Genomic DNA, 72089 nt, shown 5'->3' with positions numbered 1-72089 from the left:
CGCCTCCTTCAGGGTGGGTGTAAGCACATAAAGCCCATCTTTACTCGGGCCTCGTAACAGGATTTCTCCAGTTGTTTGGTCCTTCACAAGAAAATGGTTAGGCCAAAATTCAATGAAACATGAATTGTCACGGGTAAATTTTTGAACAGATAGTAAAGATTTAGTGAGCTTAGGAACAAGTAGGGCATCATTAATTTTCGGGTTAAGGTGCAAAAATACCTCTAACGTTTTGGGCCAGGAGAAATTTTACCCCTAATGTCTAAAATGGTGCAATTTTACCCCTAACATTGGAAGCCAAGAGCAATTTTACCCCTAACGTTAATAAATTGGGTCAATTTGAGAAATAATTCATCAAACTGTCTTCTCGGTCATGACTCTTGTTATCTACACTTCATACGTGTGTCATTTTATTAGTAACAAATCACAAACATTCGTTGGGATGTGAAAAAAATAAAAAAAAAACATACTGTCTTTTTGTACGGGTTAGACAAAAAAAATTCAAAAAATCTACCGAATTTATACATATTAATCTCAAATTCTATTATTAAATTATAAAAAACATGAAATCCTTTTTTTAGAACGAATTATTATGCAATTGGTGGAGAATAATGAAAAAAATATATGTGTTTTATAATAGTATCTGAAATTGACCCAATTTATCAACGTTAGGGGTAAAATTGGTCCTGGCTTCCAATGTTAGGGGTAAAATTGCACCATTTTAGACGTTAAGGGTAAAATTGCTTCTGGACCAAAACGTTAGGGGTATTTTTGCACCTTAACCCTTAATTTTCAGATTATTTATATTTGAATTTCCAAAGTGAGAAATTTGCAGACCTTGACCATTGCCAAATTGAACCGTGTCATATCCTGGATATGGCTGCATCTATTGAAGTTGAGTTGGATTTGTCGTCATGTGATTTGTTGCTCCAGTGTCAGGATACCACGGCTGATTAGGACTCATGAATGGATTTGGTGGTTGTTGCCACGCCATGTGTGCTTGTGGTCTAGGATTATAGTTTGAATGTGAATTGTTCTTCGGTCTTTTGCACTTATCAGCCCAGTGACTTGGATCACCACAGTTGTAGCACTTGCCACTTCTTCTCTTCTTTGGATTCTACTTCTTTGATTGTGTTGGTTCCATGGTGGAGATGTTAGCTTCTCGGTGCGCTGGTATACCATCAGATTGAAGCAGAGTTATCTTTCTTGTTGATTGGATCATGCCTTCAACTGTCTTCAAACTGTTCAAAATCTCCTGATAGTTGATGTTTGTGCCGCGCTGAGTGACAAGATTCTGAACTGTAGAGCGATACTCTTCTCCCAAACCCTTGTAAAGAACTGACGGTAGTAAGTGTCGAGGGTAAGGGTTCCCCGAGGCAGCCAGATCATCAAGAATAGACTTCACTTTTTGTATGTAAGCAGTTACAGACATCCCCCCTTGCTCAAGCTCATGCAGTTCAACACCTAACTGAAACTGTTTGGTTCCTATAATAAGCCCATAGGCATCTTCCAAAGCTAGCCAAATGTCATGTGAATATTTGAGATATGCAATATCAGGAAAAACTTCTTCAGTGATGGAATTTAGGAGCAATGTCCTAACCATATTTTCTAAATCATCCCATTGGGAAAAAAGATGGATTTATGATTAAATCCGCAGCAGATGTCATAAAACCTGTTCTAGAAATAAATTGAGGTGGAGGAGGTGTTGAACTGATAATATGGGAAAAAAGATGATAGGTTTTGAGAGTGGATTCCATGGACATCCTCCATGCTTTGTAGTTGTGAGGGGTTCATTTGATGTTAATGGTGATATTTGTGGAAGGTTGTCTTGGTTGGGTGATAGGGGTAGAAACAGGTTCTGTATAGACAGGATTGGTTGAAATAGGAGGATTTGAGGAAGGAATAAAATTAGGTCGAAAATTATTTGAAGGTGCATCGACAGTATTGTGAAACGAATTTGAGAAAAAAGATGGAGAGGGATCACGGGTTAATTGAGTGTTGTAAACAAACGGTGAAGTATTGGATTCAGAAATAACCTGTTGTTTATTACTGGCTTAGGCTGCCTGATAGGCGGCTAGGGCAGCAAGAACTGATGGAGAAAATAGGGTTTGAGTGGCCGTGGTGACCGATGGTTGTTGTGATTCGATCGGTGGCTGTTGAACCGGTATTTGTTGATGGTGTAGTGGAGGCGGAACCGCTGTTTGGTATGCCGCAATAGCAGCCAGGACGGCAGCGTCCGCGGCTGAAGTCGTCGGGGTCGGCAGATGCGCAGGTTGCGCATTGCGCTGGGCAGCAACGGCTGTCGCGTGAGGCGCTGGTGGATTCGCGGAAGGCGTGGGTTGCGCGTTGGCGTTGGCCGCCTGGTACGCTGCTAATGCCATGCAAACAGCCTGCGGGAGGGAATCGGCCACCGTTGGTTGATGTTGCGGAACTACCGCAGCGTGAGGCACTGCCGTCGTGGCGAGGAACGACGAGTCACCGGTTACAAACGGTGAGGTGAAACGCCAACCGGACGTCGCGATGGAAGCACCGGAGGCGTCTTCCATATTTTGATCGGATGCGGTAGACGGAGCTGCGGTGGAAGAGGCAGCGGCGGCGGCAGCTTGGTATTCGGTGTATGAGGTTGATTGCGGATTATCAAAGGATTCGAAAGAGGCGAAAGTAGAGACTACTGATACCATGTTGAATGTATAGTTTGATATACAAAATAATATGGAGATAGAGAGAGATAAGTAATAGGCACAATGTTGATTTGAATCACTTCAATGATTATGGTTCAGAGGCCTTGTATTTATAGTGAGCCAATTGTAGTTTGTATAGGAATACAATACACAAGTATAATAGTATTGAAACTCTACCTAGCTATGGACATAGACAAATTGAAACTCTAACTAGATAGGAATCTATTTACAGAGATAATAGGAACATTATCTCTAACATGACAGACTTATGTTTTATTCTCGTTATCGACATGAGAAGTGTATTAGCAATAATTATAATGATAATTAGAATGATAATTATCAACAATTTTATCTCATTCCTTTTCAATATTTATCACATTGTATTTAATTAAGATTAGAATAATATTTATTGTTCTAATCTTATAATTCATTCCCTTTGACTAGGACTCTTGTTCTACTTCCATCTAAGCATTCAATATACTTCCTATGAAAGTTGTAAGGTTAAATTTGAAAGTCCGAGAAAGATTGGAATTTATAATAACAATAACAACAATATAAACGTTTTTTAAATTAGAAGGACTTGAAGGAATTAATCGGTGTATTCAAAATCCAAAACTCCACTTGTCTCTATCAATAATAGTAAGTGTATATCTAAACAATAAATTTACTTAAATCTTTTTATTTTCATTAGGTCAAAATGCACTGTATAGAGTAAAAAATAAGTACACGTGTCTAACCCAAAAAAGGAAAGAAACAAACAAACAATTTGCTAAAAATTATGTTTATTGCGTGTCAACTTTCGCTTATAAAACGGTGCATGCTCGTCTTAATTTTTATATATTGGGATTTAATTTAAGCCTAATACAATAAATAACCCTCTTAACTTGTTCAAATGTTGCAACTGCCCCCTCAATTTTCAATTGTAACAATTTACTCTTTAAACTTGTTCAATTGTAAAACATAAACCCTCAAACTTTTCTAATTGTAAAACATAAACCCAAATTGCTGACATGGACCGCAATTGAAGAAACACGTAAAATACAAAAGCTGCAACGTTTCGTGAGTGTGATAATCAGATCTTTAGCGTGATATGAATCCAGGGAAACGTTTTTACGGTTGCTCCAAGTACGGAGTAAAAAAAATTCTAATTTGAAATTATGTTTTACAATTGGACAAGTTTAAGGGATAAGTTGTTACAATTGAAAGTTGAAGAGGACAGTTGCAACATTTAGACTAAACGAGATTATTTGTGTATTAGGTCTCTAATTTATGAAACATCACTTAATGCATGCAATATTCATAATAATATAATAATAAATAAATAAAAATCATAATTAGTCTCTAATTGGAATTGAAATTCAAATTAGTAGTCGTTGTTTTCCATTTTGAAATAACTTACGAAATTGGCTGCATTTTGGTATTATAATTAAATAAATAAATGAAAATTTTCAAAAGGAAACACATAAATAAAATTCGGTGTTTGAAAGAAATTAAATTTATGCTTTTTCAGTGAGAAAACGAAAGGAAATGCCTTTTTTGGCATACAATTTATGTATGAATATATACATATATATCGTATTCCTCACAAGACTTCAACTTGGAAATACGGATTCTGATATTTGACTTTTCATTTATTATTTTGACTTTTGCTTTTTCTATATAAAATTAATATATATTTCCATGTTTGACCACGTTAATTTATTAATTTTCCATATACTCTATATGCATGTCCTTCTCAATCTTGAGAAATAGGCTTTTTAATTGAAACGTTTCAAAACCAAGCATATGCATATAACAATTCTTTATAATGTAGGCTTAAAGCATTATTATCCAAAATTTTGTTATTTGCTCTCTGACCTATTATTTGGTCATATTTGGCCCTCGACCTATCTCAATTGGTAAAATTTCACCCAATTTGTATGAATATTTAACGGAAATGTTATCTAATTGACAAGTAACGATATTTTGCACTTGAACTTGACACGTGATATTTCTTAAAGTTTTTTTACCACATTATGTGGAAATAATTAATTAGATTAAAAAAACAAATCTTAAATTAAAATTTATTAAATTGAAGTGTCTAAATATCGTTACTTATCAATGAGATAACGATTCGGTTAAGTTTTAATACAAATTGAATTAAATTTCACCAGTTGGAATAGATCAGAGGTCAAATGTGAGCAAATAATAAGTCAATGGCCAAATGATAAAATTTTAGGAGATCAGGAGCCAAACAGTGCTTTATGCCTATAATTTATAATTTTTCCTTTATAACAATTCTTTTTATTTACAATATAATTAAATATTTTAGATTTATTTATCCAAAACCAAGCATATGCATATGCATATTGATGAATTAAATAATTACTACATATAGAATAATTACTTTTAACTGAGGTGGAAAATAATATTAATGGAAGCTTGAGAGATACATTTCAAATATTCTAAATTTACTAAAACTATAGAGAAAATTATATTATAAATTTACTAAAACTATGGATAAAATTCATTTATTTCAAACGAAGTAATTAAATATAAGTGGATTACAGCACAATAATGAAATTTAATTATCTTTTATTTGAAATACTAAAAAAAAATTAAAATGTTTGAGAAAAAAAGACTTTCTTACCTATAATCGAAATATGTCAAAAGTAGGTATGAATGGTCAAAATTTGATACATATATACAAATATTATTTTAGTAAAAGATAGTAAAATGTAGTAAAAAAAAAATGATTAAATTGCAAATTTGATATGTTTGTGCCGCCTATTTTCACATTCTGCCGATCTTAAGACATTAATTTGACTTTGATTTTTAAACATTCTCTTATTCCAATTTTTTTTTTTTTTTTAACAGAAGGAAGGGCCTAGGTCCCGGAAACAAACAAACCAAAAACTAATCTAGATTCCGAGCTCTCCTGAGGATGCCCGAACCAGAATTGTCTGAATCAATGATGTCCATTAAGCCTGCAGGGGGATTCTCACACTCGTGATACCCTAAACACCTTTCGCCTGCGAAATTTGCCATAAAATCCGCTGCTCTATTCCCTTCACGAAGGACATGAACAACTTTGACATCCCAATTCGAACCAATCTGTTTCCGACATTCCTCAAGAAGCCAATCATACCGATGTACCCGATACCCTTTTGTTCTGATAAGCTCCACCGTTGATTGAGAATCGAGCTCAAAAATTACCTTCTTCCACTCCTTTCTCCTGGCAAGTTCCAACCCGTAATAGAGGCCCCAAATCTCCGCCAGATCCACAGAGCAGTTACCCAACCTGCAGAAAAATCCCCCTAACCAGCTTCCGTTACTGTCCCGGGCGAGCCCGCCGCAAGTCGCACGACCTGAAATGTTACTCCGAGCCCCATCGCAGTTGAACTTGATCCATCCCTCCGCCGGTGGCAACCACTGAACCAGACGATCCCGCGTATGCGGCGGCGCAGCACACGCGTTCCGACAGGTCCTCACCGCCTCAGCTTGCTCCGACGCGGCGCGAATAACAGTGTCAATCTTTTCCGTCAGCCTCCGACCGACGCCTTCAAACACCAATTCATTCCTCCATTTCCAAAGTAACCAGCAGCAGGTTCCAAAAACAATTGCCCAAGAAATACCATTCCACTTCCCTCTATCCTGTAAGTTACACAGCATCCACGGTTTAACCTCCCCTGAGAAGAACTCCGCCTGCCGATTCAAAGGAATGAAGAAAGTCCAGATTCTCCTTGCTTCACTACAATCCCGGAGAAGATGAATTAGATCTTCTCTAGATCCACAGATCCCGCAATCCTCATCACTGCTGATATGCCTCCTGACCCGGTCGACATTGGTAAGAACAGCCTCATGCCCCATAGTCTAGAGAAACATTTTAATTCTCTCGGTTACCTTAGCTTCCCAGATACACATCCAATCTGCAGCCGACCAACTCGTTGCAGTAGCAGCACATTGATTGAATTGGAGCGCATAAGCCGTTTTCGTCGAGAAGCTACCTGTTTTTCTCGGTTCCCAACTCCAACCGTCCATGTTATCGTCATTACTGAACAGGACTATAGAGGCAAGATTGTGCAGCTCGTCCTGAGGAAGCACACTACGTAATCTGTCCCAATCCCAGCCATGCCCTTCAACCCAGTAATCTGCCACATTCTGACTCATCTCCTCCTCCAACAAGGGGGCAAGAGCTTTGTCAATAAGTTTACCAGCCTGAAGCCAGTTATCTGACCAGAACCGAGTGTTCCGCCCATTTCTAACAAGATGGCAAATGCCTTTTTTCAGAATATCCGCTCCTAGGACAATTCCCTTCCAAACTGCGCTTTGCGGGTTCCGTTTTTTGAACAAATCCAGCCCGCCCTTGTTCCCCCCATAAATACCTTTGAGCACTTTGGCCCAGACGCAGTCATGTTCAGTGAGCATCCTCCAGCCTAATTTCGCAATATTCGCGAGATTGGCTTCTCTGACCTGGCGAACACCGAGACCCCCTTGATCCTTAGTTTTGCATACCACCTCCCATTTAACCAGGTGAGTCTTCCTTCTACTACTCTCATTCCCCCAGATAAATCTTCTGTTAATGCTGTCCAAACGTTTGCTAACGCTTACTGGAAAGACCGAATTTTGCATTGCATAAATGGGCAGGGCGGACAGTACTGCCTTAACCAGTGTAGTTCTGCAAGTGACAGACTCTTCTCCTTCCAACCGGTGAGGCGATTCTGAACTCTACCAATCACATAGTCAAAAGAATGTTTGTTGACCCTCTCATGAGCAAGATAAATGCCTAGATACTTTCCAAGGTTCCTGGTGCTTTTGATCCCTAGGGCCCCTGATATCCGGTTCTTAAGCTGGTCTTGAACGCCATTGGAAAAGAAACAACAGGATTTTTCAAGACTAACCTTTTGGCCCGATCCATCACAAAACAACCCCAGGATGTTTTTAATGACCTCCGCTTGCTTCACGGACGCTTCAGGCATCAAGACAATATCATCGGCGAAGAAACAATGAGATAGTTTAGGCCCATTCTTTGATAGAGTGACTGGGACCCACTCCCCTGCTTCCACCGCATCCTGGATGAGGTGATTCAGCCTTTCAAGACAAAGAACAAAGAGATAAGGAGACAGCGGATCCCCTTGCCTAAGCCCCCTAGACGGCTTGAACCCATCCCCTTTCTCTCCATTCCAAAGAACATGCATGGTCGGGGTAGTAACACAGCTCATGATCACAGAAATTAGCCCTGGGGGAAGGCCAAGCCTATTCAGGGTATCTTGTAAGAAATTCCAGTTAATCCGATCATAAGCCTTTTCAAGATCAAGCTTCAAGAGCATTTGCTTCTTCTTGTTCTTCTTGCGTTGGAAGGAGAAGATAGTTTCCTGCATTAGAACCACATTATCTGAAATTTGACGACCCGGGACGAAGCTGCTCTGCATAGGACCAACCACCTCAGGTAAGATAGTTTTGAGTCTGTTCGTAATACATTTTGTGATAAGCTTGTAGCTAACATTGCATAAGCTGATTGGTCTGAATTTCGTGAGGCTGTCAGGATCCTTGACTTTTGGGATAAGAGAGATAAGGGTACTGTTCATTCCCTCCTCGAGGACCCCGGTGTTCAGCCCACGAAGAACACACCCCATGGTGCTTGTTCCAACCATGTCCCAGAACCGTTAAAAGAACCCTGCTTGGAACCCATCCGGCCCAGGAGCTTTCCAGGGGGCCATACTCCGGAGAGCATTCTTCACCTCTTCCATTATAAACGGTTGGTTCAGCTCTGTGTAACTCGAGCTAGTGATCTCAGGAAAACCATGAGCCGAATGGATGGGGACCCTGTTAGGCATCTCATCTGAATACAGCTGGAAGAAGAAGCTATCAGCCATAGAGCGCAAAACCCGTGCATCCCAGATCCAATTACCTTCGTTACTCCGCAGCCCCATCTTCCAGTTTCGACGATTTCTAATGACCGTTGATAAATGAAAAAACTTGGTATTCCTGTCCCCCTCCTTGAGCCACTGCACACGAGATCGCTGCGCCCAGAAGAGTTCCTCCTGCTTAAGGATGGTATTTAGCTCTTGCCTAACTTTATTTTCAAGCCGGAGCATCCCATTAGTGCACTGAATAGCCAACTTCTTCTGAATCCCTCCCAAACGAGCAAAAGCTCTCTTTTTGCGGTTAACAAGGTTTCCAAAATCCGTCTTGTGCCACTCCTGGAGCCTCTCCGCCAAGCTACTCAGAGCGCTTCCAAGGGGGGCCGTATCATTCCAGTGGTGGTTAATCAAATCTTTCACGGCAGTACCTTCCAGCTAGGCGTTCATAAAGCGAAAGGGGCTTTTGATACTATAAGAATTATTCAGAACATCAATCAAAATCGGAGTATGGTCAGACTGTGATCTCGGTAGATTTCTCACTACTGCGGAAGGGAACCGAAGCCGCCATTCAGAGTTACACAAACCCCTGTCAAGTCTGCAGGCTACACGGGTTCTTAGGGTTGAGCCCCTGTACCAAGTAAATTTTGGCCCCTTGTACCCCAAATCCACAAGCTCAAGGTCATTAATCCAAGAGATGAAGGGATTACACCTGTTCAGCGTTCTGATCGACCCTCCCTGCTTCTCACTTCCATCCTTAATACAATTGAAATCCCTGCAAAGAAGCCAGGGACCCGTAGTGTGTCTGCTGAGCTGACAAGTATCCTCAAAGAATTTTCTTTTATGCACCAGCTGAGGTCTAACGTAAACCGCCGTCAAGTCAAAAAACTGGTCCTTCCATTCCCCTTCTTTTAACGCAACAGTACAGTGAATAAACTGATAGTTCTTCTCCTTCACATTAACTTGAACCTGGGCTTCATCCCAGAACAGCCAAACTCCTCCACTAAAACCCTCCGCTTCCACTATTTCGCATCTATTGAACCCCATCTTCCTACCCATAACCAGCGCCCGAGAACCCGGGATCCGAGTTTCAAGGAGGCCAACAATAACGGGCTTATGAACCTTTACCATGTGTCTTAAAGATCTCTGAAAATTAGTGCCACCGGCACCAAAGCAGTTCCAGATGATAATCTTCATAATCAAGGAGATAACAGGAACGGGGTGCCCAAGGCAGATCAATTCAGATTCCGGCCTGGAGGCTGATCCTCCAATCTTACCGATTTACCCAAACTTTGCACTACAGATCTCTCTCTTAGCTTCTGAATCAACCTATCATTCCCTTTGAAAACAAGCTCCTCTTGTTGCATATTAGCGTTGAGAGAACTGAGTGGTTCTCTATGGTCCAAAGAAAACCTGGATCTCTTCCCTCTCCCAACCACAGCATCCGACGATTCATTCTCCCGAAATCCGTCAATAAGCACACTACCTTCTTTTTCGATGTCCATCGAGACATTGCCCAGGGTTGCAAACTTGTTTGGGTGAATATCCAACCCTTGTCCCTTATTTTCCTTCTGTTTACTAGCAAGATTACCCGTCCCCTTGTGTTTCTGCTTTTGGGTGATCTTGCCTCCTGTAATCTCCTTCTCACTTCTATCTGTCACCAAAGCACTGAATCCAGTGAATTTTCCTTTGCTTGTGCTTCCCTGTTCTAGACCCTGCTTACCTGCGAATGGATTTGGATTTGCTTCATTCCCACTATCAGGTTTCCCTTTATTAGCATATCCCTGCATCGAGTTTCTGGCAGGATACTTCCGTCTAGGCACAAGCATCCAGGGGCCATATACCTCCGAACCTGCATCCTGGTTATCAATTCCGGAATCAGGCATCGCTGGGAACTCCGTGGCACGAGGTTCACCATCAGTTCTCTGCTCCGTCTCTCCCACAACCATATCGCAAGCCTCGACGGGATTCTTTACAGGGACTGCACTTTGCCAGCAACATTCAGTTCTAAGATGGCCGTATCTACCACAGAAGGTACAAGCCGTATGGAGGCCTTCGTATTCCACCCTCTGAATTTCCCCATCTAACTCAAACTGAGCAATCAAAGGCTTCAAGAGATCTATTTCCACACATACTCTAGCAAACCGCCCTCTAGTTTTCTTGGCTGTATTCTCATCCACACGCACTGGTTTTCCAATGGTGGCAGCAATTCCCAATAACACACCCACATCATAAAATAAAAGAGGAAGTTGAGGAAAGCGTACCCAGACCATAGATTTCTCCACGCTTGCTTCAGTTGGGCTGAACGTTGCAGACCAGGTTCGAACAGTCAAATAGTGCCCCTGTATCATCCAAGGGCCATCATTAATCACGTGGCTTCTATCCAGCTCGTTATCAAATTGAACCAAGTGGAAGCCCTCTCCCAAATCCATCATGCTTACTCCTGCTATTGGTTTCCAAAGCTCCATGGTTCTGCGTTGTAGAGCTACATAGCCCAGGCTCCGTCCCAGAATTTTGATGATTAGTGCATTAGCCCAGGGCACCGCTAACCTCTTTTTCAGCTCGGGATCAATTGTGACAATCGGGATCAGAGGGTCAGCAGAATTGGGGCTAATTCGGATTAGACCTTCAGCGCAGAGATCCTTTCGGGGCCGAGGGGGGATGGAATCAGAGCTAGCAGCGGCGATGTCCTACCAGGACAGCTTTGGTGGCGGCGGGTCGGTCGCAAACGGGGGAGAGTGGCCGTCCGGAGGGACGAACACGGTGTGGCGGAAGGAGTCCGGCGAGGAAGGCCCTAGGGCAGACGCGGGTTCGGTCATCGCGATTTCGAATTAAACTCTTAAAATCTTCCTTCTCTTATTCCAAATTGAAATCAGGTTTTTTGTGTGATAAATATTTTTTTATGCAAATTGTGATAAATATATAAGGGCTTATGGTATTAAGAAATTAAAACCGGAGAAATATTGCGGTCTTCGTTTATATATATTTCGTTTTAATTATATGTCGTTTTTTTTTTTGACGAAAATTATATGTCGTTTTTAGTTTTTTTAGTTTATTCATTTTTATATGTCGTTTTGTATTACCAATATATTTTTAATAATATTTTTTTAGATTTATATTTATTTATAGTAAGAAAGAGGTTTAATATTAATATAAATATTTTTAATTATTAAGAATAAATATTTTTTTGCATGTAACGTAATTTAGGAAAGTATAAATTAATCATTTTATTTGCGAGAGGATCAGTGTCACGTTCATGTCTAAATTTCTAGAATTTATATCTGGATATTCGTATATATTATAATTATTGGGTATATGATATTAATTTGGTGCTATAGAAAAAGTTTGGGGTTAATTTGATGGTTTTATATGTAAATTAAAAATTTAGGATAATTTTTAAATGATTATAGAAAGATGGAGGATCAAACTGGCTTTTTTCCAAATTTGGATATATATTCCAAATCATCTGCGAGATGATGATCATCATCACAGTTTTCTTTTTTTCTTTTTCTTATCTTCCTCGCCTCTTCGTCATTTTTATCGTTCCTGAACCGTTTCTCCACCGTTTCTCCACCGTTTCTTTGATTTACGGAGATTCGACCATCTAAATCATTCGAAATTGGAACCATAGCATCCTTATACATAGATTTAAGTCCTAGCCGAAGAGTTTTTGAGTTTCGGCAGTGTTTGGAGGGAAATGTTTTAGATAGAGTTTAGAGGCGAATTGAATGGGTTTGTGGTCTTTAATTAGTAGCCAAGGTAAGTAACTATCAACTATATTTTGAGTTTTATATATACAGATATATATATATAATCAAAGAATTTTCAGAAATTGATATTTTAAGGTTATACAGGAATTTTGTAAAATTGGGATTTTTCACGATCTTGCTTTTATTGTGAAATTTTGGTTCAAATGAAGCTATTGACTATGCTTCTATGTGATTTTCAGATTTTACTTGATTATGTTGATTTAAGGCTTAATTTGATTGATTTACATATATACATATATGTTTTTGGTTTCAATATATATCTATATTGAACAAAATGAATTTGATGATTTCTTACGAATTGTTTTTGGATTGAGATATGTTGCGGTTATTGTTGTTATTATTTTGGATTGAAATCCAAATGTGATTTTTATGATACAAAATGGCTAATTGAAGCCAAATGATTTTTGGTTATTAAATAGTTTGGAATTTGATTGTGAAAGGATATTTGAGCACGTTATAATTTAATGATTTTATATCCATCGAGAGTTATCCGGATCGGTGGTTTTATATTTGAAGACCATGTTCAGTGAGGGACATGGCATGTGTACACAGTCTGAAGACCTATTTGGTATGGCAGTGAAGTGTTGGGTAAGACCATATGGGATAGGCAATGTTAAGAGACGTCTCGACTATATATGTGGTTATGGATTGATACTTAAGGGGAGAAACTCGAGGATGGATACAATGGTTTAAGTTCATTTGGATTATGTTTTCGGTTATGATTGATTTTGATATAAGGTTTTACGTTTGAGTTCATTTGGATTATGTTTTCGGTTATGATTGATTTTGATATAAGGTTTTACGTTTGATTGAATACGAGTTGGTTTGATAAAACACTGATTTGATTACAATATTTTATAAGGTTTTGAACTCAAGAATGGATACAAGATTATATATTTTTGGTTTTTGGTTTAATACCTTGACTATATTATGAACTTAAGTTTTGAGTATATTTTATAAAGTTTTGATTAAATCCCTTTATAAATGTATATATGTAGCTATGTTAAGTAAAGTTGGTTTTTATAGCTGATAGTTTCTTACTGAGATTTTTGTCTCACGTTTTTAAATGTTTTAATGTTTTTAGGTGATAAAGTACAGGATATAGAGAAAGTTACCGACTGATTAGGCGAGGTTTGGAAGTTGGCTGCTTATTTGGATACATTGGAGATTCCTAAGTATTGATTATGATCTTTCTATTTCACGCTCGATGCCGATTGAGGTCGTTTAGGGTCGGGTTTGACAATCAGGATACCAATGAAGAACCCAAGAAAACAGCACATCCACTACTTGACTTTTGATATTTTTGCAATCCCTTAATCAGCATCAAAAGCTATGTAATTGTGAAATCGAACTTTTGGTTAGGTACAAGCCATGAGAATGGTCCCATTCAGATACCGAAGGATCCGTTTGATCGCACTCTAGTGAGTGTCTACAGGAGCATACATGAATTAAGAGACTTTATTTAGTGCAAACGCTATATCGGGATGTAAAGATTAAGTACTGCATACTACCAAGAATGCTCCAGTAAAGAGACGAGACCTGAAAAGGTGCGTTATCATCTGACTGTAGTTTCTCCACAGGGTTCGTTGGGCTCGAAACAAGTTGAAAGTCACTCATTTTTGCTTTAGTGATAATCGAAAGGCAGTAATTTGTTTGATGGAGAAACATACCATTTTTAGTCCAGTCGACTTCAATCCCAAGGAAATAATGAACCTTTCTGAGATTTCAAATAGAAAAATTGCTCTCCAATTGAACAAGTTGACGCATAAGTGAAGCCGAGTTTCCTGTGATTAAGAGATCATCAACATAAATAAGCCAGTAAACTCGTACATCCCTTTTGATATAGTAATATAATGAACTGTCATTCCAGAACTGGCGCAGCGGGAATATTGCAAACATAGATTGTTGCTAGCAGTAAGTTAATTTGGTTTAATGCCAAAAAGCTTCAGTTCTATAAACATGTTGATTCTATGAATAACATGGATATATATATATAAGAACACGTTAAAGAACGTTGATTTGATGCACGAATATCCGTTAAGTAACCTTTAAAATTTAACAAAACTTTGGTAATGTGAAAATTCACAATTTCATTTCAATCATAAGTTCCTCAATACATCTGTAAATTTTTCTTAAATAGAAAAAAATGAAACCCCAAACTGTTTCATATGAAATATAAAAAGACATATAAAAAAATTACATTAGAAAACCCAAAATATAGTAAATTATAATTAATATAATTAATACTAAATTAATTACAATTAATATATAAATTTCAATTGCAATTAATATTAAATTAATTGCAGTTAGCATTAAACTAGGTGTAATTAATACTACAATTGTAATTAATTGTAAACTTTTGAATTTGACCCAAACTCCATCACTTGTCTGAAATTACAAAATGTCACTGCATCAAGAACCCGGAAAACCAAATCAGATTTCATTATTGTTTATTGTTCGTTATTAGTTATACTAGTATTGTGCCCGCGCGTTGCGCGGGTTATAAATGTTTTGTACATAAATTTAACATTTTAATATTTTTAAAATTTTGTGTCATTTATATATAGTGATATTAATATTTTGATTTAAAATAATTTAAATTTAAAAATTGTAAATAAATTAACTAACAACCGTTTATAATTGCTTGATAATAGTTTTTGTAAATTATTGAAGTTATAACCAATTGGCCATGTTGACATGTTTGCAATGGTCCTTCATTTCCGTTCTTGTATAATATTTTTTTTTGTATAACCTTGCAATTTAAAAATATTTACTACACTTTGTAGCGATATTTTTTCAATCAAATTCTAGCTCTTCTCAAAAAAAAAAAAATCACGTGCTTTTAAAATCCTTTGATAAATTCATGAATTTGAAATAAATGTCTTTCTTTTTAAATTTTATTTAGTTTATATAGTAGTTTGGAGGTTTAAATATTGTGTTAATTATTACAATAAAAAAAGTAAATGGGTTATAAATTTTCTTAGTTATATTGATTTTAATGTTATTTATTAAAGTTAAATGAATGGAATTTGAATGGATCCTTATATATTTTTCATCGTTATATAATTTGTGTTCGTTGGGATATTTTGTAAGTTTTTTTTTTTTTGAAGAAATTTTGTAAGTTAATTTATTATATCTATTAAATATAAATATAAATTTTTTCAGTTATATTGGTTTTAATATTATTTATTAAAGTTAAATGAATGGAATTTGAATGGATCCTTACATATATGTTGTCATCATATAATTTTTTTCGTTCTGATATTTTGTAAGTTATTTTATTATATCTATTACATATAAATTAGATTAGATATAATATTTATAATTTTTCTTTGTTACTATTTTGTTAACTAATAAAAAAACCCTCTAAAACTCTCCTCATCAATTTCTCTTTACATCCACTATTATATATAAAATATAGATATAGATATAGAATCCATCACAAAAAAATGAGAAAGAAACTTAGAATAGTAATTATGATAAAACATGAATTGAGAACAAATTAATTATTACATATAAAAAAATCGAATAATTACATTGGGAAACATAACGATTTCCTGCAATTTTTTACTCTTTTGCTTTTCCCGATTTCAGTTGTCCATACCTCTTTTATTTCCATCGGATTTCTTCAATTGGAGATATCAAAGTCTAAATTCTGATAATTCTTGAAGAAAATGCTATTAATACAGTTTATCAATGGAAATTTCTCCTAAATAAATTTGAATCTCTTAATGAAATTAGAACAAAATTATAAAAAAAAATATATGATTAAGAACAAAATTAATACATAATAATAAATAAAGGTCGATGATGACTTTGATTTTAGGTGGCCAATGAAAATAATGATAGAATATTACCTTGGAAAACACAACGATTTCCTGTAATTTTTTACTCTTTTGCTTTTCTCGATTTCAGTTGTCCATGCCTCTTTTATTTCCATCAGATTTCTTCAATTGGAGATATCAAAGTCTAAATTCTGACAATTCTTGAAGAAAATGCTATTAATACAGTTTATCAATAGAAATCACTCTTAAATAAATCTGAATCTCTTAATGAAATCAGAACAAAATTATAAAAAAAAAATTATATGATTAAGAAAAAAACTAATACATAATAAAAAATAAAGGTCGATTATGACTTTGATTTTCGGTGGCCAATGAATATAATGATAGAATATTACCTTGGGAAACATAACGATTTCCTGTAATTTTTTACTCTTTTGCTTTTCCCGATTTCAGTTGTCCATTCTTCTTTTATTTCCATCAGATTTCTTCAATTGGAGATATCAAAGTCTAAATTCTGACAATTCTTGAAGAAAATCCTATTAATATAGTTTATCAATGGAAATCGCTCTTACATAAATCTGAATCTCTTAATGAAATCAGAACAAAATTATAAAAAAAAAATTATATGATTAAGAACAAAACTAATACATAATAAAAAATAAAGGTCGATGATGACTTTGATTTTCGGTGGCCAATGAATATAATGATAGAATATTACCTTGGGAAACATAACGATTTCATGTAATTTTTTACTCTTTTGTTTTTCCCGATTTCAGTTGTCCATGCCTTTTTTATTTCCATCAGATTTCTTCAATTGGAGATATCAAAGTCTAAATTCTGACAATTCTTGAAGAAAATGCTATTAATACAGTTTATCAATAGAAATCACTCTTAAATAAATCTGAATCTCTTAATGAAATCAGAACAAAATTATAAAAAAAATGATTAAGAACAAAACTAATACATAATAAAAAAAAATAAAGGTCGATGATGACTTTGATTTTCGGTGACCATGAATATAATAATAGAATGCTCTATTATTATATATAGGTTTATCTATCATGCTCTATATATAGGTTTATTTATGACTTTTGGATTTCCTTCGCTTTGTGTTTTTTCATCTTCCTGTAACTCTTACTTTATTTTATTACCTAATTGATGGACTATTAATTGAAAATAAATAATGTATTAATATAGTACTAATTATATAGAGATAATTAGAACTCATTAACTCATTTATTCTCTTTGCTCCTACGATGCCAATTAAGCCAAAAAGCCTTAAAACTCTTCTTGCAAATTCTCTCTGCTTCCGTAATTATATATATAGTATAGATAGATTAGTTAATTATTTATCGTTGATAACCACTAGAAATTAGCCCATTTTTGTTTAAAAAAAAAAATTAGCCAATTTTTTTCTCTCAAAACACTTGTTTCGTTTTATAATAATTTTGACATTTTACCAAATAACACATCATTAAAAAAAAAAAAAAAAGGATGAACATACTTAAAAAAATTTATCATTTGCATTAACTTTATAAAAAATGATTAAAATACCCTTTTATGCTTTAAAAAGTCTAAAAAAATTATCAATGATTTAAAAATAAAAATAAAAAATAAATAAATATGAAGTGTAAAAAGGTCGTAATAAAATTAGTCCAAACTCCGACATCATCTCTCTCTTTGTCTTCCTTGGTCTTATAAATACCCATATTGGGTTCCCTTCTTTTTCATCAACCTCTTTCATCCTTTCTTTTTCATTCTTCTGTCTACATAAATTAAACACAACAGATTAAGAGATGGAGTTTCTTCTATTAGCTAAAGTTTTAAACTTGAGTATTCTTGGTGTTTTCCTCTTCTTCTTCTTCAAATTACTCATTGCTTTCTGGATTTCCCCATTTATGGCTTATATAAAGCTTAGAAAAAATGGATTTGGAGGTCCAACCCCTAAATTCCCTTTCGGAAACCTCAAAGAGATGAAGAAAATCACCATTGCATCATCATCTTCTCCATCTTCTTCTTCTTCTTTGAATGTCTCCAATGATATTCACTACACTGTATTTCCTTATTTTGCTCAATGGCAGAAATCTCACGGTATGCTTAATTCTTCCCATTTTTATCACTTCTTTTCTACAAGTTCATGCACCTGATGAACTTGGAAATAATTTAAATCTTCAATTTCCTATTTATGGGATGCAGGGAAAGTGTTCATATATTGGTTAGGTACGGAGCCGTTTTTGTACATTGCAGACCCGGAATTCCTAAAGAGGATGTCTAATGGAGTTATGGGGAAAACTTGGGGGAAGCCTAACGTTTTTAAACATGACAGAAAACCAATGTTTGGTAATGGTTTAGTTATGGTTGAAGGCGATGATTGGGTTCGCCACCGTCATATTATCACTCCTGCACTTTCTCCGGCCAACTTGAAGGTTACTTTTTTTTTTAACCTTTGGAATTTTAGGTATCAATTCAGCTCTCAAAATCCAAACTTTTGACAAATTATCCCAAAATTTAGGCTAATTTATGAAAAATTGTCAAAACCATTTCTTTTTTACCCTAATTCATTTTCTACTAAATGCATGATGGCTAAATTTGAAAAAGGACAAAAGATAGGAAACAAATTCTGCATTAGTCATAGAAGTAATGAATCATATTTGAATATATTTTAGTACGAAAACATAAAGGATTAAAGCATTTTTTAACATATCCAAAATGTTGGTTTTTATTTGCTCATGAACCATTCAAAATATTAGTATTTACCCTAATCAATTATTTGATACATTTATCTCTCCATCTATCCAAAATCAGTGAAATCTCAACCATCTATATTGGTTGAGGTTTCGCCAATTCAGACTAGATAAGGATGTAAATGTTATTGATAAGGATGTAAATGTTATTAAATAATAGATCAAAGTAAAAATAAACATATCGAATATACATTTTGAATATTTCAGGAATCAAATAGTAATTTAAGCTAAATATAAATAATAGGCAGCATGTCAACCAAATTTGTGCTTTTTTTCATCACAAAACACCTTTCTTGATTGATTTGAGAAAGTCTTTCTACGGTAGCTGGATCCATCTCCCTTTGCTTTGCCAAATAGAGAAAGAAGCGTCCTATTTATAGACGTTGGAGGCCCTGAACTCTAAGCAAATATAGGTAGTAGCTACTATATAGATACCCACTAAACTGAAAATTGACACAACCTGTCCAATGAGATACTGACACGTAAAATTCTGTTAATTTCTAAAAAAAATATAAACAGGCAATGGCAAGCTTAATGGTGGAGTCCACAGCAACTATGGTAGACAAGTGGAGCAAACTGATAACTTCTGGGCAGAAAGAGATAGATGTGGAGAGTGAAATAATAGCAACAGCAGGAGAAATCATAGCCAAGACAAGTTTTGGAATTGGCTATGAAAATGGCAGACAAGTCTTTGAAAAACTAAGGGCAATGCAAATGACCTTATTTAAAACTAACAGATACGTAGGGGTACCCTTCAGTAAACTACTATGCCCTAAAAAAACCCTAGAAGCTGAGAATTTAGGGAGAGAAATTGACACCCTTTTTATTAAAATCATAGAGGATAGAAAAAAGTGCATAGAACCACAAAACGGTGACTTGTTAGGTTTATTGGTGGAAAGTGGGAGATTAGGGGGGAAGATGTTGACGACGAGAGAATTAGTAGATGAGTGTAAAACTTTCTTCTTTGGTGGTCATGAAACGACGGCGTTGGCTTTGTCTTGGACGTTGTTGCTTTTGGCTGTGAATCCAGAGTGGCAGAATGTTTTAAGAGAAGAGATTAGTGAAGTTAAACAAGATAAAGAGATTGATTATTCCATGATTGCTGGTCTTAAGAAGGTATGTTTTAATTTAATTTAATTAGTTTTATATCATATCAGTTATGGCATTTATGATTGAAACATATCTCTAAAATGTTGTGTTGTGTTGTGTCTGATCTAGTAATAATGGTGGTGTTGAATGATTGAAACATCTATATCTTTAGGTACCTACATTGTTATTAGTTATATATACGTTTAATTAACTAGCTACTACTAGTATCACATGCAACATATATATTCCTAACACGCAACCGTTTTGATATAGTTTGGAAAATCATTTATATTCAGTTCCATATTTTAATTTGACATATACCCGTTTAGATTATCTAAAACTTCAAAATCAATCAGGACTTTAAACTATTAAAATCATCGATCAAGTCCTTGAACCGAGAAAAAATCATTAATTGAGTCCTTATGTTAAGCAAAAATCAACAATGTATTCTCATCGAAAATCATTTGGTTGAACAATTTTAGTCATTTTACCTTGAATCTATTTTGAACTATAACACTTAGATTTAAGTTGAGGGATCTAATTGATAATTTTGATAGTTTAAGGTACTAATTGATTTTTAAGTTTTAACTGAAGGGGTTAAAATGAATGCTATACCATTTAATTTATTTAACATAAAATATGATTTTGTGTTATAGGATTTTAGCAGTGATGTTAGCCTCTTTTTGCTTCTTTTTTTTTTCCCACTAGATGCTTAGAGTTGATAATTCTGTTTTGGAAAACGTCACCGTTGGGCGGTGTTTTTTTCAAAGACCAAAGGTCAACGTCAAAACTTAACAATAGTCCACACGCATGTATGAGATTCAAATGGCCATATTTCTGTTTTCTCAAAAATGTTAGAAGTAGTAGATGAGATTAAGACAAGTCAGTGTCACAACAACAAAGTAACAAAATACCACTTTCTATTTTCCAACCGGCCAATTGTACCAAAAAAAGAAAAAAAAAAAAAAAAGCGGCTTTTCGCATTTTGTGCGATTGATCCGAAAATGTCTACTATACTATCATGAACCATTTAGATGATGATACATCATTGTGCTAATATTATATAATTGACTTATGTTGTGGTGCAGATGGGATGGGTTATGAACGAAGTATTAAGGCTATACTCGCCGGCACCGAACGTACAAAGGCAATCAAGAGAGGACATTAAAGTAAATAACCTAACAATCCCAAAAGGAACAAACATGTGGATTGATCTTGTAGGTATGCATCATGACCCTGATTTATGGGGAGAAGATGTGTATGAATTTAAACCAGAGAGATTCAAGGATGATTTATTATATGGAGGTTGCAAGCATAAGATGGGATATTTACCATTTGGGTTTGGAGGAAGAATGTGTATTGGTAGACATTTGTCTACTATGGAGTATAAGATTGTCCTTACTTTAATACTCACTAGGTTTTCTTTCTCTGTTTCCCCAACTTACTCTCATTCTCCTGCTATTATGCTCTCTTTAAGGCCTAGTTTTGGCCTTCCTCTCATTGTTAACCCCTTGTAAGTTAGAAAACTAGTATACACATCATCACAATACAGTTGATTTTTTGGGCCTTTTTTGTTTTTTGTTTTTTTCCTTTTAGTTTAGGTGTGTAATATGGAAAATATACAATAGAAAAAGCATGTTCATCTTTTAATAGAATATAACCAAGCATCAAGTAATGAGATGTAAATTAGTAGTCAATATATACCCAATCTTTGAAGTCTATAAGCAGTTGGGATTTTGTTGCTAGGTAGGTGGAACTTGTTTGTTTGTTTGTAGTATCATAATATTCCACAAGTTTTTAAGAGAATTCAATTCAATTGTAACAAATAAAATATTATAGACATTTTGCAGCCAAGGACATTTTGAAGGGAGAATTTTAATAGTCAATATTACAGGTTGAAATACTTTTCATTTCTCCTACATTACTAAACCAAATAATTAACATTAATATACTAATAGCCAAAACTACAATTCTACAGAAGCAATTGTACTGTAAGTTCCAAACTGGAAGAGTTTGTTTGAAAAATAAGTGAATGGAATAAAGTCAATTGAATTCTCACTTGTATCCCCCTCAGCTTCTGCCTTTCTTGCCTGTTTTCTGTAAATAAAACATTTGAACTTTCTTTTATTTTATTTCCTCCCAAAAAAACATTTGACAAAAAGAAATCAAAATGACTTAAAATTCCATCAAAATATAAGTTTCAAACAAAGGGCTTTCCCCCCAGGCTATGTAGAATACCCCAGAGTTAATGGTGGTAAGGACCAATTTAATCTATTTAGATATCAACTCAACATTTGACAAATGAGTTCAAAGACTATCGGTTTTTAATATGTAAAAATTGGACTAATTTATCAAATATTGCCAACGATGAGTTGATATCGAACCGAAAATTTCATTTGGTTAAATTGATTATGTCTGCGAACTTTTAAGTGTCATTTCGGTGTGGTATGGCATCTATCTCCATTTTGCCAACCCTATCTGCTCACAGCTATGGAAATATCAGTCAGTAAATGAATGAAGTAAAAAAGCACCGACGAATATTAACAGGAGAAAAAGGAGTTGCAAAAAATGGTCATTTATTACCCTGCAAACATCTTCTACAGTAAACAAACAGGACTAGTACTGATGACATTTTTATGATTTGACGACTTCCGGACTTCCTAAATACATAAAAACAAACCTTAAAAAAGAGGCAAACTTGGTGGGAAACGCACATGCATCCACTGTCTCTCATATATAGCCATATGACTCCACCCAATCTCGTCAAGCAATGACAGCTTCAGATCATAATGTTTTCTCTTCGGAAGATCCCCATCATCCTGAATCATGTCATTTAACACCTGAAAAGGATAAATATAACATTAAAGACAAAGCCACTTTTAGAGTGTCTAAAATCTACAATTTCTTATGTCCTGCATGTGCCTCAGCAGTGAAATATAACCGACGGACACATTCTATTTCAACAACATATATCACGGAAACATGTCAAGTATGGCAAACAAAAAGACCACCTTTAGCGCTGTGCCAAGCCTTCCACGCCGTCTTTCACGAATCACTAAGAGAGTTCCATATTTGGAGGACTTCACATCAACCCATTTTTGTAGCTCTAAGAAATTCTCCTCGAATGGGTCTGGGTGGCCAGCAACTGGAGCATGACTTTTATCGGTCTTGTCAGACTCTTTTGCCCCATCTGCTGCAGGTGAAGCTTCAGCTTTCTTTCCCTGCTATCATGTCAAGGACAATAATGATTATGACAGAAGTCAATAGATGCAATCACTAATTAGAATCGTTAACATGCATTTTCTTATCATCAATTATCATCATATTCGTAACGTACCACCTTCGTATATGTGTCCATGTATCCTATGTTTCGACTTTTGGACGAATCAGACACTTCAACATGTATCCATGTCGGATCCTTTTACCAAAAGAAAAGGAAAATAGAACAAATCACTTACAGAACAAATTACAAAATGCCCACATGATTCAGGAGGAAACTCTCAATATACACTAACTCTCTACTCTTTCCTTCTAAAACTAGTATCTATGTTCCGTGTAAGCTAAAATTTGACCAATCCAAAAACCCTGAAAAATGATAACAGTGTCCAATCCAGATTCTTACCAGCATCTTTATGGTGTCACATCAAAATAGTTACATTAGGAACAACCAGGTGAATCCATGTTGCCCAGCAATACATAGAGACAAAAGAAAATTACCAATAAAATTACCACCAAATGTAGCCAAGTATTCCTACCTCCAACGATTCAATGTCTGAAAGTGCTAGCCCTTTTTGGTACAGTGCCTCTGCCAATTGATCCCGGGTTGTTTCCATCTTCTTTTTTGTTTTCTTCAGTAAAAGTAGCAAGTTACTGTTAATAAAAATGAATGCACAAAACAATTTGAAATATCCAAACAGGATAATAGGAGTAAGGAACTTGAATCAGCTAGTTGAGAAACTCAATTCTGAAACATCAGAATTTTCATCAGCTGACATAATAGATACTTATATATATATATATATATATATATGTATGTGTGTGTGTGCGCACGCGCGCCAAGAATCAGCTATCAATTTTCTGAACAAAATTCCAAGACAATTTGTTGAAAAGGAGCAAAGACAGAAAAACACCTCTATCTCCTCGTCTTCTGGGTCATTCTTGAGGGCTAGAAATTTCGCCAACTCATCTCTATCAATACTATTAATTACCTCATTTGCTGCATCTATAATCTGAAAAGTGGCATGTAAAAGTTATTTGCTATTCTATAGAAGTTCAACACATCCTTTAAACAAAAGAAAACAATAGCATTTTCTTTGGAAAAATAAAGAGAAGACTAGAAGACAGTATCTTGATGCAAAAGAATTTCTACCATACGCATTATGAATTTTAGATCAATTGTTATATGATTGTTAAAGACCAACTCTGGATTTGTTGCCTTTGTCTTGGTAACTAATCAGACTCCACCAAAGACATGTCAAGATCAGTTGATCCAACACGCACACACAATTCATTATGGGTCCAACAAAACAAGAATCACAACATATTTTCATAGTTATGTCCAACAGCCATGACACTGCCTAAGTTTAAATAATAAAGTTTCAGACAGCAAAGCTGTAACTCAAAAGACACGCAACATTCAAATATCATCTTTTACCATATATTTTCCACCAAACTCTAGATTATGGCTGTTAAGCCCATTACTGAAGGCAAAACATATTCTCATAATCAAGTTATCACCCTCAAATTCAATTAAAAAAAACTTAAAGATTATCAGCAAGATAAAAAAATACAACAGGGTAGAATATAATACAGAATCCTACCATTTTCTTCTATAAAACAAACCACATAAACACAAATCTTTTGTTTGTACATGTTCTTGTGGACTTACATCTTCATCGTGACGAATTTTGTCCTCAACATTACTCTCAGAAACCAAGCCTTCCAAAATCTTTGCAAGCAGCGGAGTATAATTTGGGTATTCAGACTGCGAGAAAACAGGTGTTACTTACTAGTTAATGCTATATGGAACAAGGTCAGATGGTCCAGAAAAGCATAAATGCATATACTGGGCATATAATTTCCAATAATAGCTAGAATTAAATAATGTTCTTGAATGTAAATTAAACCAAGAGAATCTAGAGTAAAAAGTTTCTTCAATTGGGCAGTCTCCACCCATTTTATGAAGATTATTGCAAGCTAAATTAAGACCTCACTAGCCGGAAATAACCTATTGGCCGAGGAAAAATAAGTTTAAAACTACCAGATAATAATTGATATATGCGCCAGTTTCCATGAGACCAAGTATTGGGAAATCTTGGCCAGTTAAAGACATACAAGTATAGTAATGTCAAGAAAGAGTTAAAGCACCAAAATACTGAAGTGCATTAAATAAAAAGTTCAACCTTAAGAGAGATGGAGAGCTTTTTCCATTCTGAGAGTTCTTCATCATTGTCATGTTTTAGGCTCGCGAGCACTTTTATCTTTGCATCTCTAATCTGCCATGGGTTACACCCAGTAAGAACCAGTTCCATGAAAATAACTAGAAACCATAAGAACAAAACTTACACTGAGTATGTCAAGATACGAAAATGCCAAAAGACCCAAATAGAATATTCCAAGAAGTGTAATAGACAATGGATAACTGTAATCTATATCGTCCCCTATTTATGAGAAAAAAAAAAACTATCCAGTTTCTACATTGTGACATCCATCAAGTTTGCAAGACTGATTTTTCCACTAAAATCACATATTATTAGTTTTTTTTTCTCCCTGTAAAATTGTTCAATATATATTAGGAAGTGATTGGAAGAACCTCTTCTTCTAAACGTTCAGAAACAGTTTTGGAGCAAGTAGAAGAAGACCCCTTTCCCTTTTCCTCATCGACCTGAAAAAAATTGGCATGATTATCTGGCGTATATTTTCAAAATTTACTTCTATGAAAAAGGATATCCAAGGAATTAGTGGTTAGAACCTTATTAGGGGGCACTACATAAGAGACTCGATAAGAGACTGGATTTTTCTCTGGATTTTTCCCTTCCTGACTAACAGATGATAGCTTTCCATAGGAGATTGCTCCCAGGAGCACAGATCCTTGTGCAGCGCTCTGCAGAAATTTTTTGAGCATCTTATCATACCTTCATCTTTGATAATTCTTTTACCACAGGGTTGAGAGATGTCAGGGAAAGAATCTTTAATACCTTTGGGAGCTTTTCTTTGGCTGGGGGCCCCAAGTATATCGCTTCTCTCTTCCTACAAGAAAAGTTTTACTTAAAAATATGATACGAAATATATTGTACAAGAGAACATTGAAAATATATCATTTAGAAGCACATACCCTGGAACTAAAACTGAGGATTTAAAAGCACCATTTCCCATAACAGGTCCATCCGGTTCAGAGAAAAAATTGAGTCGAATAACATCCTGTATAAAAGAAATAAGTAGAGCCTCAATACCTAAAAGCTAAATTAATTTTGCATAATGTAAAATCAATATCAGAGCTAAAATATTATATATCCTCTTGAACAGTGCAACAAAAATAAATATTAAAATAGATACAAAATCTAAATAGATAAATCATTAGCAATATAGCATATTAGTGATAATAAACTTGTGAGTTGAATCTGAAACCATTTCAAATTTGAAACTGTGACGTCACATAAAAGTTACAAAATTTCCAATAACACATCACCTCCCATGACAGTCTCACATTCTAAAATCAATCACTTTAAAAAATAAACACAAAATTGCCATCAAGTACTCATAATAAAGCAAACAAACGGTTCCAAAATATGGTTACACTCTGTACATCTTTATTCAAAGGCCAAGTAACATGTCAGAATGACAGACAGGAATTAGAAAATCTTTTGTGTTCCCCCTCACATGCAAGTAGCTTCAATAGTGCAAATCAGAAAAATAATTTGTAATCAAGTCTCCATAAGCAAACAAGAAATTAATGGAGGATAATCAGGATCCTACAAAAGGACAGGAAATGAAGGAAACCAGTGAACATAGATCAATTAAGTTTTGAAAATTCCAAACACTAGCAGTTATGAAATCTTAGGAACAATAAAAAAAAGACCACGTCTGAGAAGTTTAAACAAATTGCTAAATGAAATTAATACTTGAGATCATAATATCCTACCTTGTCATCCAAATTTCTCTCAATAAACAAGACTAACTGCTTCAGCTTTTCCAAATATTGCACATGGTCATGCCTGCAATGTGATTATCATCATGCAAGGAATTAACCTAAATAAAAATTTCTCACTAGAGGAAGTTTAGATGTGTTAAAAGAGTTCAGTATGTTAAGGATAAAAGTTATGCTATGTCTGTGTGAGAGTGTGAGTGAAAATGAAGAGATATGCATATGTGCGAGGATTTGATCTTGTCAGTAAATGGATACCTTAGAAATAGACGTAAACTGTATTCACCCTTGGGGAGCTTTGAAGAATTTGGATAGACATCACCCATTGCATATACACGCTAGAATTGGAAAGGAGAAAAATTACATCTCTACAATTGTTTAAAAAAATAAAAATACAAGTTATAGCCCACTAGATTGATTGATAACATGGATGACAAACCAACATGTAATGCAGATAAAGCATTACTGTTTATGCATATATTGATTAAAGTAATGATTTCAGTACAAAGAAAATAAACATTTCTAAGCCTAGTTAAGAGTTCCACTCCTCAAGTGATGATTAATAAGATTTTTCTTTCTTTTTCCGCGAGGCAAAATGAATCTAGAAGTACCTTGTTCGCATCTGAAATCATATAAAATTGTGACTCGAATTTAGTGTCATATACGCGATTATTAAGCAACGGGACTTGAGGCTTTATTTCAGCTGCATCCTCTAATTTAAACTTGTAACTGCAGAACGAAAAAGATACAGAATAAATGACGATAAAAGATAAAATTCAACAATATACAAGCAGATATAAAATGAATTCTTACGTTAAAGTCAGCGCTAGTGTCTGCTTGCCTGAAGGCAGTTTGTCACGGTCTGCAGTAAGTGTTGTAAGTTTAGCATCAATAGGTCGGTAAGGAACTCTTATCTGCAAAATTAAAATCAGATAAAGGAATAGATGCATCGGTTAAAAACAACTAACCATACGAAGATAAAAAAAAAACTCGAATTTTAATCATCATTGACATGAAGAATGTATTTTACCTTATTTAGAATAGCAGCAGGAACAAGTTTCTCAGATGCAAGTAAAGCTTCAGCATCAATTCTTGTAGGTGCTTCACTTCCATCAAGGATGACATCATCTTTATTGACACCAATCCCATGAAACACAATCTATGCAAAATAATCGCTGATTAGATATTCTGTCACTCAGCTTAGAGTAACAGAAAACAACAAAAGGAAGGTTGCAGAGATATATTGTTTCCCAGAACCCAAGAAAGCATGTGATTTAACATATAAGACAAAATCCCAATTCCTACCAGATTCAACGCCATAACAAATTGGTATATTTTTTCATCACCAATCAAACTGACACCTAAAAGGAAAAATAAATAAGAAAAAAACATAGCTACACATATTAGCTCTTTCGTCATCATTACTATAAGAAACATTCTTTTCACTCTGATGCATGTGAAGTTTGTCAAGAAACACGAACAAAGAAGGTTGTTATTTTCTTTCAGTAAGCCATATTTCTATGTATATGCCAGTAAGCCTTCCAATTAGAGTTTAAGTTGATTCACAGATACATCAACCTCACAAGATCCACTAAACTTCATACATTACTAACATGGAAATGCTAAACCCCAGCAACAACTGCAGGCCCAATAGAGCAGCACGGGTGCAAAAAAAAATTAAGAATGATAATGAACATCTATTACACATGTCATCAACAACAATACAACAGAATAGGATCAATAATCTATCACATGAGAAATCCAACCTCAAATCCTCAGTAATCATTATTCTTAGATCTTAATATTGTGATGCCTTCTTTCATTTCTCTGGAGTTTGAATTCAGAGAACTGGGAGAAAAAAAAAAAACTAATAGAAAAGCATAAGCCACTGAACTACTACATAAGAAATTCAGGCTTATAATTACTAAAATTATATGAATGATGAACATCTGCTAGCCTCTTGTAATCTAAGCTGAAATCTGAAATCAAGAATGCAATAATCCAAGCTTCAAAATGAAAAAAGTTCCAGGAAATAAACCAAAACAACAATGAAGGAAAAAATGAAAAGGGGAAGGAGGGGAAAATACAAGGAGGGAGAGAAAAGAAAGAGAGAGAGAGAAAGATGAAATATACAACGTCAGTGATTTATGGACAATCGACCGTACAAATGACTCAGCAAATTAACAATCATACTTAAGTGACAAAGGTTCTAATATGAACTCAATACCTCAAAGTCGACAAGAGTGCTTTCATGACTTCCTATGCCACTTGACCAAAATTGAGCAACAGCTAATTCCATTGTCTCACCACCAACTACAGGAAATGCAAAGCTTTTGGCAGTAGGAGAGGAAAACGAAACAACGCTCTCCCACTTGATAGGTCTTTGTAAAGGGCAAATCTGCATGTCGCAAGTGTGTCACAGCAGGTTTAGAGAATTGAATGGGAGTCGAGTCAAATAAAACCTTTCACCACATTTTCACCTGAACCGTGTCAATAAAAAAACGTCGAGTGGTATCAAACCCTGATGTTCGCATGGTAGCCTCAACCCAGTTGGCACCATTTGGAACTTCAATAAATCTTCTTTCGATATGACCTATTCAAACAATACATCTGTGATCGTCATGCCTTATCATGAACAAATTCAAGAAAACTAATTATCAATTGAACCCATAATGTAAATTTGATTCATGGTAATTCAAAATTTAAAACCATAGTAACATTTATGCAACTTTTTTCCAGTTGTTTCTCCTTGTACAAACTTCCTCTAGCGAACATCTTTGGGCAGGATAGAATGCTACTTTTGGAACATCTTTGCGTGGTTCACAAAAATTAAATGCTTTCTTTGTGCTTCACTTAGCAGTTAGCCAGTAAGCATAAGTTTACTATTTAGCTGTGTATTATTAGACACATACGTGCAAACAGAAATTTCATATAACATATATATATATATATATAAAAACAAAAAAAGTCATATTGCAGTTGCGATAATAAAAGAGACCTGGTTGAAAAGACATCCTAGTAAATGAAACAAGTGGAGGACGACTCTTTATAGCCATAGGTTTTGTTATAGTAACTGGAATCCTGAAAATGGGGCCACGCCATGGTGCTTTGCAATCAACTCCATAAACTTCATAATAATGTAAACCATCACTTAGCATGGTAGGATCAACCACTATGCTGAAAAGATTGAGAAAAGCATGTTAACGGATAGATCATTGTACTTTCAAGCAAGTTAAAGTAGAGTTCATAGTAGATGTAGACATCATAAAATAAATCCAATTATTTCTTATAATATTTGAAATTGTGAATCAAAAAATATTCACAAAACAAAATATGTTGAGGTATTTGACCAAATAAGGTTGTCTGATTCCTCTGGAACCTTGTAGAATAAAAAATAAGGGATAAGGTACTAAAATAGGCCTATGGTTTTTGGGGAAGTACCAATTGAGGCTCCACCTACAAAATAGCACTAACATAGGTCTAACGTTTAAAAAAAGAGTACCAATTTAGGCCTCGATAACGGAACATGACAGGTCATTTATATTATTCCGTTAAGTTATGTCAATTGTATGTGGAGAGAGAAATCAGAACTTAACGGAGTAATACGAATGACGTATCACGTTTCGTTATCGAGGCCTAAATTGGTACCTTTTTTAAACGTTAAGCCTATATTGGTGCTATTTTGTACGTGGAGCCTAAATTGACACTTCCCCAAAAACCTTAGGCCTATTTTGATACCTTATCCCTAAAAATAATGAACAATTAGCACTGAAAGAATCTAAGAAAATGTAACAATAACAATAAAAAGATTCAAGAAATAGCACAACGCTCTGTATGCATGCATGCGCATTAAGATATCAATATCTTTGATGGGCGCAATAGCAAATGTTTCACTGGTGCAAACTAATGACGATCAAGCAAAAAACCTTACAGAACAGTATATGGTGCTTTCTAGACTATTCAAAGGATAAGAGCATCAGACAACCAATTGAATTTACAATGTGAATATAGGTATGGAAACTTGAAAAAGACAGTATAGAAGCAATAGTAACTAACTTGAAACTGCGCCCATTATGAGTAAGGAGGAGATACTCAGGAGCCATTACAACCGCCTTTTCAGTAGAATGCAACTCAATGCACTCCTCAAAGGGAACCAATTCTTCCAACTTACTTGCACCTTCATGAAACTTAGGTTCAATTTGCACTGTCCACTGTTGAAAACATAAATTAAGTTGCTAGAAATTGACTGATGCAAGAGGAAACTTAAATTGCAGGGAAAAAAAACCAGCAATTACCACATACTAATATACTATACTGAAAAGTTAGCTTTTATCATAATATCAAAGCTGATGGTCATGAAAACAGAAAAGGATTTCCAAACAACAATTTCTAGCACCAAAACTGTCACAATCATAAGTTATCATTGATAACTTCCTACCAAAATCTAGATTGTAACCACTGATATATGAAGTAGTAGCATTTTATCATTGATAAGCCCTATTCACCATGACAATAATAAATAGCAACAGCATGCATCAAATGCAATACTTCATGCTTTAGTGTCCTCAAAACCAGGTTGAAGTTTCGTATTACAGTTTTCATCGGAAGCCTACACAATGGTTCAAAAAAAATGGAAACCAAGGAAAACCTAAGTAGAGAATAAAAAGAACTGCGATAATTGATTAATTTGCAGTGAAACGTTATCAAATGGCAACAATCATTTCATAACCCAAAGATTGATTGAAGGTTGAATTCTAGTTGTTCAAGGAAACTCGTACATAAACTTCACGCTTATGTAGGACAAATCCCACACAAACAGATACAATCACAATCAAGCCTAACCCAACAATACCATCAATGCAAATCTCACAGTAACCCACCTCTGTTGGTTGTTGGCAAGCACTGGATTCCCTCAAGTAAATGCCTCGTGATGCAGGACCTGCAGCCAAGACACATCATAATAATCATATGTTTCATCATACAGCTTATCCATAAATATTAAAAAAAAAAATCATCAAACAAGCAAGGGGAATCTTCAGTCAGTAATCAACAATAATCATAATTTTTGGAGAACCAACATGAGGAATGCAATGAATTTAGGTCCGAAACTTATTCATATATCTACAATAAATCTCATATTACATAGATCATAAATCAAGGCTGCAACCTTTGCTTTCAAGAAGTAAAGGTTTTAAGTACAAAGCTTCTAAAGTAGTAAGAACATGTAGACAATATTAACTAACACGCATCTGATTCCAGTCTTTGCACAATAGGCCAACATGAAAAATACTTACTTGATTTTCCAGATCGATTAACCTTTATTTCATACCAAACACTTGGAATATTCTTGGACTTCTGTATATATTCATGTGCCCTGTCAAACATAATGCGACGTCAATATTTTTTCATTAAAAATGGTTCAGTTTATTACTCATCTCACAACTATAATCAAACAAAGCCTGAATCAGAATATCTTACTTGTCAACTTGCATAAGTCCGTGTCCTGTGGATAGCTTATCCGTTAGTGATTCGCCTACAGGAATACATGTGTTCTCAAGAGCCTTTCTTACGCTGTATGGACTCACGAGAATGCCCTCGGCCTGCAGAGACAATGTTTCATGCGACACATTCAGATTAAAGTGGCATCAACCATGGGAGAAGGCAACAATCAAAATGTGCATTGAGAAGAACCTTCATTGCGCTAACAAGTAATGCAATTCCACCGCAAGCAGATGGAGATGCCATTGATGTTCCATTCATGAGCATGCGCTTTTGGAGAGTCCATGTTGGGACTGGAGCAACAGCCCCACCAGGAGCACTAACAGAGACTCCAAGATCTCCATCAGCTGTAGGACCTCGGCTGGACCTGTGTTCCGAATCACCTTAAGCATAAGCAAATTAAACCTAAACAAGAACATTCACTCGAGTGCGATCGAGTGTGGACTGTGGAGACTTATAGTTATAACTAGAGTCAGTTAAATGGAAATTGACATACCAAGTATATTCAAGTCCTTCAGCTGGAGGTTCAACTACAGCATGGGCACCAGCAGCCATTGCAGGGGAGACATATGCACCAACTCCTATGATACTGGAACTTGTGCCTCCAGGAGCACCAACGGTGCTTAATGCTGGACCGCTATTACCGGCACTACTCACAAATATAATACGGTGCTTGTTCACCACCTAACAAGATACCATTCGTGAATAATGAAAAAATTTTATGAAGAAAACAATCAAACCAATTATAAAACAGGGATTAAAAGCTCTGGATTGGTACTTCGTTCACGAGGTCAACAAAGCGACCATAATCTGGGAGCAGACTAGGTTCTCCATAACTCATATTAATGAGATCACATTTGTGCTGCAAAGGCAAAAGGAATTACTTATTATATCACATTTCATAACAGCTATCTATATAAAGTATAATTATCTATTCAATTGCACAAGAAAAAAAAAACCAAAAAAGCTATTTACAAAATTTTTGTATACATAATAAAATGATTTTTTTAGTAAATAACTATTTGAAAAAGAATAGCAAAGATAACCTTTAAACTGTAATCCCAAGGCTACACAAAATTTATTCCAAAAGCGAAATAATTTGACCAACCTCAACAGCAGCAATTACAGCCCTTGTCAAGCCGGTGCCTGTCTCCATTGAACCCAAACGTGAATCTCCAATTTTGCATGATATCAGCTGTGCTCCAGGAGCAACTCCATTCAGTAATGAATCCTGCCAGGAATTCATGAAGGAAAAACACCAAAAATCGAATTTAGCTTTGACTGCAAAAAATGCAACCAAAAACGTAAATAACTTAAATGGTAGTACCTTTGAGTGAAATGCAGTTGCAATACCAGCAACATGAGTGCCATGCGGGGAGCTATCAGTTACAATGCTTAAGATATTTCCCTCATCATACACATTTAGGACACATGAACATGCATCCAACTTGCTAAACACACCAAATTTCCTTTCAGTCCTGAAATAATAGTTTTCATATGATCATTCCAGCGCCTTATAAAATTCATAAAACAATTAATCAAAAAACTACTAATTCCAGCCCATTACAAAATTCATAAACACAATTCAAGGTTTATAAATTTCATTTTTCAAAGGCCTTCTGCACGACCAGAGCACTAGGCTCCTTGTTTTGCAAGGGTCATGAAAGAAACTATCATTAGAAAAAGGTTTTATTTGTTGAAACAGAAAATTTAACAACAATTTGAACATAGGAAAAGATAAAAATTATTTTACTGGAATTTTACAAATGTCTGCATTAATTATAACAAATAAAGGCATACGCCAAGGATCCAGATTCAAAGACTATAATATAGTACACCAGCGAGGGAGCTCAGCAAAATAAAATTTTGGAACTCTAGGGACTAAAAAGGGTTCCAAACTTCCAATTTGCAATGCTTGGAAGTAAAATCTAATAAAAACATTTTCTTCGTATAGTTAAAACTTAAGTGCAGACCCATTTAGTTTCGCAACAGGAAAAGAAGTGTATATCATGGTAAATTTCAAAGGACGTTATCAATTTAACAATAAATAAACTAAACAAGAAGTTGCAGATGAATGTGAGTAACATGTCATAATTTTCCAAGGATAAATGGAGTCAAATTTACATTTTACACGAAGTTAACATCAAGTTTCAGCCAAAGTCAGATCAAAGAGTTTTGAACCACACTGTTGGTACCAAATACCAATTTATATACCTATAATTGGTAAGAGGAACAAAATTAGCAAGCTTCCCACAATTTGGATCATCTTCAAGACTTTGTGTATCAAGAGCAGCCCTCCACAGTTCTCCATCATGCCACACAACAGCATCTATGATAGGTCCCTTGTCATCATAGCTCTAAAAAATAGGAAAATTATTTTAGAACAACAATAATAACTCTACCAAATTTAATAGAGTTGAACATCCTCAAACTCACATCAGCTTGCTTTCGTAGTATATCAATTCTGTTCTGAAGGTCTTCTCGAACCTTCTTCAAATTTGCATCATCTGGATTCGAGTATTTCTGGAGAACAACAACACTATAACATCAATTAATCTGGAAAAATATGCTATTTAAGAATACAATAAGAATTCCTCATCTTTGAATACTCCAATAATCCATGCAGTCAGAACAGTCTTATAAGCAATTAATCCAGGCACTAGCTTCCAAGATCATGGTTTTCAGGCAAAAAGTTTTTCCATCAACATCGTGTACAAAAAGTGGAAAATTTATTGAGACTTTCAGTAATCTAACTGTAGAATCAGGGTGAATTGAACTACATGCTTCGGATGTATTATATGGCAGAAAAAAAAAAATATATCACAAAGCAGCATTTTCAAGAACCTGAGAGAATTCATCAAGATGCTTTACAGCCACGGAAATTTCTTCCTGATTTTTCTCATCCCACTTCTTTTTTCTTTCTTTCTGTCATTGAGGGAAATTCACAATACCATTAGTTTACTGGTTTTGCCTGCATTATTTGGATTGCCAAAAAAAAAAGTAAATTAAAAGATGGACTGCACCTACCTTCAAACGAGAAGTTAATGTGTCAGTAAATAGCTCATACACCAACTTATAACCCACATGCCATTCACCTGAAGGGTTTTTCCACGAAGAATTGACAACCAGAGATGCTCCTATTGGGTACATTTTATAAGAACCAGCAGAACAGAAAGTTCAGAGCTACTGTATTATATAATCATACGTAGAAGCAGAATTACCTCTTAAGATAGATATATGCATACAGCAAGAATTGAAAGCGTACAACCAGAATGAATGAGTAAAAGAAGAAAAAATTGCAACTATTGCCGCCACAGCATTGTGGTCCGACGAAAATAATCAGTAACAGATGGAAAATATCTTCCCATTTTCTGCACTGACAGCCTAAAGAGAATGGCCTTTCTCGAGATCAAACCTAGACAGGAAACAAATGCTATAGAATTGAATTGAATGAGTACGAAATGACATGGCCATATAACAGGAGAACATTTTCTAGCGAACGAACAAACATTTAAGATAACAAATACAGATTAGTGATGAATCTAACCAGAAGCCCCACGAATGCAACCATCTTCATCAACTTTGACTACTTTTGAGGTATCAATATCTCCACTCCCAGTGCTGAAAAAACGGAAAATCACTCAGCTCAAATAATCTAATTATGCCATAGTCAAGTAAAGTAACCAGTTATTACCAATCGAGAACATCGAGGATCTTTGGCTTCCCATCCGACGTCACTTGTAGTCCAGAAGCAGCCGGGTCAACTCCAGAATCTAAATTCAAACAACTCCGGAGTGAGTAATCAAACTTCTCTACAATGACAAAATAAAATTGACTCGTAAATAAGAAATGATCGATGGAGCGAGTTTGGAGTACCAAAGATAGCGATAATGGCACCACGGCCATCAAACTCAGGGTGAGACTCAATAAATCGATCGGCAGCAATCTCCTTCTTCGGCATGAGTGAAGCTAAGAAAGTGGATTCGTTTAACTTGAAGCTACGAAGAGAACCATTGTCATCTCCGCCTCCACCACCACCACCACCAGATACAGTGCTAATAGAGGAACAAGGCATAGCACTACTTGAATTACTTCTATAAACAACACTCTTCCTTCCTCTCCTACAACGCCAGTTTCCTTCCTTAATCTGTCCTAGTCTTCTGTGTTTGAGGTTAACGAGTTTCTTGGGGGCAATGAATAGTGAGTAAAAAAAGCTATGATTATTATGAACTCGGTGGTGATGAAATGCTGATGCAGGTGTGGCCCAATTGATGCCCCTAAAGAGTGGGCTTTGCATTGGATTTTCAGATAAAGTAATATTATAAGTAAATTAGGATTGGTTAATAAGGGTGTTTTGGTAAATTTAGAAGGTGTGGTGGCGCTCGGTGGTAGTTGGCGGAAAGGAGGAAGTTGCGGCAGCAAGAGTAAGAGTGAGAGTAAGAGCGCCACCTGGTGAGATGGAAGAGGGTGGCTGTAGCGGTGGCTCTTGTTGGATGTGGATTGGGTGTCGTAGATACACTTCGGATGTGGTGAGTGAGATGAGATTACTATTTTTGTTTACATGAAATCTAGCTTCACGTCACATGGTAGGTCCAAACACCTCTTAAAAATTGATACTAACAATGATACAATTATGATTCTACTTTCTATCATTGTAAAAGAAAAATTACTTTTAATGTGATAGATAATATATTTGAGGCCTAAACTAAGGTAATTTGAAACATTATTAGAAAAAATTAAGTATTTTGAGACTTATACTTATTTGATTCGGTTAAAGAACACATTCATCTCAGCTTCAAGTTGGTTAACTCAAATTAGAATAGGGATGTAAATATAGCAGGGTAGAATGGAGAATGCATTTTCCATCCTCATTCCCTGATTAGTCAGAGATTTTTCGTCCTCATTGCTGTAAGTCAGACGATGATAGATTTGTGCTTCTTTGCGTTTCATTCCTCGTTTACAATGTTTCAAAAACGTTATCCTTGTTAAAGGGGCGGGGACGGTGATCCCAGTGGAACGGGGATACCTTTTCTATTCTCGCCTCCATCCCCGCCACGAGGGACAAAATTATCCTCATTCACATCTACGGGGATTCCCCGTCCCTGTCGGGATGAGTCATAGACGGAGATGGAGAATTTCCGCCCCATTTACATCCCTATAAAAGAGATTCCAATGGTGCGAAGCGACTACCAGTTTTGTACTAAACTATGTGGTTTCACGTTTTTACAGATCGGTACATATGATTTGCAAAAAAAAAAAATCATTTTTATTGACTTATTGGCCTCAAAATGAAAATTTTTAAGAATTAAAATTGTTTAGTATCATATTTACTATGGAACCACATTTTTTATTTTTCAAAATCATCATTTTTTTGAGTTTTCTCTCTCTAAACATTAACTTTCTCTCTCATAAAAAAAACATTTAAATAACCTCAAACCTAAAAGGTTGAAGAATTAAAGTTGTTTAAAAAATCATTAAATACTTAAAAATGTTCATTTTAATATCATTATCGGCCAAATTTTACAAACCATTAGATTCGATTTGTAATAAAAAAACTCAAAAGTACTGATCTGCAAAAACATAAAATCATAGGACATTTATTTGAAATTAACTCTTTAAAAAAACTAATGTGCTTTCGCTAACTTACATATTGGTATTTGTAGTTTTTTTTTTAAAAAAACAAATGATTGAGATTTTTTTTCATTTACAAATCAATGATTTTTAGGTTGACATTACAGTTGATACTAAACAAATTTAATCCTTGAAATCTTCTATTTTGAAGTTCATCAATGATCAAATTGTCAATGTCAACACAAAAGTTCTTGATTTGTAAATGGAAAAAAAAATTTTAGCTCTCTCTTTCTGACAAAAAAAAAACCACATACACCATTTGCAAATTAGCAAAAACATAGAGTTTTTTAAATTAATCTTATTAATTTTCTCATAAAACAAGGATTTTGGATTTTTTAGTTTTCTTCTTAATATGCGATAAAAAAAAAAATAGACAATATATGATCCACATGATACTACGTGATGTAGCAAATAAAACGAGACAAAAAGCCCAATACTAACCCAACCCATAATAGGCGTATTTCTAAACATCTTGATCCACCTATACTCAATACACCAGGGATGGGGTTTAAAGACATCTTAGTCTTTTCATTCCAATCAAACATCTAAGAATATTGTCTCGTTGCATCCAACTGAGAGTTTTAGACTTCCCCCCCCCCCTCTCTCTCTCTCTCTCTACTCTCTTTTACACATCAATCTAACTTGATCGTCATAGTGTATTCAAAGGACTACTCCCTCCACGGGACATGCCTATCCATAAGGTTTTCACGAAAATTGTTAATACTTCATCAATTGGTGTGGTAAGCATGAACTTAAACATTGATTTCCCTGCATAAACATGGTAGGAACTTCTCCTAGAACCTACACAATGAAGGAAGTTATTAGCAACATTAAGTAGTCGAAAGACAAGAAAAAAGAAAGCACATCGATCCACAAGAACTTAGAGAACACTATATTCATCTAGGACGAAACGTATCCATAAAGCACTGACTCCCACTGCAATATTGATGGAGGCTATAATTAAAAATTAACATTTTACTAGTATTAAAACAACCAAGCCAAACCCATTCTAGGGAGACGAGAAATTCACATTTGCAATTTGGTTGCTTTAGAGAGAATCGTCTTTAATAGTTTATTTTTCTTTTTTTAGTTCTTTTCTCACCTTTATGAATTTTGTACTAGGCATAATTCGTACTTATGTAAGGTTTTATTCCTTATTTTTCTTGTTGTATTTGTTGTTTTCTTATTTATGAAATGATGTCTATATTTTCATAAAAAAACAACATAAAATAAAATAACAATCGTGAAACTTTATTGATTGATTGATAATGAATCAGGAACATATTAATTTCTTTGGCTGCACAATTGGAAACAATATTATCTGCATTTTTTTCAAGTCTTCCTTATAGTTGAGACTAGTCGAAGACCCGCGAATAACATTATTGTAATTTTATTATTAATTTTTTAATAGTAATACCTGGATTATTAAAAAAAACATTATTAGTTTTAGCACTATTTTCAATATAATATAGATAAAAAAAAATACAAATTGCAAATTACACATAAAAAATAAATATGTATAAAATAAATATATTTATAACAATAAAATACTCTAATTTTATATTAAAAAATTATAGAATCCACGCATCACGATTATTCATATAAACGAATACTATAATGAATGGATTTTTTAATATGTCTCTAACTTCAATCAACAACTATTGTGTGAAACTTTATACATTATTAGAAAAATCAAAATCTCTGACAAAATTTTCTGACAGAAAGAATTTCCATCAGAAAATTGTGACAGAATTCCGTCACAAATAGAACCGTCAAAGCTTGAGACGGTATCCTAGACGAAGTGAAAGATTCCGTCAAACTAAAATGGCGGGAGTTTTCCCGCCATCCAGCGAGACAGAATGATAGACGAAAATAATTCCGTCAAATACTTTGTGACATTAATCGTGACGTTTTTGTGTATTTCCGTCACAATGTTTTTAACAAGGTAATAAATTAAAAATAATTACTTAAATATTATTTACAGAAATAATTAAATAAACAAATATATATATAATTATTAGGGTTTTTACTCATTTAGAGCTGCTCCCTTGAACACTCAGCTTCTTCTCTCTCTATCCCTGAATGCTTCGATTCTCTCTCTAGAGCTTCTCCCTGAAGAATTCGATTAGGGTTTTTTTTATTGAATTTCATTATGCGAGGCGCATGAATCCTTTGATTCTTCACAATGTAGAGTCGTTCTTCACCACCTACTGCAAGGCGTCTCAACCTTTTGATTCTTCACCTGAACCCTTCCTCCTCTTATCGTTTTGGAGTTCAGATATTTTGACGAATAGAATTTGTGGGAAGGATAGAATGAAGACTTCCTCCACTGAAAGGTTAGTGTTCACACTACACCATAGATGGTCTGTTGCAACGTAAAATACATGTGTTGCCTGGAATCTGTTACACATTTTGTGATTTTTTTGGAGATTTTGCAACACACTTTATAAAATGTTGCAAAAGACATGTCACATTCACATAACTATGATATTCTGGAACATTAATTATGAAGTGTTGCAAGGGATGTGTCAAAATTGAAACACTTTTTTTTTATGTAAATCATTTTCTTCATTCTAATAGATGTAAAAAGGCACTTTTTTGCATCTCTAGATTTTTTTTAATTCATAGAAAATAAAAATAGGTAAATTACACCATTGGCTACTGAACTTTATCAATTTTCACAGTATCACTACTGAATTTCAAAATGTAACATAAAAACCACTGAATTTTAGATTTTATTACACCCGTGTCCACTAAACTTTAACTAATTCTTCAACATGACCCTTAACAACCTCAAGAATTAAAGTTGTTCTGAACGACATTTACCATAAAACTAAATTTTTTAATTTCCAAAATCACCATTTTTTGGAGCTTTCTCTCTCTAAAGTCCAGTTTCTCTCCTAACAAAAAAAAAACCTAATGGCCTCAAAATGAAAAGTTTCAAGAATTAAAGTTGCTTTGAATATCATTAATTCTTGAAATTTTTTATTTTTAGATCGTCAAAGGTCATTTTGAGACGTTGATTCAAGTTTAGTGGCCACAAATGTAACAAAGTGTAAAGTTCATTAGCTTTTATGTTATATTTTGAAGTTCAGTGGTCATATTGTGAGAATTGGTAAGTTCAGTAGCCATGGGTGTAATTTATCCAAATAAGAATATTTTAAGTGGGAACACTTTGTACCTATGAAATTATGGAGGGAACAAATATTTTATTTCCCCCTAAAACCGTGGACTTGAAATTTTGGTTTCCCCAAATCAAAACCTAAAAAATACAATCCCTAAATTTTTGCTTTCTCAAAGGTTCTCTTCTCTCTCGAGGCTACTCTGTCATGGCTTGCGTTTGCTAAAATTGTGTCGAGCTCTTTCCGGCCAGCCACTCTGTCCTTGCTGTAGAGGTCTTCCGTTACTCATGCCCTTCAATTCTTCCGTCGAGGTAAGCATCGATCTCCTCCTTTTGTAATGGTTATTTCCCCACTCGTCAAAAAGCATGAAGTTTTCAACATTTAATTCAATATTAGGTAATTCTTTATTAGACCTTAATCCTATCCCTAAATTCGTAATTGGCAATTAAATTAAATACATTGAATGATGTTATGGTGTCAAAACTTAATCCTATCCCTAAATTTGTATGGACTAATCATTTCTCAGTATCCAGAGATAGACGACAATGTTAGAGCTTCAAAACTGAGAGGGTTTTGTTGCTCAAAAGATGGTTGATTGTGCTGGCAGAAGTTGAGAAGTTTTCAGCAGCTTCATCTGAACTGAGGACCCTTGAGCACCATTTTATTGCTAAAGATGGAAGTAGAAAACATTCTATGGTGAGGAATATTTTCTCTTGTTCTCTGTATACTGTTTTTGGGTCTACTAAATTTGAGTATCTAAACTTTGTACTATTTCTTTTCTTATAGTTTGGGTTATTGTGAAATAGTTCATTTCTCAAACTAACTTAACTATTGAAAGTTTCCAATCTTGTTAAGGTTATTGTTCTAATTTTTTTCATAGATGAAATAGATGTTATATTATGATTCTGACATTGGGGTGAGCCAATGAATTTTTGTTATGTTTTGCTTCAATTTGCTCAAGGTGATTTAGATTATAAGCTGGTTGAACAACAATAACTTTTTTCATTTTTCTGTTCTGAAGAAACTATTTTTCTCAGTTGAAATTGTTTTACTCTTTAGGGACCTAATTAGGACTATTAAAGTTCCCAAGCTTTTACTCCTTTAATGTTGGGATAAGGTTTAAACATACCCTTAAGATAGACACTAAAGAGTAATAATACCCCTAAGGTTTAAAATGGTACAATTAAGGTCTTATGGTTGATATATTGGTTCAATTTTATCCATATTAAGAGACTTCTATTCACACTGTTAAAATTTCTATTTAGATAGTCTACCATGTATATTCGTTCAAATCTCTTAATCAATTCCTTCCATCCCTTCCTCTTCATCTTTAGATTTCACTTCGATTCTTTTTCTTTTTCATACAGTCCATCTCAATTTCATCTGAAAAGTCGACCACCATCTGTGTAAAGATCATCAATCTCCACATGTATGTTTTTGAAATTAATTTGCTTTGTATCCAAGTGGATCTCCATCTGTTTTCTGAAATTCATTCATTTCTTTTACTGGATTTCTAAAGGTGATTCTTGTGCTAGGGAAATAGTTTGTCATTGGGGGTTTCAAGAGCATTGATTTTGTCTTTTTTTATCTGTTTCTATGAGTTTTGGTTGATATTGAGATTACTATGTAGATGATATGATAGACTTGTTAGGATCTTGTATTTTTTCCCGAGAGACTTATAATCCGCCATTTTTTAATAGATCGCCAACGAATCAAAGTGAAATTAAACAAAAACGAAGTGAAATAAACTATTTTGGGTTCTTGGATTTTTTCGTTAAAAGATTTGGGCGAGGATTTTAGATTTGGGAATTCAGGATTTTACACTTGGTCACAGGCTTATAGTAGTTGAATCTTCATGGAAGTATATAAGGAAGAAGAAGCAGACCATAAAAGATGAAAGGGATGAGGGTACAACTGTCATTTGATTAATTGAAATGAGTGAAGCCTTATGAGCCGGCAGACGGAAATTAACTAGGTAAAAGAGGATCTATTAAAATGGGTAAAATTGAACCAATATATCAACCATAGGACCTTAATTGTACCATTTTAGACCTTAAGGGTATTTTTGAACCTTAGCCCTTTGATGTTTTCATATTTCAAGGACTAAGCAGCATGTTTAAAGTCCTTATTGTTTGTACTAATGTTTATAAGACTAAAATGCTTAGTACATGTTTTAGAGTTCTTTTGTTTGCAAACTTGTTTTTGGATCCAATACAGACTTTTGGTGCTAACTGAAATTTACAACTTCATTATATCTGTTTTTGCTAGCACCAATTTTTTCAACCATGCTTTTGACTTGAGAAATTGGCTTGTACAAACTTGTTTCTATACAACTTTACTCCATTTTATTGATACACTTCTTACTCTTCAACATTTATTTTGAATCACCAAATCGCAACATGTTTTTGTTTTATCGATACACTTCTTACTCTTCAACAGACTCGTCCTCATTTTCTATTCAAGTCCATTTCCAAGTTCTATCTCTTATTAACTTCACATTGTTTTGTTTAGGATACTTGGGATGAACCTATACCCAAATGATATAGATTTTTGTATTAATAAAGAAGGAAGCTCATTGATGTTTATCATCTGGCAAATATATTTCATTGTGCATACAAATTTATACTGGAAATCTCTGAGAAAACTTTAATGCTATAATAATTGCAGACTTAGTTTTTATTTATGTTAGGGTAAATAATTTATTAGTCCATTCCCTTTTAACTAACATAATATTTAGTTCCTCTATTTTGAAAAACACATTATAAGGTCCATATCTTTTGTCATTATTAACCCTTTGATCATTATGTTTGTTTTTTAGATTTTTAACTCTTATATTTGACATAAGAGAAAATAACAAAATAACATGGGTATTTTGTATTGTATTATGGCTGTCCTGAAAGCTAAGATATGTTGGGTTAAAAATCTAAAAAACATAGACAAAAAGACCAAAGGGATAATACTGACAAAAGTTAGGGACCTTATAATGTGTTTTTCAAAATAGGAGGACTAAACTATGTGTTACGTAAAAACATGGGGATTAATAAATTATTTAACCTTTATGTTATTATTCTTTCTATTTTAGATGAAATTCGACCCTTCCAATTATTTGTAATTTCTATAGGTGGTTAACAATAATCTTATGTCCAAGAGATGCGAGCAACTCAATTACCTTGCATAGGAAATAATTTGATTCTCCTGTCCACTAGATATAACATAAAATGTGTACATATAAATAATGTGCTTGCCTTCTTTCTTTTTCCATTTGTAGTTTTGAGGTACCAAAGTAATGACACCAAACAAAATATTATAAGGTTGGATAGTCATTTGGAGATTATTTATTGAACTCTCTGCTTGTGTAAAATTACTACCCTAATTTACTATATAGTCATCTGAAATTCATTTGAATAGGTTTCTGTTTCCTTCACTTCTTAGATAATTTCTATTGAACATGTTTATGTGTTTCAGTGTTACTGTGGCAATTACATTTTGTCTTTTATTCTGTGTTAGCAATTTGCAAAGCCAAACAAGGCAAAACCATCAAAAGTTAAACTCTTTGTTGCAGTCCATAAACGCAAAGAGGGACATAAATACAAGACGCCAAATGAAATCCTCAAATTTAGAATTGTAAGTATTTTATTTTAATAAAACGTTTTTTCTACAAATTGTTACTTGCTAAATGATGCATATAGCTCATGTTTTTTTGTAGTCCACAACTGAAGGCATTTGTTCAACTAGAGCAAAAAGTGTGAGTGTTGAGCATTTTATTTGTGTCGACACATCACATGGATCCTCTTTGCTTGTGGGTAAGGTGCAATACCTAAGAAATTGAAGGAATGGTTAGTTGAAAAGTGATCCAACTTGAAGGAGTAATAGGGGAGAAAATGAAACAACAAATGGTGACATTTCAAGTGAAAATGAGAATGCTACTATCTTTTCTAAGGAGTTTGAAGGATATGTTTCATTATGGATGTATAACTTTATTATACTTTTTTATTATGTGTTTTGGATCATAGGAGACTTTTAAATTTCATTGTTCCATATTGACCTATTATGTATTTGTAATTGTAATTTAAGGATATTTTTTATGCTATTATTTAAATTGAAAAATTGCTTTTAATTTTTTTTAGTGTTGTACATGTTAAAGATTATGTTGCAAATATGAAAGTGTTATATTAAAAAATTGTTAAATTGTCAAACAAAAAGTGTTGCATTTAACATAATATGTTCCATAAAAAAGTGTTGCAAATAGTATATGAAAGAGTTGCTTGAAATAAAAAATGTTAAATTAAAAAGTGTTGCAAATCTATATAAAAAGAGTTGCATCAAAAAAATAGTGTTGCATAAAAACTTGTTGCAAGAAAGATCAAAAGTGTTGCCTATAATTTACTTATAAATAGTGTTATCTAATCTATGGATTTGGCAACACTTTCTTTTCTGTTGCCACTGGGTAGGAAAGTGTTGCGTTAGACGTGGGAGGCAACACTTTTATTGATGTTGCTACAAGTATGAAAAAATGTTGCTAATGATATCTTTGGCAACGCGTGAAAAAGCAACACCATTTTTAGACCAAAAGTGTTGCCTATGAGGCTCTAGCAACACAATAACGACTTTAGCCAACACTTGTTCGGTGTTGCAACAGACCATCTATGGTGTAGTGTCAACTCTCTTTTTTTTGCAATTTTTGAGCTGTGTTTTGTTTACTTTGAGGATTGCAAGGCGCCTCAACCTTTATATGTTTTCTTACAGACCTGTAATTTAGGGATATTTAGTTTGAAATTGTGATGCATCTCTATCGTATCCTTCCCAGAGGGATTGTGATATCGATCTACATACCATTTAGGAGTGACAAATGATTTAGCCATTCCTTTTTTTAACAATCATCCCAAGCTTCATTTTACCCAATCCACTAGAGACATGCTCAGTAGGTAAGGGAAAATCTAGAACAACAGAGTCAGTATCTGTATAATAACTGTCATCTCTGTTAATGTATGAGTACATTTGAATACTGAGTATAAGCAGTTACAGCTGCAGACAATTCTAGTGCATTTATCTTAGGAGGATCCCATTTTGAGTTCTCATCAAATTTCGTATTCCCATGGTAACTAACAAGATAAGTTTCATCATTCAAGTGGTCTACACTAATAAAGTCGCTTTTCAATACTATATACAACCTAAGAGATGTATATCCTGTGTCATATATTCTAACAATTTTAACAATCATCTCAAGCGTTTCAGCTGAGGAATGGGGGTAATCCATCATGGTTCGACTATCATAGGAAATTCCTACCTCATGATCATCTATACAAAAATAATAAGAATAAGAGTTTTTGAAAAATTGGGTTGAGACGAGCCCTCCCCCACCCTTAAAGAGTGGAAGTGAAGTATTGAATGGCCTAACTAATAGAGGATTTATGAAAGTTACTGACCCATGTTCTGATTTGGTAAATGAACGTGTAGGGGCTCATGTTGGATGGAAAAAGCGTAGCATACTGTGGGATTTGCCGTAGTGGGAAACAGACCTTGTTCGTCACAACCTTCACTAGTACAGAAATGACCTACGGCCAAGCCTTATTAGTTATGGTTGTTTGCAAAACCGTGGCTACAGGTAATTGGGGTCGGTTATTTAAAAATCCAACTCAAATAATTTAAGCATTAAAGTCGGTGTTTTGAAAAAACCGACTCTAAATGTGAATTTTAAAAATGGCACACTGTTTGGACAGTCATTAGTGCCGGTTCTTCTTAAACCCAGGCTAATGACCCAATAATTAGCCTCGGTTTAAATATAAACCGAAGCCAATGAGCCAATAATTAGCATCGGTTCAGGTTGAACCGACCCCAATTACTGGGGTTAATGGCATCGGTTCATTGAGAACCGACTCCAATTACTCTTTAGAGTCGGTTAATTAAAAAACCGATTCTAAAGATTCAAACATCAACCATAACCTACTGTTCTCCCCCTTCCTCTTTCTCTCTTTGCGCCTAATATTAGTAGCTCTCCTCCTTTCCCTGTTTGGGTTGAAAATTGAGTTTACTTTCTACTCGTAAACAGCCACCGACTCTAAAGATTCAAATATCAACTGTAACCTATTGTTCTCCCCTTTTCTCTTTCTCTCTTTGCGTAACCTATTAGCAGCTCTCCTCCTTTTTCTTGTTTGCTTTGAAAATTGAGTTTCAAAAGCAGCAGCTCGTTTGAAGTTTCAAGCGTTGACTGGGTTTTGTTGTGTTTCGATTGTGGCAGAAGCAACGGAAAAGAGGTACCTGAATGAGTTTGATTTGTTATTCTTCCAAAACTTGAAGAACTGTTCGGAAATATTTATTCAAATCAGAATCTTTGAGCTTCATTGTTATATATCGTGTTCTATCTTGTGGATTTCCTTATGATTTCATTTTTTGTGTTCTTTCTTATGGGTTTCGTTTATTATATGAGTTTGTTGGTGTTCCTGTTCCGTCTGGTTTTGTCCCTGTTCGTATTCATTCTTATTGTTATACAGTGTTCTATCTTCTAGTTTCGTCCTGTTTGTATTCATTCATCTGGTATTGTCCCTGTTCGTATTCATTCTTCTGGCTTCGGGTGAATGGCCTATTGAGTAATTTCAAAAGATACGGACCGTACTCGAGCTTCGGATCAATGTCCCCAGAAGAAACTATAGGTATAGGGGCAAAATTGAAACTTAGGACATCGACCTTCAAACCTAGACTAACAGCATCATCCCTTTATTGTTCACAATAATACTCAGCACTAGAAGAACACACACACAAAAGGAGGGGGGAGGGGATGTAGCTGATATCATTACTTCACATAACATTATAGAAGAATTTTAGAACAAAAATACACAATGTAATGAATCTTAATTAAATAGTATGTGAAGAATTCAAGTAATATGATCTGATCAAGCAAATCTCAACATGAATTAAAAATTAAACTAATCAACTCAAGACAACTTATAGGAATTTTCTAGTTTACACTAGCAAACCCATCAATCAGCAAACTACATTGCCCTGAAGAGTTGATTTTTGCATAAAAAAGCATTACCATTGGAACAACTAGCAAAACGCATCAGGTCCCCTACAGGTTGTGAAGCTGTGTTGTAAGCTGATATTTAGAACTTACAATTCTTTTTTAGGTGCTCTGTTTTATTTCGTAATGGAGTAATTTTGCTTCTAACCAGGAGGATTTGTTCAGTCCATAGGTTTTGGAGAGCATCTGATTTTGCTTTCTTCCATGTTATTTTTGTGTTGTGATAAAAGAACAAAAAATATGAATGAGTTTGAAACTTGGTCTTTCTTGTCTTAATAGCGATGAACTTTAACTTTATATCAGCTCATGGATCTTAGATGTTGGCATGCTTTTTGGTAAATTTGTTGTTTTAAGTTTGTTATAGTATAATTAATTTTTTACACTCCAAAAGTATTGTCTAGGCCTAAAATTGCTCCATGTCGGAAAGCGTCGATTACAAAAGTTTACTATTTTTTAAAAACTAGGGGATATATAAGAAATTTTGCCATAACGTTTGGGGCTGATTTGGACCTTATCCTAATCAGAATGATATCAAACTAGCCATGTCAATCGGGTTATCTCTGTAAATTATGTTTGTCATATCAGAAAATTAGAGTCCTAAATAAGACATATCACAACCCAAACTCAGCCACACATAAATCAATCTACCATGAAACAAAGATCAGAAATAGTCCTATTCCAGAAACATTAGAAAAATGTAATGGTAGATACATATTGAATCCAACAAGATGATGATAAGAGTTATACAAGCTTATGAGGGTAAATTTCATCAATGGTGTACAACCTTTAACCCATTTCACACTTTGGTGTACAACCTTCAATTTGTCTCACTAATATATACGAACTTATAGGTGACCTCCCACTTTAGTGTACAGCAGGTAAAAATGACCGATCAACGCGAAGTCAACGTGCCACATCAGCAGTTTGACCGGTCAAAAAGTCAAAGTTTGACCCACCTAATATAAAATTACTTTTATACCATTTCTTCCTTCTTCCCCTCACCTTTTCTTTCACTAACTACTCTCTGTACCTTATTTCTTTTCTTAACAATGGAGTTTCATCTTGCTAATTTCGAATGGTTCACGTTTTATATTTTCTTAACAATGGAGTTTCATCTTGCTAATTTCGAATGGTTCACGTTTTATATTTTCACAGATGTTAACCTTAATTTCACTTATTCTTTTGCAAATTTTAGTAAAAAATTTCCTTCCTACTACGATTTAATTCAGTTACAACACTGACTATATTTAATTCAATTAAGACTAAGTTGCATCGACACCAACATCTCTTCCAGATTCATTAATGGAAGGGCAAACTAATACAAAGTTTAATGTAGTCCTAGATGGAGATGATTAAATCGAAGATCGGTTTAGATTGGTTTCTAGTAATAAAAACAAAAGTGCAGCACTGCCATGTAAATAGCACCACAATTAAATTCTCTCCTTGAAAAATGGCAAGGCCACTCCTAATCGAAACGGCAACAAGGCAACCGTCTTCTTTGTAGCCATTCTGATTCTGGTTCATCTTTATTTTGTTTGAGATTTTATTCACCATGCGAATTGATCTGTTTTGGATCATAGTTGGGAGTTCATTTTTCCAAATTTCTAATTAATTCACCATGTGACCATCTCTTTGTCAACACCTCAGTTTCTTTGCTCTATTCCTCTATCATCTTAGCTTGAGGTATTCTAATTCTGTGTTTTTATGCGTTTTTGCCAAATTTTAGAGGGAGAAAGGGAAAGGAAAGAGGAAAGGGGAAAGAGGAAGAAGGGAGAAGGGGTATAAAAGTAATTTTATATTAGTTGGGTCAAATTTTGACTTTTTGACTGGTCAAACTGCTGATGTGGCACGTTGACTTCGTGTTGACCGATCATTTTTACCTGCTGTACACCAAAGTGGGACGTCACCTATAAGTTCGTATATATTAGTGAGACAAATTGAAGGTTGTACACCAAAGTGTGAAATTGGTCAAATGTTGTACACCATTGATGAAATTTACCCAAGCTTATGATGATACATTTGTTCTATTGTTTTTTTCTTTTTTCCAATGGATATGGTGAAAGAAAACTATACTAACAAAGTTAATTAAAACTTGAAGCACAAAAATCATCAACAAAGTACATCAATTTGATATCTAAATAAATACTCTTCTTCTTATTCAGAATCAGTAAGAAAAAATTTACCCGAATCTAATCCTCTTTTGATTTCCCTTTCCAGTTGACCTCAAAATCCTACTTGATTCTCCTTCTGATGAAGCATCCATTGATCTGGTGGTGAAATTAGTAGAAAGATCAGCATAAAGATCAACCACTCTTCTAACGTTATTGTTCAGCTCCCTAATGAATCCCACATTTCGAGTCAAGTTATCAGGAATCTTTGATTCATGGTTTTGGTTTATTTCATTGATTAGCAATCTGTTTTGATCTAGAATGTCTTGAACTTGCATAAAACTCTTTTGAACTGTTTGTAAAGACTTGTTATCTATTTGGGTTCCATTGCCTATTCCAGAAAATAAATTGTCTTCCATCTCAGCTTTGGATTGGCTTCACTCAATCAAACCCTTCTCCTGCATAAAAAATTATTAAATAATAGCTATTGCAATATTAATTTTTGTATTGCTGTATGTTGTCATTCTTTATTAAATAATAGCTATTGCAATATTAACATAACTCTGTTAGCCATGTTTATTTTCTGTATGGAACATTTATGTACAACTATGGATTTACTTGTCTTTAAAAGTGTTACTGGAAGTGGTTCAGCTTATAAAATTTCATATGCTATATACATAACTGGTAAAAAAAATACAAATTATGGTTTTTATTGGCTGTGAGGTTCTTCATTTTCCTGATCATTCTTGCCTAGTTCTTCATTTCTATATTCTTTTTCTTGTTTCTAGCAGGGGTTTCTATTTCATGAGCTTGTATTGCTGTTCCAGAATGCTAATAGTGATGTCCATAATGAAACCAGAGAAGCCCTGTTGCGTTTGAATGTTAGCTTTGCTTTCTTAGCTTGTTTCCAATTTTGATTCTCTTCCTTTATTAACTCTTTTATCAGAATGTATTGGATTAACCTATTGTTTGTTGATCATACCTGTAGTAGAATTGATGAATGCTCTACATAATTTTGTGATAAGAACACTGTTTCTTCATTAGGCTCTTTCTTCCGCGAACTCATTTTGAGCTCTGTGAGATATTGATTCAAGTCTCTCTTTGGACAAATTTCTATTATTTTAAAAATGTAGGGTTGAAAATTGTTGTGTGTGAAAGTATATTATAGTCAGAATAGAGATTTATGGCTCACAGGCTTTTCTCTGAAGCTCTAGTGAGTGGTTTAATCATATAATGTGAAATTGTGATGGGTATGCATCATGGGCATGGAATGTAATTTAGCTAGTCCGTTTTTACAAATATGATTTTTTTTTATAAAAGATGTAACAGTTTTCATGTAATTTACCTAGTCCGTTTTTACAAATATGATTTTTTTATATAAAAGATGTAACAGTTCCTTGCAAAAAATCCTTAACGGGAATATTTATGGTAGGTTCTTGGGTACTTGATTGTGCATATTGGCCTTGAGGTGGGCCTTAAATTGACTGTTGTCCTTCACTTTGCAATTTTCATTATTTGAACTGTATTACATGATTTTCGTTGGATCTCATTTTCTGACACTTGATTGGTAACTTCCTGGATGATGCAGATTGCTCCTTATACCGTAGCACATACCCTTGATTTTATGTTAAAAGAAGTCAGCTGTGAAATCAATAGCCCATCAAGCATCCAACTCAGACCATGATGCTGTTTATAAAGGAGACACTATGTTACATTCACTCAGTTCCTTGCTTGACATATTGCTACTGAAGAAATACATGGCTAACAGGTTCATTTTCACTGATTAGTCTCAACTCGTAAAAAATTAATTTTATATGTTGGTCCTATATCCAATTATTGTGCCTCTGTTCTCATTGTATGGAATTATATTGCTATGGGGAAACTCTTATCAGGCCTTTGTTTGAGCTTCTTGGGAATTTTTTTTCGAATGAGTTGGAACTTACCCATGATAAGAAGTGGATCCATGCTTCATCTGGTATTTCTCGGGCCATGTCTGGTTTTGTGCATTACGTCCCACATGCACCCTTATTATTATTGGAAGAAATAATTGCTGCATTTGTAAATTCTGTCCCACCAAAGGTATGCGACCCGTTTTGGAAAACAAAAATAGCTCGGGATATTGTGTCGTAATCATATCATGTGATCTATATGTTCCACATGATTATATATGATATAAATAAAACAAAAATAAAAAGTGTTTTATGAGGATAACTTGGGATCTCTTTTTTTAATTTGCTCTCAGAGAAAGAAACTTTTGGTGATAGGCACAACAAGCAAAGTTGGCTTTTTAGATTCAGTTGGCCAAGAAACTTCTGGTGATAGGCACAACAAGCAAAGTTGGCTTTTTAGATTCAGTTGGCCTTTGTGAAGCTTTCTCACTCTGTTACTTACAATATTCCCAAATTGAAGGCAAAGGATGCAAAGAAGGTAATCAATTTATTTCATATATTTGAGGAGATGGGAAAGTGATGTGCTTGGTCTTTGTAAGTAAATTTTATGGATAAAATAATAGTATATGTAGCTTTATATATTTGGCAGTTAAAAAGAAGTGTAAAAGGTCATAAATGTCAAAACCTTATAATAATTATATTGTTATTAGGACCTACCACTTAGAATTAATTAGGACTTGATTACTTATATCAATAATTAACATGTAATATCAATAACAATAAAAAGTTAATTTTTTAACTTTAAAATCATATATAACATGGATAGTTTTAAAACTAATTGGTTAAATTGAGACAAAATAATGATTAACTTGATTACTTCTTAAATCTGTTGTTTTTAAAGTGGGATGACATCCTCTGGTGCTTTTTAGTTGAATTTCTTCTTTTTCTTTCTTCATTTTTTTATTTCTCCGTATAAATGAAAGGTATGATTCTACACTAACCCAGTCTCAAGTGTGTTAGTGATGATATCTTGAATGGCATCTAATGTAGGTTTTGGTGAATAATAGAACCGTAGTTGAGGTTCTTATTTCAGGTTGCTTCTGCTCTTCATGATAAATGTTGTTCTTGTGGGCGAAAGGACAAACGACAAGGTTAGTTTATTGGTGCATTTGAGAATATATCGAAGGTCGAGACAGCAGAGAAGATGACAGGATTTCAACAATGCAGTTATGTTTAACATCATGTTGTAGAAAGTATGATAGAGTAGTAATGAGTATATCTTAGTTCTTTTGTGCTCGCAGTTAATTTCAGTAATATACAACTAGTTAAATACTTGAAAATACTGTGAATATTGAATCAAAGCTTATATATATATATCAGGTTAATTAATTATCCTATATTTGTACATTTTTTTATTGATTTTGTATTTAATTTCAGTAATACAACAAGATTAATTTGAACCTGCTAATGTAAAATTGCTAAAAACAATAACATTAGGGTCGGTTATTCAACAATTGACTCTAATGAAATTGACATCAGCCACGGTTGTTAGAACAACCGACTCTAATGATTAGAGCATTACAGTCGATTGTTATAACAACCGACTCTAATGATCAGAGCATTAGAGTCGGTTGTTCAAACAACCGACTCTAATGCTCTGATCATTAGAGTCGGTTGATACAAACAATTGTGGCTAAAGACCTCTCTAGCCATGGTTTTTTTGTAACAATTGTGGCAAAAACGTTAGGCATTATAGTCGGGTATACGTACAAACTGACTCTAATACCTTTTTGTCCACAGTCGATAAACCGTGGCTAAAGAAACCAAGCATTTGCCACGCCCCCTTTGGCCACGGTCATACAACCGTGGCTAATGACGGTAAACGACTATGGCCATAAGCCATTTCTGTACTAGTGCTTAATGCGATGCATATTAAGAAGAAAGTTTTTTAAAATGTCTCCAACACAGTATTGAACATTGTTGGCAAGACTAAACACAATGTTAAGGCCCAAGAGGATACGAGTATCTTATGTCAGAAGCCAGAGTTGAGAAAAGATCCACTTACTGGCAAATATCCGAAAGCGTGTTATACGTTGGATCGGAATCAAAAAAAAGTATTGTGTCAATGGGTCAAGTCACTAAAATTCCCAGATGGCTATGTTTCGAATTTGGCTGGATGTGTCGATGATAAAAAAAATATATTGTTTGGGATGAAGAGCCATGATTGTCATGTTTTTATGCAACGCTTACTTCCGATTGCATTTTGTCAACTACTTCCAAATAAGGTGTGGGAATATATTACAGAATTGAGTCTGTTTTTTAAAAGTATAAGTGCATCTGTCATAACTGTTGAGGATATGGAACAACTTGAAAAAGAAATTCCATTTATCTTATGCAAATTGGAGACTATATTCCCACTGGACTTTTTTTGATTCAATGGAGCATCTTCCAATTCATATGCCATATGAAGCTAAAGTTGTCGGTCCTGTTCAATATAGATGGATGTATCCTTTCGAGATGTAAACTTTTCGTACCTCTTTACTTTATCAAATTATATATATATATATATATATATATATATATATATTGCTAAGTGTTAAAATCCTAAAAATACATTCTTTTTCATTATGTACAACAAGATATCTTCGACATTTGAAGATGAATGTAAAGAATAAAGCAAGAGTTGAGGGTTCCATTTGTAATGCTTATTTAGTTGAAGAAGCGTCAACCTTTTGCTCGCACTACTTTGAGGCACATGTTTATACTCGTGCTAGACAGTTACCTCAAAATGATGATAGGGGAGATGTAGATTATGTTGAAGAAATCTTTCCATGTTGTAGAAAGCTGTGCTATTTAAGTGTAATTGGTTTGATCCGACTGAAGGTGTTGGGACAAGGGTTCATAAATAATACAAGTTGGTTGACATTAATCAACGACAAAGATTCAACAAGTTTGAACCATTTGTTTTATCCATGCAAGTAACCTAAGTGTTAAAATCCTAAAAATACATTCTTTTTCATTATGTACAACAAGATATCTTCGACATTTGAAGATGAATGTAAAGAATAAAGCAAGAGTTGAGGGTTCCATTTGTAATGCTTATTTAGTTGAAGAAGCGTCAACCTTTTGCTCGCATTACTTTGAGGCACATGTTTATACTCGTGCTAGACAGTTACCTCAAAATGATGATAGGGGAGATGTAGATTATGTTGAAGAAATCTTTCTATGTTGTAGAAAGCTGTGCTATTTAAGTGTAATTGGTTTGATCCGACTGAAGGTGTTGGGACAAGGGTTCATAAATAATACAAGTTGGTTGACATTAATCAACGACAAAGATTCAACAAGTTTGAACCATTTGTTTTATCCATGCAAGTAACCCAAGTATATTACATGTCATATCCCAATTTGAAGCGAGATATGATCGACTGGTTGGCTGTTTGTAAAGTTAAGGCAAAAGGTTCTTTTAAAGTTTCTCTTCTAGAAAGAAGAATTCCAAGTTGATTTTGTAAACAGGAATCAAACAATGGATGAATTTATTAACCTTACGGGACCCAAATCATGAGCTTGATGACTTACCAGATGACGATGAAGCATTTGATGTAGAAGAACCAAAATTTGAGATAGAAAACGAAGATGAAACTGAGGAAGAAGATAATTTGATTGATTTTGAAGATAGTGATTAAAAGTCGTTTGTAAACTTACAATATTTTGTTTGAAGGATTATGTTTAAAATTTGTAGACTTATACTTTGTAAACTTATTATTCATTTATTTTGAATGCTTATAATTGGAACTAGTAGATTTACATGTTGTCAATTTTTACAATTTATGTTACTGATATGTTTGTCTGTATCAAGTATGTTATGTCAAAAAATAAAAAAAGACCATCTCCATCACCACACTTGAGTGGTAAGAAGAAGATAAGCGTTCCAAACTGGTTGATTGGCGTCCAAAGTCAGCCACAAATGCCTACTCCTACAATTAGTGGCGTAGCAGATGTTACATTGGAGGATGATTCTGTTGATTCAAGTTCTCCAACAGCCCCTACAACAAGTCCACCTCTAACAGGCCGTGTAATAACTCCAACCGCCCGTTCAGCAACTCCACCTCTAACAGGCCGTGTAATAACTCCAACATCCAGTTCAGCAGCTCCTACGTCAACTCCACCTACATCAGCCCCTCCTATGTCAGCTCCACCTACATCAGCTCTACCTACTGCTCCACCTCCATCGGCTCCATGTAGCTCAAGTTCACGCCCATTATCTTCTATGGTAATAAATTTTCAATCAAATTCTAGTGAGCAACGCTTAACACTATGGGTTGAGGGAAAAAAGTAAGTGAATTTCATTTGTGTAATTGATTTAATTTAGTTCTCATTTATTTCTGTTTAGTGCTCTTTTCAATCAATCTACTTATATTATTTCCTGTCAAAATAGAATATATCCTTCAAGTTGTGCTGCTAAGATCTTAAGAGAACGTTTCGAGTTGAAACTTGAATTGAATGGATACAAAATTACACATGTATCAAAGGAAACACAAGAATTTTATTGGAGGGAATTCCAGGTAATACAGTTTGTAGCTTTAATGTTTCACGATATTAGTTAACTAATAATTTCAAATATCAATTTTAGTGATTTAGTTCGAATTACATCATTTGTTTCTAAACTTGTGTATTTGTAGAAACGATGCCAATGGGACGAAGCTATAGATTCATTATTGAAGTTGGTTTACCCTAGCTTTATGAAGGATGTATATAGAAGGATGGTATACACATTGAAAAACAAAGGTAATGTTGTGTTGTTTATATTAGCTAATTATGAATATTAAATATCAATTTCAATTGCCTTAACATGTTAATTCTTATTGTATGAAGAACGACAAAAATTCATGTCTGAAGAGGTCTATAATAGTTGGGTTACATATTAGGGACTCGAAAGAGGCAAAGTTGATATCTGAAAAAACTAAAATTTCACGACGTAGTGGAGTTGAAAATGGACCAATGTCATGTCATACTGGTGGATCCTTGTCAATGAGAGAGCATCGTGAATGACTAGTAAGTAGTTAATTTGTTGCAATTCGGTTTTCTTATATAGCTTTATGCTCGTTGTGTCATTAATTAACTTTTTTATTTTTGTTTTTAATAAGGTAGGAAGTGTGTTATATCTGAAATATATAATATGTTGACTTTACATATCTTGCAGATTAGTGTATTAGGTCGACCAGTAAATGCATATAATCTGTTTGTGTATACTCATACACGTAACCACGATGGGGTAACATGGGTTGATGAGAGATCCCGTTTGATTAATGTAAGTTATTGTATTTATACACTATTATGTTGCATATATCATTTGAATGTAAATTTATTGGTTAACAAAATTGACAGGAGAGAGTAACTGTCACGCAAGAGAGAATGTCAGAAGCTACTTATCAGGTCATTGATGAGCAAAGATTGTATTATGAATATGTTGGAGGATTTGACAATAGATCTAGAATTTACAGTGTTCTAAAAGTCGGTCAAGTCGCCGACTAATCGGCGAAATTCAGAACACTTTATAACTGGGCGGGTTAAATCGGGGGTCCGATATATTTCCGCCTAGGCAGTTCAAGTCGGGGTAAATCAGGACAAGTCAGGCTAGGCGGGCAAGTCGGATTAAGCGGGTAAGTCGGGTTAAGCGGCTAAAAATCGGGTCAAATCATAAAATTATAAAAAAATTGCAACAAAATAAATAATACAAATAATTAATCATCACAACAACAACTAAAAAAATAAAACTAATTTACACAGCACAAATAAAACTAATTTCAACATATATGATATATTGGAAATTAAAAAAAAACCCAAACTAAACTACCCATAATAAGTTAATAACCCATCTAATGTTGTGTGCCCTAATTTGATTTTAAAAATTTGCAGCAGCCAAGCCACCTCTCCTTCATCATTGCCACTCCTCTCTGCTCCTTCTTCATCATCACTGTGCTTCCTCCTTCTCTAGCAAAATCGCAGCAGCCACCACTCCTCTCTACTCCTTCATCATCGATTCATCGCACACCACTCCTCCTCTCTGCTCCTTCTTCATCATCGCACTTTTCTTCCTCCTGTAGCAAAATCGCAGCGGCGACGCAAAGGTATGTTCTTGTTGGATTTATTGTTTCTGTTGTTCTTTACTCATCACTTTGGTATGTTCTTGTTGGATTTATTGTTTCTGCTGTTCTTTACTCATCACTTTGGTATGTTCAGTTCTTGTTGGATTTATTGTTTCTGCTGTTCTTTACTCATCACTTTTGGTATGTTCAGTTCTTGTTGGATTTATTGTTTCTGATGTTCTTTACTCATCAATTCGCAGGAATACATGTTTATAGTATAATGTAAGATTATATACAGGGGTTAATTAGGGATTAGGAAATTAGGAAGAAATTTTACACTATTCTTCAGTTAATATCTGATAATCTCAATCTAATATCCCTTTGGTGTACTGAGTTATCAATGAAATAAAGTAACTTTCATTTTAGAGATTTGTTTATGTTTTTTGGTCTTTCTAAATTCATTTGCTCTTCTTTTTGTCTGTCAACATGCTGCTAAAGCTTAATTAGAACATGTGACCAACTTTTGCTTGGCAGAGTCCGCGATCAAAGGGCGTTATTCTATGTTTGTTAGTTTTTTTTTATTCAAGAATTTCAAGTTCGAGAATTGTGAATTTTTTTAATTACGAAAACATACCTTTGGTTTTTTTATATTAGAAAAAACAACAAATTCTTTGGTTTTTTTAATTCTTTGATGAGTCTGTTCCATTCAATCGAATTATTATAATGCATATGTATGCATTTATATGCAGATAGATATGGCAGGAACTATTTCCTCCTCCGCATCTAATGCAACTACAAAGTTAAATAGTCAAACTACTTCAACATTGAAGCCTAAGTCAAACGATATAGGTTGGAACTATGCAATTAAAATCGACCCTAAGAATTTAGATAGAGTGAAGTGTTTGTTGTGTAACAAAGAAATGGGTGGTGGAATTTACCGAATGAAGCAACATATTGCATAAGTCAAATGGAGTGTTGTTAGTTGTGATAAGAATACGCCTGAGGATGCAGCAAAATGCTTGAAAGCTCTTGAAGCTAGGCAAAATAAGAAGAAACAAAAGACTTTATCGAAAAAAGAGGTGAGGAAAGAAGTTACTATTGAAGAAAATGAAATGGAAATGGAAGAGGAAGCAAATGAGACAAGAAGGAAGAAGCAAAAGTTTCTTGGACCTATGGACCGTTATGCATCCAATATTGATCCAAACAAGAAGACCCTTCAAAATCAAAAAATCAACAATGCAATTTTCAAGGAAAGAACACATAAAGTGCAACAATTTATGGCTAGATGGATGTATGAATCAGGTGTTGCTTTCAATGCGGTTGATAATGATAGTTTCAAGAGGTTTGTAGAAGCGGTTGGGCAATTTGGCCCGGGTTTCAAACCGGCATCTCAATACTTATTAGGAGGGCCATTATTAAAGGATGAGGTGGAAAGAACTAAGGGATTATTGTCGAAGCAAGAAGAGGAGTGGAAAAAGAATGGTTGCTCTATCATGACTGATGCATGGAGTGACCGAAAAAGGAGAAGTATCATGAATTTATGTGTTAATTGTCCGGAAGGGAAAACATTCCTTTCTTCTATGGAAGCATCAAATGATTCACACACCGGCCAATATATGTTTGAATATGTTGATAAATGCATAAAAGATATTAGACCACAAGGTGTTGTTCAAGTGGTGACAGATAATGGTTCGAACAACATGGCGACAAAAGCTTTGTTAAAGGTTAAGAGACCATTAATATTTTGGAGTTCTTGTGCAACTCATACTATAAATCTTATGCTTCAAAAAATTGGGGGCCAATCTAAATTCAAGGGTGTGATTGAAAAGGCAAAGAATTTTACCATCTATATTTATGCACATCACAAAACTTTGCATTTGATGAGAAAGTTTACAAAGAAAAGAGATATAGTCAGGCCGGGAGTCACTAGATTTGCAACTGCATTCCTAACTTTACAAAGTTTGATGGATAAGAAGAATGAGTTGAGAAGTAAAGAGTGCAAAAGGGAAGGTGGCGACGTCTATTGCTTTGAGTAATTCTTTTTGGCTTGGGGTAAGTATTTGTTTGAGGGTGTTTGCCCCTTTAGTTAAAGTGCTTCGCCTTGTTGACGGAGATCAAAAGCCATCAATGGGTTTTGTGTATGGAGAGATGAAGAACGCTAAAAAAGAGATTAAGAAGGTATATAAAGATCAAGCGATTCATTATAATGCTATTATTGATATGAAAGCTCGTGAAAGACTTGATAGTCCGTTGCATTTAGCGGGATACCTCTTGAACCCTTATTACACATATGTTGATCCATCCATTGCAAATGATGTAATGGTCATGGTTGGGTTTATTGAATGTGTAGAGACTATGTTTGGTGATGATGTTGATCTTCAACATAAGTTGATAAATGAAGAATTGCACAAGTACTTGAATAAGGAGAGTTCATTTGGAAAACCCATTGCATTGAATGGATGTGCACAAGATAATGCAAGCTATCATCCGGGTAAGAAATCTTCTTGTCATCATTATTGTTATATAGTATATTATATTATTTGTTTGTTTATTGCTTTTGTAAATATTTGACAAAGTAATAATATTATTGTCTTTAATATATTTTTGTAGTTGGTTGGTGGAATATTTATGGAAATCATGTACCAAACTTGCAAGTTTTCGCTAAAAGAGTGCTTGGTTTGACAACAAGCTCTTCCGAATGTGAAAGGGCTTGGAGCACCTTTGCGGGAGTAAGTATTGACATCACTCCTCTCTCTATTATTTAATTTGTCTATAGTTAATTTAATTTGCCTCTTGATATTTGTTTAATTATATAATCTAGAGTTTATTGAATGCGTATATATTATTAGGAATTTAACTTTTCGTTTTTATTGTTAATTTAGATTCATACTTCTCAGGCTCAATCTACAACTAGTATACCCTTCTCAACTGCTTCAACCATACTTCAAATGCCACAAATGACTGAACAAGTGACACGATTGGAGGAAGAAATGCAAAATCTTGTAGTTGGCCGGCAAGCAGACTATTTGCGTATGGATGGAGTTGAGTCTCGTCTTGACAACATGGTGAGATTGGTTAGAGATTTGAGAGCTGAGATGGAGCTACTGCGTATGGACATCACAACATCCAATGGATCACATCTTGGACCGCAATCTCAATAAGGTCAGGTATTTGTTCAGACTTTGAAGTATGGACTGTTCTATTTGTTCAGATTTTACTGCTTGTTGGAGTGTTCTATTTGTTCAGACTTTTGCCTAATTCTTCAACTAGTTGGTGGTTTTAAATGTTGCCTGAAGTGGTTTTAAATGAGTGATAGTAAATGTTTTAACCAAAATTTAGGCCACGTTCAATATATTAGCATTTGATATTAATGCCATTCCTCTGAAGTTCATAACCTTAGAAACTCTAGGGTATTATCATTTTTCATAGGAAAATCATAACTTATATGAGCATCAATCACTTTCACTTAGCTGGGTAAGATCTTTAAAGCTCTCTTTGTTAATGATTACATTGTTAGCAGCATATGTGATCTTAATCATGCCCTATACAATATGTGTAAGGAATTCTGAACTTGGGACAGATGAAGCACTAGTGACTGAGACATATCCACTTGGAAACTTAGAGATATCAAATAAACAATAATATGGAAATAGAGAACATAAAATGCAGGCCAAAAACTAAAGGCCCAAGCTGAAGTTCTGATAGATTGCCAAGAAAAATGGAAACTAGACTACGGTACAGTTGATATAGTTCAAGTTAAATTTATTTATGGGTGTTTAACTAGTTAACCGAAGAGTTTCAGCTATCCAAATAGCATCTAACTTTTGTTTAACTAGTGATTTTGTGGAGCAGCAAGAAATTGAAGCTTTCAATAAAATTATGAAGCTTTCAAGTGATTTTGAGTACTTATATATGTCTGAAGTACTTTTATTTGTATTATGAATTGTCGATTGAAGTTGGGGAATTGTATTACAAGTTTTAATTAGCATGTAGAGGAACTTTTTTTGGTCAACAGAAAAGTTTTGATATATGCTCATTGCTATTTATTTGTTATAGGCGAGTTAAGAACATAGACAATGTATTTACTTTATTAGTTAGGATACAGATTTATTGTTACACGTCTCATTGATCTAACACTTGACTTCGATTTTTTTATAGGTTTGGGCACTGCTTATGGATCAGTCCTGCATATCAAACACTATTTTCAGTTTTGAAGGGGCACCATCAGATATTTTTTGATGTGTATGTTGCATTTTTGGAAATGATTTGATATGGATCTAAGAACTTTTTTAGATACCATATTAGATAATTAATTAGGTTAAATTTGCGCCATCAATTGTATTTTGGTAGTTATAAATGGTGCATTTTTTTAACATGTTTTTGTATAGGATCTAATAACTTTTTAAACTACTAATACTTTCTAATTAATTAGGTTAACTTATGATTAATGTTTTTGGATTTATATTGATATTATATATATATATATATATATATATATATATATATATATATTTTTGGTAGGAAAGGAAAGGAAAAACAAAAAACAAAAAAAAACTCAACCCGGGATCAGCCTAGGGAAACTGACTCCCACCATATCCTCCAAAATCAAAGAAGAAATGAAGCCCAGAGGGGAAGAAAAGGTAGAAAGACCCAACAACACAGAGTGCCCTTCCAGCGCCAGACGATCCGCAACGCGGTTTTGCTCTCTAAAGATATGAGCAAACTCAATAAACTCAAAAGAGGATCTGATCCTTATAATACTTTTAATGATGTTCAGATTATTTCGGCAAACAGCGTTGCCTTATGAAATCATTCTAACCGCTTCTTGGTTGTCCGATTCAACAAGAATCTTTTTCACCCCTAGATTCTTGGCAAGCTTAAGACCTGAAAAAATACCCCAAAGTTCTGCCGAAAAGGAAGAACCAATGCCCAGGTTCTGGGAGAAGCCAGAAACCCATCTACCGCCATCATCCCTAAGGATACCTCCTGCAGCAATTCTCCCATCACTAAGACAAGACCCATCTGTGTTGAGCTTAACCACCCCTTCCCTTGGCCTACGCCAGCCTAAAAGACTAACCTCCTTCCTCTGAACAGCTCTAGCCAAAGGGTCATCAGCAAAACTATCAACCATGGAATTAAGTCTCTTAGAGAAGAAATCAAGGACATTAGGCAGAAAAGACACTCCACCTCCAAAGATCTTCTCATTCCGCCATTTCCAAAGCTGATGGCAAACCACCACAAACAGAAGAACCCCCTTCTCCCCAGGCAGGAGAACCCCTTTTACTCCATCAACAAACCAATCATTCTCAGAATGGGTAAGAAAGGAAGAAAGCACATCCCTCGGGAGAATTTTCCTCCACACATCTTTACTATCCTCACAATCCCTGAGAGCATGGCACAGGGTTTTCTCAGAACCTCTACATCTCCCACAGGATCCAGAATCCACCAGATGTCTTCTTTTTCTCTCCGCATTAGTAATCAACCTATTCCTAGCCCCCAGCCACAGGAAACTTCTCATGCGGTACGGCACTTTTAAGGCCCAAATCGTCTTCCACACTCTCGGGGAAGAAGACTCCAAACCCTGATAAAACGATTGAAAGGCAGGTTTACACGAATAGGTCCCATTGTTTGTCAGGGCCCAACAGTAACTATCCTTATCCTCCAAATGAGTGCTGATCTGAATTCCTCTAATAGAAAGGAGCGTTTCCAGATTGAGGAAAGACTCAAATTTATCCCACATCCACTCTCCCTCAGAGTTCACAACGTCAGCAATCTTCCAGTCATGGGTGTCCAAAGGCGGCAAGGAAGTACAAACTTCTAACAAAGGTTTCTTCCCTAACCAAATATCCTTCCAGAAACTGATAGACCTGCCATTACCCACATTCCACCCAATACCCTGACAAAATTCAGCAAAAATAGCATTGATACCTTTCCAAAGAAAGGAGCAATTAAGCACTCTATCCTTTGGACCCCCAAAAACTTTATCCTTTCGATACTTCCCACAGAGAAGCTGGACCCATAGGGCCGAAGGGGATTGCCACATCCGCCACAGGAGTTTCATCAATAAGACTTTATTATTGTCTTCAGCTCTCCTAATGCCCAGACCTCCCATAGCTTTAGGCTGACAAACCTCTCTCCAAGGAACAAGGTGAATTTTCCTTCCCTCCTCAGCTTCGCCCCACAGGAATCTACGATTAATTTTATCAAGATCTTTAAGCACAGGGCCAGGAAGATGACAAGCCTGCATAATGTGGTTGGGAGCCGCATAATTAACAGATTGGATCAGCGTAAGGTGGCCAGCGAGAGAGAGAGTCTTGGCTTTCCACGTGGCACATTTCATATTAGCCTTATCAAAAGTATCTTTAAAGGACATTTTAGAAACTCTAGCACTATGAAGGGGGATACCCAGATACTTCCCCAGAGAGTTGGTCAGAGGAATACCCAAAATATCACTCAACCTCTTACAGACTTTTTTATCCATATTGTTAGAGCACATCATCCTAGATTTTTTGATATTGAGCTTCTGACCCGAGGCCGAACAGAAACACTCAAGGATGTCCATAATCAACCTCAACTGCTCTTCATTGCCTTCTAGAAAAATAAGAACATCATCTGCAAAGAAAAGGTGAGTAACCTGGGGGCAGAAACGATTGATAGCCACCGGGTGGAAATTCCCACTATCAACAACATCTTAGATCAGATGAGACAACCTTTCCATTGCGATGACAAAAAGGAAGGGACTCATAGGATCACCTTGACGGATACCTCTGCCCGGAGAGAAATCCTCTGACATATCCCCATTAATCATAACTTGAAAAACAGGAGAAGAGATGCAATCCTTAATAAGGCTCCTCCAATTTTCAGGGATCCTAGCTCTCTCCAGACTCTCCATCAGGAAACTCCAGTTGATGCGATCATAGGCTTTCTCCAAGTCCAACTTAAGAGCCACAATGCCCTTCTTCCCCTTCCTAATCTTCATAGTGTGGACCATCTCTTGGGCAATAACCACATTATCCATCATTTGTCTACCAGGCACAAAACTACCCTGGTTCTGACAAATGATATCCGGGAGAATGCAACGAATTCTGTTAGCCACAATCTTTGTAACAGTCTTATAGAGAACATTACAAAGACTAATAGGCCTCATATGCAAAAAGGAGGAAGGCTTCTCAATTTTAGGAATCAGAACCAGAAGGGTTTTGTTCACCAGCCTAATATCTTGAGAACCATTAAAAATACCTATGATAAAGTTATAGATACCCTCCTTTACCACCTCCCAATGCTTATGGTAAAAGCCAGCAGGCAGGCCATCAATCCCAGGAGCTTTAGTAGCCCCAATACTCAAAATAGCTTGATCAATTTCCTTTACGGAAATAGGTCGGAAAGCATCCCGAATAGCCTCCTCCCCCACCATAGGGAAGGTAGCCATAGAATGAGCCCTCTCCAGCTGAACAGGTTCCTCTTTAAACATATCCTTATAGAAATCCAGGGCCAAATTCCGAATAGCATCATTCTCATAGACCCAATCACCATTGGGGTTCTTAATAGCATCAATTATATTCCTCTGCCTCCTAATGATAGTAGAGAGATGAAAATACCTGGTATTACGATCCCCATCTTTGATCCAGGATTTCCTAGACTTCTGAAACCAAAGAAGCTCCTCCTGCCTGAGCACCGCTTCAAGCTCCTTCTGAAGGGTACGAAGAAGGACATTCAAACCATGATCAAACCTAACCTCCAATCTATGCTGAATGCCCTTAATTCTATTTAGTAACTTCTGTTTCCTCCTGATGATATGCCCAAAGACATTCTTATTCCACCCCAACACATTAGTCCTGAAGACATCAACAGCTTGAAGGACATTCGAATAAGGTTTCCAGTTATCATGGACGAACTCCTTAAAATTAGGATGAGATTCCCAAGCCAACTGATAACGGAAAGGCCTCTCACCCTTAGAACGATTGCCTCTCAACTGTCTAAACAAAATAGGGCAGTGGTCCGAGTGGCGGAACGGCAGGTTCAACACAGAGCACTCAGGGAAGGTAGTCTGTGCTAAAATATTAGCATAAACCTTGTCCAAACGAACAAAAGTACTATTGCGCTTCCAAGTGAACTTATGCCCAGAAGCCCCAAGGTCCGAAAGACCACATAAATCCATACTATTCTTGTGATGAAGGCAGCGATTGACATAGTGATGTGAACCCCCTCTCTGATCACCCATAACAGCAATATCATTAAAGTCCCCAGCAACAAACCAAGGCTCAGATATGCTAACACTCATAGAATAGAGGACTTCCCAGAGACGTTTACGGTTAGCCAAAATAGGGTCGGCATAAACCAGGGTAACAAAAAATGATTTATTCCCCGAAACACACAATTTGCAATGAACAAACTGCTTATCCATGCCAATAATATCAAAATGTATCCGATCTGGCTTCCAGAAAAGCCAAATCCCACCAGCACGGCCATTCGCCTCCGATCTAACACACTTCCAGCTCCTAAACTTGTTAACCACCTCATCTGCTTTGACTCTACTAATCTTAGTTTCCAACAAAACAAAACAAGAAGGATTAAACTGACTAATGAGATCATTAACATGGACACGGGTAGCCTTACTAGCCGCACATCTAACATTCCAACACAGCAAATCCATAGAAAGGAGTGTTGAAACACATTTCCACATAATTTTGATTTGACAAAATTGTTTAAGTATAATATATATACATATTCTAAACACACTAAAGTTTAAATGCTTTGATTTAATTCTACTAATGTGTTTGTTCAATGTTGAGTTAACATATTATAAGACATAAGAATCGAAAGGCCCAAGCCCATTGCGGAAGCCAAGGCCCAAGTCAAACAACTCAGTACACTCGGCCCGCGTATGTCAAGACGTTGCCGTTTTTGTTCAAAATGCAACTCAGCAATCGGAAGGATCTAGAAGACCTTCGGGAACAACTTCAAGATGAAGCTGCTGAGTAGTCTCGACAAAGCGTACAAGACAGCAGCTGGCAAAGGAAAACTTCCAGACAAAGTGTTTCCTCTTTTGGCAAAGTTCAGACGACACAGTATGCTGTCCAGTTGACTTTACCATAAAAGGAGAGACCATCTGCTGTGCTGACCGAGGACAGAAGATACACGATTGTGATTGGCCGAGAGCTCTGTGCAAGTCAGGATGACAACGACACATAGCCATTTCCCTCCAACGGTTATTTCGAAATTCGAAATGACCGAATGACCAGACGTCTCTATAAATAGTGCCATCACAAGCTTCACAAGACACAGAACTTTATCAAGCCATTACGCTGACCAAATCTCTACAAGTTCTGCAAGCAAGAAGCAAAGCAAAATTCTTACACTACATTTTCACATCTGTGTAAAAGTCTAGAGTGATTGTAAATCGTCTAAAGTGTCTTAGCACATCTTTGTATTAGGACAAATACACTTATCATTTCTAGAGATAGAAAGGAGAGGCTGAGTACTCGATTTTAAGTACTCAGCGGAGAGATTAGGATTGAGTAGAAGTATAGAGGAAGGTACTCTTGTCATACTCAATTGCTGATATTGTAAAAGGTTTGAGGCTCTACCTTTAAAGAGCTCAGTAGAGGATTCGAAATCTCGGACGTGTTCCGGGGACAGGACGTAGGCTTAGAAGAAGCCGAACCTGGATAAATCTGCTGAGTGAAGTATTTCTAAACCTTTGACTCCTTATTTATATTGCTTGCTTAAACAATCAAAACTGACCAAGTCAAGAGGTCAAGTTGAGTTGTGCGCATTAAAACGTAAGAGCTCAGGAATAGACTCTAAGTGCTATCTCCTGACTCAAGCTAAGAAACTGGCCTAGTCACCTATTGACTAAGCCAGTATCTTGCTGTTTACTCAGCGCCGCTGTTCAAACCTTTTCTTTAGTAAAAGAAGTCTGCCTAAATTGCGAAAAAGTTTAAATAGTTCCTAACCCCCCCTTGGAACTATACTTGCAACTAAATAAGGGACCAACAAGTGGTATCAGAGCCTCAAAAGCTCACTGTAAAAGGTCTAACAACCTTGAGCTGATCCCTACCATGGGCGAAAATAGCACTCGGTTTCTCCCTGGAAACCAAACAACTCAAATACTGCCTGAGGGGCTGTCCATTACTAGGCCTCCCATATTCTTCGGGTCAAACTATACCTTCTGGAAGAATAGGATGAAAAACTTCATTCAGGCTACAAACATGAGTGCCTGGCTATCTATAGTCCAAGGGCCGTTTGTACCTGTTGAGGTTGTGGCTGGCCAAACAGTTATAAAAGCTGAGGCCAAATGGACAGAGGATGATCTTAAGAAGCTTCAAAACCATGCTTCGGCTATCAATATGCTTCACTGTGCGCTCGATGCTGCAGAATATAACAAAATCTCAGGTTGTGAGTCGGCATAAGAGATCTGGAAGAAGCTGGAAGTCACCTACGAGGGAACAAACAAAGTAAAAGAATCCAAGGTGAATCAGCAGATGAGACTGTACGAGCTGTTCGAGATGAACAATGATGAGGGCATTTCAGACATGAACGCAAGGTTCACCAACATCATTAATGAGCTCAAGAGACTTGGGAAATTCTTCACTGAGGAAGAACAAGTCAAAAAGATACTCAGGAATCTTCCAAAAGACTGGCAAGCAAAGAAGACAGCAGTTGAGGAAGCTCAGGATTTAACCACCTACAAATATGACGAACTCATCGGTTCATTGTTGACCCATGAGATATCCATGAAAAACTTTGAGGTGAAGGAAAAATCTGATGACAAGAAGCAGAAGTCAATTGTCATGAAGGCTGACTCCACTGACGGGAGTTCAACTGATGATGAGGAGATGGCCATGTTCACAAGAAAGATGAAGAGGCTGTTCAGGAAGAACGACAAATATTCTAAAAAGCCTTACAAAAAGTTTGATAAGTATAAGGCTGACACAAGCGATAGCAAATACAGAAAGGACAGCTCAAAGCCCATTACATGTTTTGAGTGCCATCAAGCTGGCCATATTAAGTCAAACTGCCCCACGCTGAGGAAAGACAAGAAGAGTGGGAAGAAGGCAATGGTGGCTACTTGGAGTGACAGTGATGAATCTTCATCAACAGAAACTGAGGCCACCGAGTCAGCGAAGATATGCTTTATGGCTGACGAACTTGCTGAGCCATGCGTCTCTGAGCATGCTGACCCATCCATCGCATCAGATGATGAAGAGCAATCAAATGAGGTAATTTCTCTTCCCCAGCTCAGAAACGATATGGTTAATGCCCTGAGTGATCTCTATACACTTGTTAAGAAGTGTAATAAAAAGGTTAGAGCACTCAGCAGGCGCTGTGACGAAGTGGAAGAGGTCAAACTGAGTGACCTCAGATACCTTCTTCAGGACAATTCGACTCTGCATGATAACATGAAGATCATGCATGAGTATGTGTCTGAAGTCCAGTCAGTTTCAAAGAAACTGAGGAAGGACGTCACAACCATCCAGAACCAACTAAAGGTTCCTAAGAAAAATAACATTCCTCTAAGAACTCAGTACCACGGTACTCAGCAGAGATGGAATCCCCAGCGAAAAGTCCAGTGTGACTTTTGTGGGAAGTTAGGACACACTACTAAAGTATGCTGGCACGCTCTGCACTGGGGTGCTGACAAGTCAGTAAAAAATCCTAAACAGAAGGCCAGTTGTGACTTCTGTGGAAAGAATGGCCATACTGTCCATGTATGTCACCATAAAATAAAATATGATGCTATACCTGTTGCACCTAACAAGTCAGGACCCAAAAAGAATTGGGTACCTAAAAGTAACTAGTTACAATGCAGGTAAGCCTGAGATGTGCCGAGAAGTCAAAGATGTGGTATATTGACAACGCATGCTCAAGGCATATGACGGGTGATGAAACTCAGTTCATCACGTTTGAACGTAAACGAGGAGGGAGTGTAAGTTTTGGAGACAACAAGAAGGGTAAGATAGTAGGCTCAGGAACCATCGGAGGTAATCCTACTATTGAATCTGTCTCCCTAGTCAGCGGACTCAAGTATAACTTACTCAGCGTAGCTCAGCTATGTGACAATGGGAGAAAAGTTATATTTGATGCTACTGGATGTAAAATATACGAGGGTAAAACTAATGAGTTAATTTTAACTGCCCCTCGGATAGATAATGTCTTTATGCTAGACTTAGAGAAAAAGTTTTCAAAAACTGTGTGCTTAGTAACAAAGGAAGAAAATTCCTGGCTATGGCACAGGAGACTTGGTCATGTAAGCATGGACCTCCTGGCCAAACTAGCAAGAAAGCAATTGGTTGAGGGACTGCCTGAACTTAAATTTCAAAAAGATCAATTATGCCACGCTTGCCAAGCTGGAAAACAAACCAAACAATCTTTTCACAGTAAAAACATTGTCTCAACTAAACGTCCGTTAGAATTACTACACTTGGATCTCTTTGGTCCAGTCCAGCCGCTGAGTCTGGGTGGAAGAAGATTTTCCTTGGTCATTGTAGATGATTTCTCTCGGTATACGTGGGTTATCTTGCTGACCAGCAAGGATGAGACCTTTGAGATATTTTCAAATTTGGTTAGAAAAATTGAAAATGAAAAAGGCCTAAAATTAGCTCATATCCGTAGTGATAACGGTGGAGAATTCAAAAACCAAAAGTTTGTTGAATTCTGTGAAGCCAGCGGCATTGACCACAATTTTTCTGCTCCTAGAACACCTCAGCAAAATGGGGTTGTAGAAAGGAAGAACAGAACTCTGGTTGAAATAGCCAGGACAATGCTGGATGAGCATAGGCTTCCAAAGTATTTTTGGGGAGAGGCTGTTAACACAGCATGCTACATTCTTAATAGGGCTCTAGTTAGACCTATACTCAAGAAAACCCCCTATGAACTTTGGAAAGGACGAAAGCCCAATATTGGATACTTTCGTGCCTTTGGCTGTAGATGTTTTATTTTAAATACCAAAGATAGCTTAGCAAAGTTTGATTCAAAAGCTGATGAAGCTATCTTTCTGGGCTACTCAACAAACAGCAAAGCATACAGAGTTTTTAATAAGCGAACTCAAGTTTTAGAAGAGTCAATACATGTAGAGTTCGATGAAACTGACCCTGCAGGTAGATACCAGCCGCTGACCGAAGATGATCCAAACTCAGTAACCATCGCTGACTCAGAACCAGCTACTGAGTCATTCACGAAAAGGCTGACCAAGAGTAAAAGTGAACCTAAGATTACTTTTACTGACCCATCTACTTCTGCAGAGATTGTTGAAACAGGAACAGCATAAGACATGAATCTACCCAAAGAAATAAGGATTCCAAGAGGGCACTCCGAAAGTGCAATCCTTGATTCTGCTGGGAATACCCTGATGATGAGGAATCAACTCAGGAAGTACCTCAGCAATGTTGCTTTCGTCTCAGTACAAGAACCGAAGAATTTCGCTGAAGCTGAGTACGATGAATTCTGGATGAACGCAATGCAAGAGGAGCTCGATCAATTTCGAAGAAATGATGTATGGGAGTTAGTGCCTCATCCAAAGAGTCAAAAGACCATCGGAACAAGATGGGTCTTCAGGAACAAGATGGACGAACAAGGAAACGTAGTTAGGAACAAAGCAAGGCTTGTAGCTCAGGGCTACAGTCAGCAAGAAGGTATAGACTACGGTGAGACCTTTGCCCCAGTGGCAAGGCTAGAGGCAATTAG

At 35.5% G+C, this 72089-nt stretch overlaps 4 protein-coding genes across 9 annotated transcripts; 2 read left to right on the top strand and 2 right to left on the bottom strand.

The window, feature by feature from the left end:
• The first annotated feature begins 17824 nt into the window (after positions 1 to 17824).
• Positions 17825 to 21573, top strand: LOC136225480 (cytokinin hydroxylase). Its single transcript, XM_066013511.1, has 4 exons — positions 17825 to 18164; positions 18270 to 18499; positions 19337 to 19933; positions 20995 to 21573. Exons 1-4 carry the CDS (start codon positions 17870 to 17872, stop codon positions 21421 to 21423), a joined length of 1551 nt encoding a protein of 516 aa, XP_065869583.1. The 5' UTR covers positions 17825 to 17869; the 3' UTR covers positions 21424 to 21573.
• Positions 21574 to 21717: 144 nt separating this feature from the next.
• On the bottom strand, positions 21718 to 36966 carry LOC136225453 (tripeptidyl-peptidase 2). Of its 6 annotated transcripts, XM_066013464.1 has the most exons (36): positions 36426 to 36966; positions 36244 to 36322; positions 36097 to 36170; positions 35577 to 35686; positions 35394 to 35474; positions 34986 to 35072; positions 34764 to 34906; positions 33877 to 34027; positions 33658 to 33780; positions 33328 to 33411; positions 33046 to 33233; positions 32742 to 32916; positions 32529 to 32650; positions 32345 to 32424; positions 31931 to 31989; positions 31107 to 31261; positions 30049 to 30227; positions 29531 to 29643; positions 29278 to 29448; positions 28081 to 28209; positions 27864 to 27964; positions 27662 to 27779; positions 27309 to 27388; positions 27048 to 27120; positions 26241 to 26326; positions 26104 to 26155; positions 25878 to 26009; positions 25719 to 25790; positions 25309 to 25401; positions 24795 to 24890; positions 24037 to 24135; positions 23662 to 23754; positions 23244 to 23324; positions 22918 to 23130; positions 22587 to 22746; positions 21718 to 22003 (listed from the first exon to the last, which is right to left on the bottom strand). In XM_066013464.1, the coding sequence occupies exons 1-35, from the start codon at positions 36844 to 36846 to the stop codon at positions 22588 to 22590; spliced, it is 4272 nt and encodes a 1423-aa protein (XP_065869536.1). In that variant the 5' UTR covers positions 36847 to 36966; the 3' UTR covers positions 21718 to 22003; position 22587. The 6 variants fall into 6 exon arrangements, with proteins under 6 accessions (XP_065869536.1, XP_065869527.1, XP_065869554.1 ...); XM_066013455.1 differs by lacking the exon at positions 21718 to 22003 and having other exon boundaries at positions 22466 to 22746; positions 36426 to 36965; XM_066013482.1 differs by lacking the exon at positions 21718 to 22003 and having other exon boundaries at positions 22466 to 22746; positions 22918 to 23127; positions 23247 to 23324; positions 36426 to 36965.
• Positions 36967 to 50499: 13533 nt separating this feature from the next.
• LOC136223562 (protein ELF4-LIKE 4-like) lies at positions 50500 to 50850 on the bottom strand. The gene has a single exon (XM_066011682.1). The coding sequence runs from the start codon at positions 50845 to 50847 to the stop codon at positions 50500 to 50502; it is 348 nt and encodes a 115-aa protein (XP_065867754.1). The 5' UTR covers positions 50848 to 50850.
• Positions 50851 to 58626: 7776 nt separating this feature from the next.
• On the top strand, positions 58627 to 62583 carry LOC136225447 (uncharacterized). Its single transcript, XM_066013449.1, has one exon. It carries the CDS (start codon positions 59516 to 59518, stop codon positions 60437 to 60439), a length of 924 nt encoding a protein of 307 aa, XP_065869521.1. The 5' UTR covers positions 58627 to 59515; the 3' UTR covers positions 60440 to 62583.
• Positions 62584 to 72089: the final 9506 nt, after the last annotated feature.

The sequence above is a fragment of the Euphorbia lathyris genome, chromosome 1 (genome assembly GCF_963576675.1).
Source record: "Euphorbia lathyris chromosome 1, ddEupLath1.1, whole genome shotgun sequence".
In the NCBI taxonomy this organism is placed as follows: Eukaryota; Viridiplantae; Streptophyta; class Magnoliopsida; order Malpighiales; family Euphorbiaceae; genus Euphorbia; species Euphorbia lathyris.
This window is presented reverse-complemented; position numbering and strand designations above follow the sequence as displayed.

Bases quoted from the DNA above. Each gene is read 5' to 3' on its own strand.
- LOC136225447 (XM_066013449.1), top strand. From the start codon at position 59,516: ATGGAAATGGAAGAGGAAGCAAATGAGACAAGAAGGAAGAAGCAAAAG.
- LOC136223562 (XM_066011682.1), bottom strand. From the start codon at position 50,847: ATGGAAGACAATTTATTTTCTGGAATAGGCAATGGAACCCAAATAGAT.
- LOC136225480 (XM_066013511.1), top strand. From the start codon at position 17,870: ATGGAGTTTCTTCTATTAGCTAAAGTTTTAAACTTGAGTATTCTTGGT. The intron at 18,165-18,269 runs GTATGCTTAATT...TATGGGATGCAG, and splicing joins TCAATGGCAGAAATCTCACG to GGAAAGTGTTCATATATTGG. The intron at 19,934-20,994 runs GTATGTTTTAAT...GTTGTGGTGCAG, and splicing joins TGATTGCTGGTCTTAAGAAG to ATGGGATGGGTTATGAACGA.
- LOC136225453 (XM_066013464.1), bottom strand. From the start codon at position 36,846: ATGCAAAGCCCACTCTTTAGGGGCATCAATTGGGCCACACCTGCATCA. The intron at 32,425-32,528 runs GTAAGATATTCT...TATGTTTGACAG, and splicing joins GGACTTATGCAAGTTGACAA to GGCACATGAATATATACAGA. The intron at 24,891-25,308 runs GTTGAACTTTTT...GTTTTCTCGCAG, and splicing joins AGCTCTCCATCTCTCTTAAG to TCTGAATACCCAAATTATAC.